Source organism: Copidosoma floridanum, unplaced genomic scaffold, assembly GCF_036245765.1.
Source record: "Copidosoma floridanum isolate Cflo_tuat_1 unplaced genomic scaffold, Cflo_Japanese_pri ptg000027l, whole genome shotgun sequence".
Lineage (NCBI taxonomy): Eukaryota > Metazoa > Arthropoda > Insecta > Hymenoptera > Encyrtidae > Copidosoma > Copidosoma floridanum.
This window is the reverse complement of record NW_028321904.1, coordinates 16,739,110-16,811,198: the sequence shown is the minus strand read 5'-3', so window position 1 is coordinate 16,811,198 and position 72,089 is coordinate 16,739,110. Positions and strand designations below refer to the sequence as shown.

The 72,089-nt window shown below is 32.3% G+C and overlaps 2 protein-coding genes and 1 long non-coding RNA gene across 3 annotated transcripts; 2 read left to right on the top strand and 1 right to left on the bottom strand.

Moving 5' to 3' along the window:
- The first annotated feature begins 34,026 nt into the window (after positions 1 to 34,026).
- LOC149373801 (uncharacterized) lies at positions 34,027 to 39,253 on the top strand. Its single transcript, XM_089595727.1, has 2 exons — positions 34,027 to 37,731; positions 37,934 to 39,253. Exons 1-2 carry the CDS (start codon positions 34,027 to 34,029, stop codon positions 39,251 to 39,253), a joined length of 5,025 nt encoding a protein of 1,674 aa, XP_089451853.1.
- Positions 39,254 to 45,140: 5,887 nt separating this feature from the next.
- LOC149373800 (uncharacterized) lies at positions 45,141 to 45,875 on the bottom strand. The gene is made up of 3 exons (XR_016293309.1): positions 45,776 to 45,875; positions 45,554 to 45,669; positions 45,141 to 45,201 (listed from the first exon to the last, which is right to left on the bottom strand). It is a non-coding gene; the product is annotated as an uncharacterized LOC149373800 (long non-coding RNA).
- A 2,609-nt stretch (positions 45,876 to 48,484) lies between these two features.
- LOC149373799 (uncharacterized) lies at positions 48,485 to 59,807 on the top strand. The gene is made up of 4 exons (XM_089595726.1): positions 48,485 to 48,512; positions 53,578 to 55,687; positions 59,312 to 59,553; positions 59,616 to 59,807. The coding sequence occupies exons 2-4, from the start codon at positions 53,584 to 53,586 to the stop codon at positions 59,805 to 59,807; spliced, it is 2,538 nt and encodes an 845-aa protein (XP_089451852.1). The 5' UTR covers positions 48,485 to 48,512; positions 53,578 to 53,583.
- The last annotated feature ends 12,282 nt before the right edge of the window (positions 59,808 to 72,089 follow it).

The window sequence follows — 72,089 nt, the reverse complement described above, 5'->3', positions numbered from 1 at the left end:
CTCTTTCTTAGGCTCATTATTTATTTATTAATAAATTACCCTAATTAAACAGTACAGATAGTAGAGCCTATTGGGTTTCTGGGGATAAAGCTCTTGGGATTTTATTTATTTGTTTAGTTTAAAAATAATTGGCTTACCACAGGCTCACTATCTATTAATTAATTTATAAATTACCGAATAAACAGTACAGACAGTAGAGCCTATTGGGTTTCTGGGGATTAAGCTCTTAGGATTTTATTTATTTATTTATAAAATAATTTTTTTTTCTCAGGCTCACTATTTATTTATTAATAAATGACCCTAATTAAACAGTATAGATAGTAGAGCCAATTAGGATTCTAGAGATTACGCTTTTGGAATTTTTTTTATTTATTTATAAAATAATCTGTCTCTTACAGGCTCACTATTTATTTATTAATAAATCATCTATATCGAACAGTACAATCAGTAGTGCCTATTGGGTGTCTGGGAATTAAGCGCTTGAAATTTTATTTATTTAAGAAATAATCTGTTCTTTACAGGCTCACTATGTATTTATTAATCAATTACCTTTATTAAATTGTACAGACAGTAGAGCCTATTGGGTTTGTGGGAATTAAGCGCTTGAGAGGTTTTTTTTTATCGATTGACGTAGAGTATGAATTATTTTTATTATTATAAACCAGTGCAGGCAGTAGAGCGCATTTGGTTGTTGGGGATTAGCTGCTTCGTGTTTTAATTATTTATTAAGCAATCGTCCATAGTATAAGGTATTTAGTTACTGCAGATTGATTCATGCACGCACTGGGTTATTAGGTTAAAGTTCTTGGGTTCTTGTGGAATTGGGCGTATAGCCTATTTGAATTTCGCGCTTACGTTCGGTACTACTTTTGGGTACACTGCCAGGCACGTGAAATATGCAACTCATCCCAAAACATGGGTTGTCACGTGAGTATGGCCTCTGTATTTGTTCTGTCATTGGTTTAGACAGGTCACGTGGTTACTTATACAGTTCGTGTTTTAATGAAGTAAATTGCATTCAATTTTAGTAATAATGAAAATAAAATTGTCTTACAATCAAAAAATTAGCTATAGAGGTACAGTATGATTTGTTTGTCTTCTTATTTCGAACAATTAAAGTAACGATCTGTTGTTAATTGATATTAATATGAAAGAAAATAAAATATAACGCGTAATATTCATTAAAAATATTAGAATATTCTACGACACATACACTTGTATTACAACAAATTCATTATTGTTTGTCAATTTAATTATTGATGAACTTTAATTACAAATTTTGTAATGATTTGCAAAGACCATAAAGTCTATAAAGATTTTGGGAGCAGAATACTATCAACAAAATTTGTATCTCTTTTCTTTCAGCAAGTGTGCAAGTTGAATCATAAAACTAAGTCATATACCTAATAAGAATTACATTGCGCGGATCGTGTTTATCATTACTAATTAAGTGTAAAATGTAAATTTCAGAACATTTATACGTAAAAATGTAATTACCGTTCGTTTACCGGAATCAGTAAAAAATCTCTTTCAAATAGATATATTTCTATTGATTTCTTACAGGAAAGAGGATAAACATCTCTGCGACTATCCATATGCCTCTGTAGGTTTGCGTATAGAAATGTATCATAAATGTGACTGCGATTCCGGTCGTATGGATTCAATATTTCCAAATACAAATATTTGCAGTAAAAATTTATAATAGCGTCGTTTAAATAGCTGCTGTCATCCAGACATTTTATATTTTCTTTATATAGACATAAGCCTCCTTTATTGGGCAGTGCAGGATAAATCAACAATCTGAAAAAAAATTGCAAAAATTAAATATTATTTTTATGTGCATGAGTCATCAGGGTTGCAAAATATTTTGTTTTTCGGTATCGATAACAATAACGTTAAATTGTTAACTGCAACAAAATCCCAACGTAGCATGTTCATTAACAGTAACAATTATTCTCCTACCTGGGCCATTTTTGAGAGGCCCGTGTACCTTCGGTAGGAAAAACAGGGGAACCTCGGGACGCAAAATAGCCCCGGAGACGATGGCACTAATCTGACGGAAACTGCCATTATTACGTAACACGCTTATGTAAACGACAATATTTTTTACTTTTAATTTTTGGAAACATAAAAATAAATGTATTTGTTTGCAGAGTTGAAAAGCATTCAATATTTTATTTTGTCAAGTTTAAGTTCAGATTCAAAATGACAATGATTCTTGAAAATCAAACGATAATTTTTGTATTTTCTTGTAGTAAATCTATATTCCAAATGTGATTTATTTACCAAACTGAATAATACTTTGGTTAGACAAGGAGGTCAACTGTTCCGTAGCAGTAAACATAAAAGTAACTATTTTTTATTGATTCACATTACAATTGAAGTGTTTGAATAACTAACAATCATTTTTTATTGTTCAATAACTTTTTTCCAATACAAATTGTATATTACTGCTAACGCAAATGCACATTCATCAAACAAATAATTAGAATTCCTAATTGAGCTTTCATCGAATATAGATTTTATATTTTCATTTAGAAAATTATTTTTATTGGCACTTGAATTGCGAAAAATTTGTTTTGCACTAGGGCTGACGGCATTCTTCGCGGGAATTAAAAATCTCAGAAGTCCGTAATGTTCATTCCCGCCAAATGGAGCAAAGAAAATATACACGTGAGGTATGCCCTATGGTACAAAGTACTTCGTGTGAGTAGCGAGATTAGTTATTTTCGTCACAAATGGGCCCACGTTATTTGCGAAAGAACACCTTAGGAACCGTCATGATTTATAACCGTTGATAGGCACGCACTGCGCATCAGTGGCAAGCCCTATTTTCCTACTAAATGTGCAGTAAACTTTTAAAAACGGTTGAGGTAGTCAACAAAAATTATAATTAAACAATTAACTATGATAATTCCAACAATACCTACATGTTTGTATTATACTCTTTGGTACAATCATCTTCGTCGATTGTGATTATCGTCTCAGTTTGGCCCTCAACATTATTCTCTTTTGGGATAATTTCTGATTGATGGATTTTCTGTAAGTAATAAAATATATTTGTATATCAGACAATTTCAACTACCGATTTATTGATTGAAACGTCTCTATAATCGCCTCAAATGGGTCATTCTTATTCACCGAACACGTTTTTGACCCAATCCTTCAAAAATTACATCTTTTTATAATGGTTAAATTGCTATATTACTAAAATAATACATACATCTTAAGTTTAATTATAAATTTTGACATAAAGAGATAGTATGAGCATACGAGCCGGAAAAACAACTGCTGGAAAAACAGACTACCATTATGTTATACTGTATCACTGTGAAGTTACGGGTATTTGAAAATTAACAATTGATATTGAATAGTTGGCGAAACATTTTGAAACGTGCATGTTACATTTATTGCAACAGGTTAAACGGATAGAAAGTAATAGGCAATTAACATCGGCTATGTGGGCATTTTTTTAACTGTGCTATTTTTATTTCAAAAAGAAATTTGTAACGTAAAAATATCAAGATACTTTTACGCACATAATGTGCAGAAGTTCGTTATCCTTTTTTTTTTTTTTTTTTTTTTTCAGATAATCTATGTATTTTTTAAATAATTTGTTAAAGCTCATTAAGTAACGCATCAATTTACCGCAAGAAAAGTTTAATTGTAAGTAATGGAACTATTATTTATTGCGCCCAGTGTAGAAAGTAATACATTACAAGTAAATATGAATCTGGATGTGCCATATAGTGCTCGATACATCACATTATTAACAGTTACAAAAATGCGTTAATTAATAAGAAAAATGTTATTTGTGCTACATCGGATGGATAATACGGTGTATAATATTTGTCTTTTAAATAATAATAAGAAAGAATTGTAATTATTTTTCGGTTTTACAATAACCGAAAATTGGTATATTTTACAACAACTCATAAAATCACAAGTGCTGAAAGTCTTGAAGTTTGGATTTACTTTATTTTTCACGAAAATAAATTTTTTTTTACAATGGGCCCAAAGTGCAACTGCCGCTTTGCACCCTCGGGTCACACTTTGCGACCTAGTAATCACTTTGGGCCTACGGGCAGCAAAGTTTTTTGAGCCCTCCAGGCCCACAGTACTTTCGTGCCCTACGGCGCAAAAATTGCACTTTGTGCCCTCGGTAAAAAAAATTATACGCGACTCAGGCACCAACATACAACAATCGCGCCCTTCAGGCGCTTATTTTTGTACTTTGTGCCCTAGTGACGTATTGTATCATAAATAAGTAATATTTGTTTATGTATGCAATATGCCGGAAAAATAATAACATTATGGTCAGATTTTGTTACAATTTCTCGGGTTTGTATACAATAATGACCAACATACGTAAATTAAAATTCATAGAGCATTTTCTACATGTTTTACTTTTTATCATCGAAATACTTACAACAGGAATATTATTCGTCCAAATAGATAAAGTTGAAACTCTTTCTACGTTTTCCGGTAGTTTTTTATGGCACCTGAGACAGTAACTAAAGTCTGCCGAAGTCAAAGCACAAAAAGGGCACACAGCTAAAAAATCTTTTATATATTTTGATTCCTAAAAAGATAAAGAAACGAAATAATTGTTTATTTATTTACTTTTTTTCATAGTTAATTAAAAAACCATTACTTTTTTACAACTTCTTGAACGAGCAGGGGAAGCATTTGATTTATTTTTATGTTGTTTTTGACAATTGCTGCAGGATGAGAAGGCGGAAGTTGCTGATGATACAAAATTCTTGATGTTGGTGAAACTAAAATAATTGATGGATGTAGTTTTACAGAAAATGAGGGACAAAATCGTAATATTTTTTAAAAGTTAGATCCAAAGATACAGCGAAATTTTTATTGGCCAATAATACTAGACAATTTTCTTTCACCTCTGTCCCATATTTCTAGCTCATAAAACAACCCGAGAAACTTTTCCATACTGTTTTACCCTAGATTTACTTACAAAAATTCGTCCACATTATCGAAAGACGATGCAAAGTTGGATTCTTCTTCTGGAAAAATATAAAACGTTAAGCTTAAGAATTAAAACTTGTTAAGCCTGAGTACAGTATAATCACTTAATAGTTTATAGATGGTAAAAATGGAAAATTATTTCTACAATTTTCGTAAGTATTGAAACGGTTCATGTTTTTGTTGTTTGTATGAAGCGTTTATTCATCAAACACTTTACTATCCAATTCATATGTTTTTATCAACATTAACGATGTCACGCATTTTCAAAAAATTTAGATTAAAAGAACAAGTTTTGACAACCTACATTATATTACTGCTCCTATCAAGTGATACATTTTTATGATCAAGATATACATTGTATATCTTGAAAATGGACAAATATTTTATTTACCTATGTTACACATGTAATGCTATGAATTGTTATTTAACTGTACTAATTTTCTGTATCATAGTAACAAAATCATTCCAATACTTAAGTGTTTCTTCATAAGCCACTGCAACGTCACTTTTCATCTCCTGACTTTGTAATAAATTAATTTTCGGAGTTGACTCTAATCTCTCATACTTTAATTTCAAAAAATCAGGAACATCTTTCAGCCCATGCTCGTCTTTTATATTATAACACGTATATGAACTATTTAAATACTTTGCCTTGCTACAAAATTGTTTGATGTCCTCGATTTTCTCTTTAGTTGTCAATGTTGGAAGCTGTTAAGTAAAATTATAATTTCATTTTATATGCTACTTTATAACTTCTATACGTCGTAAATTTACAATTACAAACAAAATAACGGCATAAAATTATAAACGCTATGTTTAAAACAAAGCTGCTACACTATACTCGTAGAACGATCGACACATTTAAAATTTAGACATGCCATTTAAGGGGGCTCCAGCGAGCACTGGTACCAACCCGAAAACTATTCGGTTAGTTGGTATCACTTCTGTAAGTATATATCTATATATACGTGTATATATAAGCGAGCACCATCATCTATATATATGATGTGTCCGTACCTATGGTAAACAAACAGCAGCTTCTGTCACATACAGAGCGTTTTATTTAGAATTAGTTTTTTTGTGTTATAAAAAATGAAAGAAATCACACATCACTGTAAGAGTCATCAAGACTTGCAGGATGCTGAAATGATTTTGCAACAGCAAAAAAGAAATAAAAAAGTAATTGATGATAACAAACAAAAATTATTATTATTAAAAGGTATTATAAATGATGAGATAATTTATAAAATGGCCAAAGAATCGATATCAATAGAAGTATTAGTAGATGCACATAAAAAACATCCTACAAATGGCATCACCTCATTATTATCTATGAGTGTAAATAATAAAGTAAGAGTTACTTCAAATAAAAAAATTATTGACGCAATTTTTGATAAAATAAAAAGTAATTGCAGTTAAAATTTTTCAATGTTCTATTTTATTTAAAAAAAACAAGTGTAAGTAATCCATAGGAGAACACGATTAAAAAAGAGTTACAAATGACATGAAACTTATGTAAGTACATGCAGTGTAATTCTGAAATATTCAAAAGCGCGCGCCTTACAAACAACAAGATGGCATCCCGTCATGACCCTGCTAATTCAATGACTTGATCAATACTTTACAAAATATCTCAAATATTTCCAGGCTTACCTATATTTTTGAAGGTACCATCTAAAAGCTGAGATGTTTGTCTATAAAACAGTTACAGTCCTGACATGTAACTCCTCAATTATTGTTAGAAAATACCGATATTTTCACGTTGCTCTATGAGAGGCTATGTATAATGTACGAACTTTGAGAGCAAATATCTCAAAATTTTCCAGGGTTAGAGGGGTAAATAAGGACACCGTTGGAATCAGCGTGTTTTTATCTATCAATTAGGCTACCTGTGACCTCCTAACTCCTCCCGCTGGAGCCCCCTTAAATTAACAGTTAGAAGCTGTAACATTGACCTCTAAGGACTCGTAGCATTACTTTTTCTTCTTTTTAAAGTATATATTGTTAGGTTAAGTGCCAGGTAGGGTCCCACTTCTTTTTTAATGAAGAAGGACACGCAAAATTTTTTTAATGTATTTTTGGCTGCTGAACACGATCGTAGATGGTCTGTCGCGATCTGGATGGACTATTTTTTTGTTATTAACGAACTTTATATTCAATTTAAAAAATTTTACAATTACGGTACACAAAGCATGAATCAGATTATTGAGCACGTTTTTAATAAAAAGTCAATTGTGATGTTTACGTAAATCTTGCAGATTTCTTATTCTACAGTTCCTCAAATTTGAAAAACTCCTTTTTTGCAAATTTTGGACAATGTGTTATTCAGCTATGGGTGTGTTAATTTTAACTTGATTGGGCTCAAATTTTTTCTCAAAACATGTACGTGTAGATACAAAAAGAATTAGACCAACATATATATACATATACATTCAGATTGTATATCGGTTCACAGTAGGCTATGATAACGACCATTTGTAGATTAACCATAATCGTGTTGAACAGGCAAAAAGAAAATAAAATTGATGGATCCTTTCTCATCAAAAAGGCTACGAGACTTTACCTGGTGCCTAAAAACTACGTTTTCTTGGCATGAGATAACGCACTTTGTGTACTTAAATCACTAATAGCGCCCACGGACGAGGAATGATAGTTTTCGTAACTGATTCGTATTTCTCTAGAGAGATTACTGGGTTCAAGGGCACTTGCGAAGCAATGTCCGAGGGGGACTGTTGTGATCGTCCTCATTACATGCCCAACAATGGCCAACATAATTTTTATGACCAAAAGTTCAGAGAATTCTCTATAACACCCGAACTAGACAAAAGTGCATCATGTAATAATGGCAAGAAAAAAAAAAAACATTTCAACGAGGGTGACTATTACACAACTTATTACAAAATCGCTAAAATGTATCTCTGACATTGTGCGTTACTTTTCAAAAGTAAAAAATTTGAAGTAGTTACATTACCTTAGCAGCAATGTCGAAAACGAATCTTTTAAATCATCTTTATTGTCTTTATTATCGCTTACAAATAATTTAGAATATGCTGAGTTGTTGCTGTCAATATTACTTTCGGAAACTTTGTTAATGTCGATGTCAGTATCTATTGTTGCGAGGTAGTTTTCAGTATCTAATATTCTGTGTTCATTTAGCGACAGTTTTTTATCTTTTTTTACCTTATTGTTCTTATCAGTATTTTCAGTTGTTTCAAGAGTAACCTTAAAAATTTATTCATATCCATGATTATAATACATAAATCTCAGTATTGCATAATCAAGGTATAATAATGTGTATGGTATGTAAAAGTATACTAATACTGGTAGTCCAGTCATTTATAAATTTAAGGCGGCTTGGGCGATTTTTTTGGAATGATAATAATCTCTGATATTATGAACTTATGTAAATGAAGTGTGCCAAATTAATTTACGACAGAGCATACTAGAGTATTTCACTTTATCGCTACTAAATCGCTACTGCAAACTTATCAATGTAACACGCCGTCTTATTGGATTTGTTACTAAAACGACTAATTATGGATTTGTTACTAAAAGTACATGACAAAACTCTACAAATAAAAATTGTATTTGTAATTTTTTTTTTACAAAAAATCTTTGAAAAGTATAAAAATTTTACTCAAACTCCTTGGATTTTAAGAAAATTAAGAGAATGGTGATTTATCGTTTTCTGCGTATACACAGACGAAAATGATGAGTTATTCTTTTTATCGACATTTTATAAGTGTTTTGCCAGTTAAACTCTTGAAATAAAATTTGTGATTTAGCTACTGAAAAATTACGACAATGAACAAAAAATATTTCTCATAATCCATTCGAATCTGAAAGCTACCTTCGCTTGGTGCGACATCCAACACCTAAGCCACCTTAATTATGCTACAGCAAATTGACATGCAATAACAAAATTTTTCTGCATCAACCACACATAACTTTACCAGCCATTTCATTGGAAAAGTATATTCTTTTGTGTTTTTTTTTTTACGTACTTCAAATAATGCAAGTAATATAAACGTATAATGAAACAGCAGTGAAACTGGTAAAGTCGAAAACAATTTACTTATGTAGTTCTTATATTTAAATGACTGGACAGGGTGACAAGTTTTTTACAATTTGTTGTTACCTCCTCATTCACTGATGCATTTTCATTCATTATAGTATTCGTAGTTTCTGCAAATTGATGATATAAAAGTATGTATGCAATGCCACTACTTTGACTTTCAACTGTTTCATCAATACTTTGTATTCCAAATGTAGATATAATATCATTTGCAGTTGCCTATAAATAAAATTACTGCTGAATATTGTAGTTACAAATGTTACGTACGGCAATCATTACTGAGTTGATATAGCATTTGTAAAGAGTTATTTATTGTCATGAAATATTAAGTAATTGAAAAATATTTTCAATAAACTGTAACGTTACATAATAATAGTGTAAGGTTTTGTATGGGGGATGGCGACCCAGCAAACTAATCTCAGATGGCGCGACCGGTACTTAGACTCTAGTCAATGAGATGTGAGTACGGTTCATGCACGAAAGTATACATATGATAACGTCGGTAGACTACAATAACTAATGATTTTTTTTTTCTTTTGCTCGCCCATCTAACTAGAAACGGAAAATTTTACTTAGGGAAAAACAATAAAAGTAAAAGTCTAACTTCACTAGTATTATAATTATTCTTTATTCTATTATTATTGAATTATCGTTCTGCTTTTTCAGACGGGAATGCTGGTTTCTTGAAATATCGCAGTTTTAGTGAAATGGTGATAAATAAGTAAATATACTGATTTACCTTCTTTATTATGTTGTCGTTACAACATAACCATTCATCTATTTCGATATCTCTTACGTATGTAAAATAGTGCCCTTGTGCAGGTGTTCCAACGTGTACAATTACTGAATACAATTTATAAATATAAGATTGCCTCTGTGCTCGTTCCTCTAAAAAAAATGTTACAAATTGTTACTCCCGTGTGTAAGGAGAAACGCTATGCAATGATACAAACGTGGTCATAATGCTACTGTTTAAAGTTCTCTATTTCGCACGCAATGCATTGTCTATACTCTATAGACAAAGCAGTACGTACGAGATATTGGATACAAAATATGTTAACCATTATTGTTGAGATTAGCGTTATCACATACATCCAAAATAGATCCAACATCAAGTTTTTCTGGGAATGAGATTCTACAATTATTAAAAAGATTATTATGTAATTGAACAAAATCCATGTGATATAAAAGTTGTAATTGTCTCTGCATCAATAATTATGGGTTATTTCAGCATATAGACATTAAAGTACTGTAGCAGTGAATAACTATTGGTTACGATAGGTAAACGGTACGAGGATTTATTTATCTATGAGGTAAGTATTATTCATTTTGTTACAGAAACTGTAATTCATAATGTGTTGTGCAATTACGTACAATTACGTGTACAACCCATAATAATAAACAAAATCTATAAAAATATAAAATTAAGAGACGTATACATGCATGCAAAGATTCTTGTAATTGGTCTTTGAATTGTATTCGGGTACAGGCAAATATATTTTTTTCTTTCATTTATGTTGATTAACATGTAAAACTAACATATTGTTTATCTTCTCCGGTCTCTGTGATTTTCTGTCAAATTCGAATCTTTTTAAATGTAGAGTTAAAATATAGGGCAAACGCACAAATTTAACTTCTTGTATTGCATACTTCTGGTCTTAGCATGTTTCACAAAATTTTTTTGGTAGTAATATCTCTGGTCTCCCGTATTCAGTCAAAGCTTCTTCCTTAAACATGAATATTGCCATGTAAAAAATTATGTGGTAGCATACCAATGAAGTGCCGGATGCAATTAGTGTTATCAGTAACCCCTCCAAACGGAATGTAAGTTCTCGACCACATTAAAAAATTGTTTTAAATCGATGTAAAAAGTTATATTTTTTAGACAAAAACACTTTATATCTTTTCTATATAATTTTTCAAGATCATATAAGAAAACCGTCATTTTATCGCACTAATTTGTAGTACATTAAGAGGAGTAGCCATATAACAATCGGTCATTTGGACACTTACTTTTCTACAGTCTTAAAATAATTAAAAGATTAAGTTTTTTAAATGATTTTATAGATATCGCAAATAAAATAATTGCATAGTAATGAATATAAAAAAAAAATATTGGGAAAAGTACATATCGAAGTTTCTCATATGTTTAGCAAGTTAAAATTATGCACTGTGTGGGTTACTTATTTAATGTATTTATAGTTAACACGTCCAAATTTTTACATCATTATTTTCCAGCTGATGAAAATCTACTTTTCTACCTCGACTGTTTTTAAGGGTCGGGTATGCCGTTAGTAGGAAAGATAGTATTCACCACATAATCACTTATCTGACGAAAAATACAATTTATGAACATTTATAAATTTACATGATTTAAGAAATTATTACGACGTATGTTTCAGAAAGTGATTGAAAGTAGAGTATGACATAATAGCGGTTTTCACTAACTAAAATTAATTAAATAAGAAATGGTTAAGTGAAATAATATAAAATTATGTGTTGAGTAGTTAAATGATAAGTATGCATTTAAAATTTTAAGAGTATCCATCAGAAGATCCGATGTGTGATGAACGTCCTTAAATAGAAAAGTGTTATAAAAAAATCCGATTTTCCGCTCCATGAGCCAAACCTTTTCGTAATCAATCACACAACCTTAGAAATTTGTTACCATTGCTAAAAACTTTATTACTTTCCAAGCCCTAAGATTTGCATTGTAAATCCAGATTATTTTATATGTTGTGCGTAAAAGCGATGCGTACCAAACTGCCAAACGTAACTCCTGAGAATTTCGATATAATTGGCAGTGAAATGTCGTAAAACGTTTGTCTGTCACTATTTTCTGAAAAACAAGAAGAGCATTTAATGTTATTCATAACAATTCCTGGAAGTCAACGATATTTGTAAGACATAAGTATAAATAAACTTTATAATTTTAATGGATAACAATAAAAAGACAAATTGTTGAATTTTGTGCAATTAATATTATTAATGCTAAAAGGGATTGCAGTTTTCAAATGACATGCAAACAAATTACTCCCCACCACAATGTTTCACAATTATCTGAAGTATATTATGTAGAATTACCAATGTAGTTTCCAAGAAAACGTAAAGCAATCATATATAAAAATTTGGTACCCAAAGATGTTTCGCTCATGTTGTAAAAAAGGTTTTGTATTTGTAATAGCAGTATGTCATACAATCGTGGTCAAAAATCGTTCTATAAATTTTTTTTCTAAATAAGCAGTATGAGAAAATTATGTGCATAAAAATTCATATGTAACTTTACCATGACATTGAAATACATGTGACAATTAAATTCTATTTTTATGATGTTTGGAAAACTTGGTAACAATTAAAAATATAGTTGCATTATTGCGAATCAATATTGAGTTCACATCACAATTATATATGTGAATATTAAACAAAATACACCCGCATTAAACATGGTGGTAACGTCTACTAGTGGAAAAGTTATTGAGCAAAGATTTTATGAATAGATTCTAATTAAACAACTTGTTCTTATATACGTAACACACTTTCACCCCAACGTATAATTTATATAAATAAGAAAACGATACAGTGCTAATTTGAAGTTTCCTTTTTTCATTAAAAGACCGTTCATGAAATACAAAGTCTAATTTAATGTGACAAAGCACTGACAGTAGAAATTATTTATAAAGAAACTGCACTCCACATTTGAATTCTAGTAATGTCATAATCATATAATTTAACTGTTGTATTTACCTTGATACAATCTACTGATTATATTGCTGTTGTAACAGTCGAAAAAATGTTCTCTAAGTTTTTCCAAAAGCATGATATAGTACTCCTGAATATCTTGATGACCTACACGATCCCAACCACAACTATTGGTAAAAAAATGTGTATCTGTGGGTAATCTTGAAGTCTGTGAATATTGTTGCAGGTACAAAGTATTATAAATGTAGTGTGATAGAATTATGTAACAATTATATCGACATCCCTAAAATTCAGACTACCTGAAAAAAAGGGTAGTAGGGTAGTTTCAAAGCATGGTAATAAATGAAAACCGAATTTAACGAACAATCGCACATACACAAGTGCCGTGTAAAACATATTTACAAATTTAATACAAAAAAAAGCCTCGTTGGGTTAAAGTCAGTTCAGTAGTTATTTTGCTAATCGCAAAATACTGCTGCTTTTAGATATTTTTTCGAAACTAATAACTCGCCTTATATACAGTATTAAAAATTGAAATTTGGTCGCAAGGAAGATATAGTCATAAATATACACACAAAAATTTGGTTCAGCTTCATCGTTTTTGAACTTTTCGCGAACCGCAGCAAAAATCGAAAAAAGGTCCTCTTCAAAAATGTCCATGAAAAAGTTATTATCAAACATAGGTACATTTTTCAAACGTAATTCTCTCGTCCATATTTACTCTACCAAAACCCAAGTGCCGTTTATTTTTACCAATCAAAAGTATCTTACACGTCTATTGCAAAAAATGGTTTTTTTTCTACGGTCAGTGTAATCGGTAGCTGGACGAGACACCATGTAAGGCCACGCCCACTTCTCGCACGCATGTTTTGAGTGACCACATCCGAAATGAAAATGTGCTTTGTGTGTACATTAAGGATTAAAATTTCTACCTTGTGACTTAATTGTAGCACTTAATATTGTATGGAACGTGAATTCTTAAGTTTTTGAAAAAATGACTAAAAATGGCAGTGTTTTACGATTTGCGAAAAATTGCTAAGCCGATATAAACGCAACGAGGCTCATTGTTTTCATATTGAAATTGCGCATCTTTTTTACTGGACACTTTTTTATGTGCGATTCTTCGATTTTATTCTAGACGTACAGTTGTTTTGCCCATTTTTCCATTTTTGGGCTTTTTCTGACTATCTACTAGTTAAATTTTGCGTCAATTTGTTAACATAAATTGAATGCAATATGACTGCATGCACCATAAATTAAATTCTACAGTGAATACAGCGTGACGGCGGCGGCGCTTACGTGGCGAATACTGTTTTTCCTACCGAGGGCCCATGGTAGAAAATAGTAGTTTTTGTCCCTCGGGTGCAGTGCTTTGTGACCTAGGGCACACTTTTCACCCGCTAATTACTTTCCACCAATGGGCAAAAGAAACATTATGACCCTGCCAGGCCGAAAGTTTATTCTAACCCTAGGGCAGAAAGTAATTGGCGGGTGAAAAGTGTATTCTCGCGCGCAAAGTTACATTTTCGATACTTTCGGCCTGGCAGGGCCATAATGTTTCTTTTGCCAATTGGTGGAAAGTAATTGGCAGGTGAAAAGTGTACCCTCACGCGCAAAGTTACATTTTCGATACAAAAAGTGACGTTCTCATCTCGGGCAGAAACATACAACAACCGCACCCTTCAGGCGCACAAGTTGTACTATGTGCCATAAGTCAGAATTTTCAGAAATATACTATTCAGTCACATAATCGTTATTGCCAAGCTGACAAGTTTATTTTGTGGTCCGCGGGACCGTAAGATAACCTCGGATCGATAGCGCTTTTGTGACGAATCCTATGTTTCCTACGAAGGGTGCAGTAAACGTCCAAATGTCCAAAAAACTGCCCGAGGTAAAAAAAGCATTTTTTAACACTTTTTAATAAAAAAAAAATATTTATGATAAAACCTATTCCATATAACAAAACAATAGACTGCACAAAGAAATATGCTGGTTTTCGTGAAATAATTAACATTAGTTTTGGCAATAAGTTTTGAAAAAATTAATAAGCATAACCAATGTTTGTTATCAGCACAATATCTTAAATAGTACTTTGATTTACTTTTAATATTTTTAAAATATTTTTAGCATAATTTATTTGAAATCCTACCTGCATTAGTGCAAACAGGTTTTGTGACTGCACAGCAATATTAAATGTATTATTTTCCGGGTCACCGATGCATTGCAAACTAAGTATCGCATAACGTAATTCCGGTAGCATAAACAAAGTTTGTATGAAACTGTTAATGTAACATCTACTGTTAGGATTGTTCAGGCCTGCATGATCTACAATATTTGACACACATTATTCTTCTAATCGTGTTAATTATAGTGCTCCTAATTTCATTTATGTACATGTGAGAAGGATTTGTTTACGTCATTAATGATAAAACAATGAAATTGATATCTATGAAACAGGTAAAAAAATTCGTAGTTATTTTGAATAACAACACTTTTTCTGTAAGCTGAAGTATACAAAGTACACATTCAGGGATGTGGTATATGGGAAAACATTTGTAAATTTATAAGAAGTTCATAAAAAATGAGAATGTGACAAAAAAATTTTTTGTACATGCGCTTATGTGATAATTACTTACGGTACCACTCCATGTTTTCTTTTTTGATCACTGTGTTTAGTGCAACATCTGTAAGTAATAGTCATACTAAAATACAAGTTCTAGAATATTGTAGCGGTATCAGTGTATGTTATTTATTAATATCTCATTCCATTTATTGTTAAATATTCATCTTATCTACATCAACATTTAAATGAAGAACGTCTACAGAAATATAATAGAACTGTATAGGAGGACACTTATTCCAGAAACCAACCAGAAAAAAAGAAGATTACCGTACAATGAATATAATTCAGCTTGGCATAACCTGGTCAATCATACGATTATCCAGTATATCTCGATTAAACTATTATATATCTGGTTTTAGTGAACAAGACATGTTGTTATGTGCAATACTAGCCCCCATTTAGAGCCGAATAATCAAGTTACAATCAAATACGTACTAAGAACATTGTTATAGTACTTTTTGAACACAAATCATTTAAAAACATTGGGGGTTCCTAAAAAAATATAGGATTATTTTTAATTCAACATAATTAAGACATGTGACACTATGAATTGTGTCAATAATGTAAGGCAATTTTTTTTTACAAGAAAAAAAAAAAAATAGTTTTTGAATAAAAATCATGAGCCATAAATAATAGTAAAGATTTAACGTTATTCACCTTGTATTATCCAATTACAGATAATATAATAAATTCAAGAAAAAAAGGTGTAAAAAGACCGACGCACTGCAATCGGGTATGGTCACATAAGAGGAAAGTAGGCGTGTGCGATACCAGCTGCGATTTGAGATGAGCTTCATCTAAATAAAGCTAGATGAGACTTAAATGCTCGTCCCATTGTATCTTGAAGTATCGAAAAAAATGCAATACCCTATAGACTCTTCAATATCTCGACAAAACGTATTTAATACCTAGTAGCAAAAGTATTTAAAACCCAGTAGTAAAATTATTCTCTGTCGTCAGTCACCATATTACTTGAACCTGAAGAAATCAATGTTTGAACAAAAAAAAAAAACTAGTTTTCGTCCAGTAAGTGAATTGAATTTTTTTGAGTCGAAACTGTTTTTAAACGGTGTAAACTAACTCTCTATGACTACACTTTCGAGATGAAGTTGGAAAAATTTTCTGCGTAGCCCGTAAGCTTGACAAAGAAGCCAAATTGTGATCACCGTAACGCAAAGCATTTAATAAAAACTTCATTTTTCGCGACTTCTAATGCTTCGGCGTTGATTATGTACTTTTTGTCGGATGAAAGATAAGAAAGTTTGAAGTTGTCAGCACTGTTTCTGATACCTTAGAAAACAAAATGGTGCCAAGTAGATATTTTATAGATTCTTAGAATTGATCGTTTTTGTTTGGGGGGGGGGGTACAAGTAAATAATCAATTTTTTTTCAGACCCAAAATTTAATGTGGTTTTTTGTAGTATTGTCCGGAAAAACAATCGTTCATTACCGTAACGCTCCTTATCTAGGAGGGATTAAAAATTATCGACGAGATGAATGTAGTGTACGAGGGGGGCTTGGAAGCAGATGTGACAAACGAAATTTATTTGAAACATTCCGACTTCGGGCTTTACAATCGGAAAAAGGAGTCGTTACGGTAATGATAAGTGTTGTAAGACGTTGTTAATAATTATTACCAAAATTCCCTTTGAAATTTGTTTTAAAAATTTGCATTGACATTAACATAGGCTTTCAAACAATGAACGTAAATTTAGGCCTAACAGTTTCAATCTAGTTTGGACCTCAAGAACCTTGAAGAAAATAATGAAAAAAATCTACACATTAAATTAAAAAAAATACCTCAGAGCATAAAAAAAGTCAGGTTTTGTCAAATGACCCATGTACGATGTGAACATTTGTAATATATAAAGTATTGTTTAAGATGATAATAAATTTTATATTACTCAGTTGCTACTAATCGAAGAAGATGGAGCCCTGAAAAAAAAATTTAACAAGCACGGATGACGGATTTTCTAATACACATATTAAAATAAGCTTTGAGAAGTACAACCATTTTTTGATATTTCGTTCCTAAATTTTCAAAATCTTTGGTGTTTTTTTAGTAAGACTTTAAATGTTTCCGGACATTTTAAATTTTTTTCTGAGATTTTGAGACGAGACTAGAAAAATATAAAAGAGAAATTTGTAAGAACTTTTAAGGTAAGACCCTGATACATCGAGAACACAAGAAAAGTACCACCGATGAATTTCATGATATCACTCGTGTCTGGAATAAAGTCTTACTATATTTTTTTATAGCCAATTCGACGTTCCATATGTTTGTTTGCGTAAATAAATAAAACACACTGATTTTTACACTGATAACAGTTTAATCGACTTCTCTTTTTGCATATAATTCCGAAACACATAATTACCTGCACTGTACTTACTCATAATAACAGGAACTTTAATAGTAGGCCGACTAAGGAAGGTAAAAGACTTCTTGTGTAAAGGAATATGATGAACCGAAATGCTCAATCCGATAAGTCAATTGTAACACTAAAATATACAATTTATTGTAAGTTCTGTAAAAAAAGGTAAATAGTACGAGTGGAGATCATTTTTGTACAATTGATGAATTACCTCCGATTTTTCTATGCACTGATGAATAAGTATAAAGTACTTCAAAAGCGATTGATTGCTTGAAACGTAAATTGATAATATTCACACCGTCTATCACGCACTCGCGTTTTTACTACTTTTGAAAACGAAGGGCATTACGATGAATAAAATAAAGCGTTCGGCTATTTTTTGAAAGCCCAATGATTTATATTTTGGGTGCATTTGGTAAGGTAAGCTCAGTTCTATAACGGCAACACCATCTCGGATATCCGCCAAAATATGCGAGGAAGTCATGGAACCGTCAATTGAAGTATAGAATAGTCTCTAAATGAAACCGTTTCTGCGTTCCGAAACCCCAATCAAAACATGAAAACAGTAAAAACATCTGATCAAGTAAAGTTAGGTCTGTTGTTGTTTTGCGGAATGATTTTGGGTTATGGAACGAAGCAACAGTCACAGCCAGAGACCGTTTTGTACGTCACTTATTGGTTTCATTTTGCGTCATTAAGTTTGACTGATACAAGACATAGCGTTGTTATCAATGTAAAACTGGATGGACATAACAGAAAACAGAACGCACCCTTTGTGACAGAGTAGGGTTTCGCATTTATCGAGAATTTGTCTGTTAGCTCCTCAGTGCAAAAGCATCTTTATTTTACAGTGCCATATGGAGTTGCTGTTTACTATTCGAAATACCAAGAATTAGCATTTGTAAAACAGCCAAATTTAGACGTATTTTCTGATATTTTTGCACATCAGCTGTTATGTCAGTAAAGATACATGACACAGACAAAATTTTTAAAAGGTCTAAATTTACTCAATAATGACCGTTTTCTCTAAATTATTTTCCGGAGGCAGTCTTGACTGTCATAACGTGAGTATTACTATGTATGTTGTAAATGCGATAAAAAGTAATAGAAACAGTTGATGAGAATTTAATCATTTGAATTACTTTAATTTTCATCACATTCTGTTTAATATAAGTAAAAATCACATTTTCTGTCCGAATTCCAAATTATAATGACAAGGTCTATAAAAATTAAGAACAAAAACTCGTTTACATACGAGCTTCTGAAGATGCCTAAAGAAAAATTGGTAATCTTACATAATTTGTGAAAAAAATACGTAACTCTATATTCATCTATTGCCAGAAACTTGTGAAAAAATCTAGAGCTATTAAACTTGCATTCCAAACGATCATTTTTACAATGATGTGTCTACAATATCTATTAAAACAAGACAAATAGTGCTATTAAAATGCATGTTAGTCATATTATAGTTTAAAAAATAAATAACAATTAAAAATACATAAGTACACAAGTAGTATTGATGTTGATAAGAATAAGACCAAAGTAGTATAAGATAAATACCGTATTTTGGTGTTTTCACGATAAAAAAACCTGTAAGAACTCAAGGAAAAATAAGTTTTTGTCCGATAATTTCCATCATCTCCGGGGCTATTTTGCGGTCCGAGGGACATAACGTAGCCACTGTGCAATTTCGCTTATGTGGCGAATCCTATTTCTGCTATCGGGAGCACATCAGCCTCTCAAAAACGCCCGAGGTAAGAAAAATAGGCCGGTGTTCCCTCGGTAGAAAAAATAGGATTCGCCACATAAGTGCCATCGCACCGTCGCTACCGTACGTCCCTCGGGCCGCAAAATAGCCCGGGAGATGATGGCACTTATCCGACGAAAACTACTATAATGTCATGAAATGCTAGAAAGGGCATATTTTTGTGCCTGCAAAAATCCGTCTGTGCTCTAGAGCGAAAATGAACTTAGGGTACGTCGGAGCGGTGTACTCATGCCTGCTTGTGGGCACAAAATGATTGCAAGGGCTCAAAGTACGGCTCGAGGCCCAAGAATGCACATGCTCAGCCGCACTTTGTGCCCATGGTATGAAAAATGATTAAAAATATTAACTTTGCGTGGCAATAGTACTATCACGTGATAAAAAATGCTTTAATAGAGTTGAACAGACGTTACATTATTTGTAACGAATCGTAAATCTTTTACAGGACTCGCGGACTGGATGTAAAGGCAAAAGACAATCAACTCAACTAAGTTGAACTGAATGGCTTGAAATACCCGCCTTTAAATATTGGCTGAAACTGCGAGGGAGAAGCCAAACAAATGTTTATTATACAAAATGTAAAGTTAGAATTGGAGCGAAATTTTCAACGCTGAAACGCCATGCTCGCAGCGCCAATCATTTGAAGAATTGTGGTTTGAAGGTTTCACCACCCGAGTTAGCATTCCTATATCCAAAGGACGGTAGCAAAGAAAAAAGAAAAGCAGCAAAAGCCGAGTTACAGATCGTTGGAATGCTGATTCTAATAAACACAGCATTCAGAAATGCCTCCACTGTCGTGAACACCTTTAAATGTATATATCCCGATGGAATTTCTAACAAACTACGCCTTGCAGCGACTAAAGCGAATGAACTATGTGTAGAAGTGATTGCAAAATTTGCTAAAGATAGGCTAATAAGCATTCTTAAAGTTGTTTATTTTTGTATTCTTGTGGATGAGTCCACGGATGTTAATAAGGACAAATTTTTAACAATTGTGGTACGTTTTACCGATCCTAATGATGGAACCACTCAAAGTTTATTGAGGGGTATGGCAGCAATTTACAGTAAAGGCCGTGATGCAATGGCTGGATCAGAGCGTCTGTACGAAGTTATAAATGAATCTAGTAACAAGCATGACATCCCTCTGAATAATATATACTGTGTATGCTTTGATGGCTGCAACACGATGACAGGTCATAAAAGTGGCTTAAAAGCTCGCTTAGAAGAATGCAGCCCACATAAATTAAGCTTTACCTGCCCAGCACATGCCACGCACCTCTGCGCACAGCATGCCATGAAAGTTATACCTGAGGAAATTATAAAGTTAATTGTAAATCTGTACTCTATGCTCAAAAGTTCTAAGAAAGTTCACGATTTAACAAACATCCAAAATGAGCTAAATTTACCAGAACATAAGATCTTGAGGTGGGTGTCAGTGCGTTGGTTACAGCTTGAAATGTGCATTAATAGAATTTTGGAGCAATGGGATGCCCTGCTCATCATGGTAGTACAGCTTGCTGCAAACAAAGATGAGTTAGCTTGTAAAAATTTACGCATCATGCAAAAAAAAAAAAACTAAATTATTCCTGCTACTGCTACAGCATGTATTGAGTAAACTAAACAAATTAAATTTGTTTTTTCAACGAGAAGATGTAGTAATACATAAAGCAAAGAGTGGAGTAGAAAAAACGTATAGAAATGTAGTGTCATGTACAATGGATCGTACATACGTCAAATTTGCTCCCTTACATGAGATAGACATTTTTGATTTCAAGCACTATTTACCTTATGTTGATGCTGATTTGGGAGAAGAAATCAGATTTGCTCTGATAGCTAGTGAAGCAGAGTTACATTTCTTTTATAAAAATGCATACAATTTTGTCATAGCTATCGCTCTACAAATAAAAGAAAGGTACGTATACAGTGCTGTTAAATCTAATTTGTATTTTATAATGAAAACCACTCAAAAAATACACCCAAGTAGTTTGTATTTTGCTTAAGCTTCATGTCTAAAAGTATTGTTAATTTGAAAAAAATTATAAAATTACATTTTTAACTATGATTTCAGATTCAACAAATTTGAAAGTGATATATACAACGCAACTTGTTGTCTAAGCCCACAAAACGCTGTTTCTGTCAATTTTAGGGAAAACGAGTACTTTGAAACTTTCATTGAAGTATTTAAAAAATTGATTGTTGGTGAGGAAGATGCTCATTTGTTGAGAGAGCAATGAAATAAGCTACCGTACTTTGATTTTCCGGCTAACTTTAACTTTTTTTTGATGACTGTCGATGATTTTTGGCTGCATGTCAATGGTATAGAAATAAATGGGACAAAACCATTTTTTGAATTAAGTTCAGTCGCACTCGTAGCCAAAAGTATTCCTCATGCGAATGCGAAACCCGAAAGGACGTTCAGTGATTTAGTCGAGACAAGGTCAAAAAAAAGGAATTGCTTAAAACCTAAGACTGTCGATGGATTACTGAGAGCTCGCAAATTTATACGCTCATGTAGCACAAACGGAAAGTTTGTACCGCCAGAAGAAATGATAAATCTGTATATAAAGCGCAACTATTACAAGAGAAATAGAACTAACAGAACAAGTAAGACAATTCGAAAGGGTTACATAAAGAGAATCTCTTCAAAAATTCAACAATGTCCAAGAAGCATGTACGATGATCGATATTTTTCTATGTTAATCACAAATAAAAATACGCTATATTGAGAATATATTTATCATTACTTTCAAGTTATTTCATAACAAAGTCAAAAGTAAAAACTTAATTATTGTAGTTATCAAAATCAACAACTATACAATCAATAACATAAAAAAAAATATGCTCAAAAACAATGCAAGGCATTGTAAAGAAATCCAACAGATGTGTTGTATACGAAAGAAAAAAAAGCCAAGCCCAATTAAAGCGACAAGAGACACATTTTTTTTATTAGTTTTGGTGATGACTTGCTGACGGGAGGTGGAAATAAGTTAACGAAAGTTCGATAAAACTGATGCCTGCAGTCCGTAGTCTCAGAATTTTAAAACTAAAAGTATCCATCGGTGAAGTACTTTAAGTATAATACAGTTTCTCACTTGACAGCCAACAAAAGATCCAAGCTCTGAAAATAAGTACAGTTGGGAGTAGTTAAATAGATGGACTGAGTTTATACAAAATGTTATAAGTAACATGTTATTGGAAACTAACCTGATATAATCTTTTCTATAATACCTAGAAATGAGTGAGGGTAAAAATTAAAAAACCAATGGTCTAATTGTCAAGATAAATACTAGAAGTATATAATTAGTACTGACCTACTTGTCACTCAACTTCATAATTCAACTTGTCAAAACATTATGTAAAAATACCATATACATCTTTTTCTTTCACTTCTGGTGGTCGTTGGAACTGGAGTTCATCTTCAAATTACTTCTTCAGAAGTATGTGCCACCTTAACTGAAATGGCTCCTACGCACTCAAGAGTGCATCATTTGAAATGAGACTGATTTCCCAATGAAACGATGCTTTCAGTAAGCCACATCAAATTCACTGATTGTGAATCGACATAGAACCTAAAAAATAATATTCTAACAAAGTATACAAGTTGAAAAGTCCTTAGTGCAATGCAAATTTCATATGATAATTCTGTTGATAAAAATTTATGAAACTCCTTGGAGTTTCATATTTATACAAACTGATCATAAACATACAAAAACAAATTGATTATTCACAGTGATATTTAGAATTTAATGATATATTTATTAACACTTGGGGCCCTGAGTTGAAGCATACAGTGAAATTTGTTCACTTATCTGAATTGAAAGGTTAGTCGACGTTCAGCTTGAAATAATGTGACATCCGCATTGCAAAGGAAGCTATGTTGGCAGAAATACATGGGGTGCTAATCAATTAATTATACAAGATAAATAAATTAATCGGCCAAAACCAGTAAAATTGCACCGAACAACACGCCGCAGAATCGTAAACATAAAGCTGTTTCTCCTCATCTCCACTAGTCCGCTTAGAATCGGCTGCTATAGATGCCGCCAACTTTGGCAATGGAAAAAAGCAAGGCGCTGATATATATATGCATACGTCGTTTCAAACTTATAGCCTTATCATTAAATTCAGATAATTAATACTTTGTAACTCATGCTATTCATCACATTAAATTGTTTTTTTCTATCTTAAATTAACCTTTAAAATAGGAAAGTTTACTATATAACCATACAGTGTAAGTATTAATAATGTCCAAACCGATTTATAAAAAGCACTGCAAGAACTGATTAATGATTTTTTCTACATCGCAGATCTATTTCTTTCAATTAATTAAGACTCTTAAGTACTCAAATGGTACTACATTGCTATGATTATTTTTTTTCATTTTTCAAATTTTTGAATTTCCCGCTGGGTGGGGTGCCGCAGTCGAGAGCACTGTTCCCCGTATGATAAATTTTTAAGCAGTACTTAACTACATAGACATTTCATTTAATTTTTTTAACTAAACCCCTCTATAACTTGTGTTAAAAATGTTATTCAAAGAAACTAAAATGCATGGGCAGAACGTCTTAAAAAGAATTCGGTCTACGCAGAAATAAGGTATCTAGAAAATAAGAAAAAGGTAAAAAATATATTAAACGGCTTACAAATTCCTTTAAACTTATATTGTTCGTAAGTAAGCTATTAAGTTATATCAGCAATAAATTTCTATGCCATAGTGGTTATTAGTCCAAAAAATAGCCTAACGGATCTAGCACAACGTTAAAATAACAATATATCTACTTTACAATGTATAAGATGACTTCAGCTTGTAAAACAAACTAGATTGCTTAATATTACTAAACGTATATCAGTTAACAAGTTCATATAGTTAAGGCAACATGTCCATTTATTTTAGAAGAATAGGTATTTTTTACTATGTTTTACATGTAAATACTAAGATAATTAGGCTTTCTGTATAATTCAAATTAATTGCACTGCTTAAGCCACGTGAAACAAATTTTCTAAAAGTCCCTACCTACGTGGAAATTTAATTTTTATTTTTCTGAAAAAGCCCTTCATAGAATGTTTTAATAATAATATTTAAAAAAACTAAAATGCTTGATTAGATTGTTTGAAAGAGAATTTAGCTTACGCAGAAATAAGTCAACTAAAGAATAATAGATGGTGAAAAAAATACCAAACAACTTTCAATTCTTTTTAACATAACCATCATTTATAAAAAAGCGTTTTAGTAAAGCAGCAATAAATTTCTATGCCAAAGCGGTTGTAGTTTCTACGAAAGACTAACGAATTCCGCATAACCTATAAATGAGAATATATCTACTTAACAGTATATGAAATGACTTTAGCTTGTTGAAAGAACTACTTTGCGCGTTTTTTTTACCATTTTTTACCATTTTTTTCATGTAAATACTAAGAAAATTAGGTTTTCGAGTAACTTGAATTAATTGCACTGCTAATGCCCCGTTAGATGAATTTCTAAACAGTCCCTACCTACAAGGACAATTCATAATTATTTTTGTAAATAAGCCCTATATAAATTGTGTTAATAATTTTACTTATAAAAACTAAGATGTATAGATAGAACGTCTAAAAGGAAAATCTGTCTACGCAAAAATAAGCCATTTAAAGAATAAAAAATGGTAAAAAAACTACTAAACCGCTCATAAATTTTTTTAACTCATATTAGTTATAAACAAACAATTTAGTTGTATAAACAATAAATTCCTATGTCATAAAGGTCGTAAGTCCTTATATTCTAACGGATGCAGCACAAGCATAACGTAAAAATTAAAATATATCTACTTTACAATATATATTATGAATTCAGCTAGTTTAGAAGACTAAATCGCTTTATATTACTAAACATATATCGAATAATAAGAATGAGTGGTTTAGGCACCATGATCCTTTATTTTAGGAGAGTAATTTTTTGTAAACAATTTTTTTCATAAGAATACTGAGGAAATTAGGCTTTTCGTATCACTTAAATTAATTGCACTGCTGAAGCCCAGTGGGATAAATTTCTTAAGAATACCTACCTACATAGACATTTTATTTTAATTTTTTTAAACAAGCACTCCGTAGGTTGTGTTAATAATGTTATTTAAAAAAACTAACATGCATAAATAGGCCGTTCGGAAGAGAATTAGGCTTACGCAGAAATGAGTTAACTAGAGAATAAAAAATAGTGAAAAGAATAGTAAACCAATTAAAAATTTTTTTCAACGTATATTGTTTATAATTAAACGATTTAGTTGTATCAGCAATAAAATTCCTGTGCCATACCGGTTGTTTATCTGTTAAGAAACTCACGGATCCAGCATAACGTATACTTAAAAATATATCCACCCTACATTATATAAGATGACTTTAGATTGTTGACAAAACTAAATCGCTTGTTATTCCTAAACTTATATCACTTAATAAGTAATAAGGGCTTAGGCACCATGTTCATATATTTTAGAAGAATAATTTTTTTTGAACCATTTTTTTAATGTAATTACTGAGGAAATTAGGCATCACGTATAACTTACATTCATTACACTGCTGATTTCTGGCGAGATAAATTTCTTAGCAGTACAAACCTACATGAAAAGTGCATTTTTTTTTTTCAATAGGCCTTTCATGAGTCGTTTTAACGATGTTATTAGATAAATCTAAAATGCATGGGTAGATTCTGAAACAAAATTTGGTCTACGCAGAAATAAGTCATTTAGAAAATAAAAAAATGATAAAAAGGATTCGAAACCGCTTGTAAATGCTTTTATCCGTACATAGTTAAAAAGAAAGCGATGTAGTTTGATTAGTACTTGATTTCTATGCTATAGCGATGGTTATTTCTACGAAAAACTAACAGATCCAGCCTAACGTATAAATAAAAATATATCTACTGTACATTAAATACGATGTCTTTGGCTTGTTGACAAATCCAAATTACTTGTTATTACTTAACATGTTAAAGTTCATTAGTATTTGTGGTTTAGGCACCATGTCTATTTATTTTTGCGAAATAATTTTTTGTTTACCATTTTTTTAATGTGAATACTAAGGAAATTAGACTTCTTGTATTACTTAACTAATTGCACTGCTGATGCCCGGTGAGATACATTTCTTTAGAGTACCTACCTACAAGGATTTTTCAATTTAATTTTTTCAAAAAAACACTTTGTAGGTTGTGTTAATAATGATATTTAAAAAAAACTAAAATTCATAATTAGGTCGTTTGGAAAAGAATTTGGATTACGCAGAAATAAGTCAACTAGAAAATTAAAAATAGTAAAAAGAATACTAAACCGCTTATAAATTTTTTCAAACATATATTGTCTATAACTAAACGATTTAGTTGTATTAGCAATCAAATTTCTGTGCCATAGCGGTTGTTCGTCTAGGGAGAAACTCACGGATCCAGCATAAGGTATAATTAAAAATATATCTACTCTACATTATATAAGATGACTTTAGATTGTTGACAAAACTAAATCGCTTGTTATTCCTAAACTTATATCACTTAATAAGTAATAAGGGCTTAGGCACCATGTTCATATATTTTAGAAGAATAATTTTTTTTGAACCATTTTTTTAATGTAATTACTGAGGAAATTAGGCATCACGTATAACTTACATTCATTACACTGCTGATTTCTGGCGAGATAAATTTCTTAGCAGTACAAACCTACATGAAGAGTGCATTTTTTTTTTTTCAATAGGCCTTTCATGAGTCGTTTTAACGATGTTATTAGATAAATCTAAAATGCATGGGTAGATTCTGAAACAAAATTTGGTCTACGCAGAAATAAGTCATTTAGAAAATAAAAAAATGATAAAAAGGATTCGAAACCGCTTGTAAATGCTTTTATCCGTACATAGTTAAAAAGAAAGCGATGTAGTTTGATTAGTACTTGATTTCTATGCTATAGCGATGGTTATTTCTACGAAAAACTAACAGATCCAGCCTAACGTATAAATAAAAATATATCTACTGTACATTAAATACGATGTCTTTGGCTTGTTGACAAATCCAAATTACTTGTTATTACTTAACATGTTAAAGTTCATTAGTATTTGTGGTTTAGGCACCATGTCTATTTATTTTTGCGAAATAATTTTTTGTTTACCATTTTTTTAATGTGAATACTGAGGAAATTAGACTTCTTGTATTACTTAACTAATTGCACTGCTGATGCCCGGTGAGATACATTTCTTTAGAGTACCTACCTACAAGGATTTTTCAATTTAATTTTTTCAAAAAAACACTTTGTAGGTTGTGTTAATAATGATATTTAAAAAAAACTAAAATTCATAATTAGGTCGTTTGGAAAAGAATTTGGATTACGCAGAAATAAGTCAACTAGAAAATTAAAAATAGTAAAAAGAATACTAAACCGCTTATAAATTTTTTCAAACATATATTGTCTATAACTAAACGATTTAGTTGTATTAGCAATCAAATTTCTGTGCCATAGCGGTTGTTCGTCTAGGGAGAAACTCACGGATCCAGCATAAGGTATAATTAAAAATATATCTACTCTACATTATATAAGATGACTTTAGATTGTTGACAAAACTAAATCGCTTGTTATTCCTAAACTTATATCACTTAATAAGTAATAAGGGCTTAGGCACCATGTTCATATATTTTAGAAGAATAATTTTTTTTGAACCATTTTTTTAATGTAATTACTGAGGAAATTAGGCATCACGTATAACTTACATTCATTACACTGCTGATTTCTGGCGAGATAAATTTCTTAGCAGTACAAACCTACATGAAGAGTGCATTTTTTTTTTTTCAATAGGCCTTTCATGAGTCGTTTTAACGATGTTATTAGATAAATCTAAAATGCATGGGTAGATTCTGAAACAAAATTTGGTCTACGCAGAAATAAGTCATTTAGAAAATAAAAAAATGATAAAAAGGATTCGAAACCGCTTGTAAATGCTTTTATCCGTACATAGTTAAAAAGAAAGCGATGTAGTTTGATTAGTACTTGATTTCTATGCTATAGCGATGGTTATTTCTACGAAAAACTAACAGATCCAGCCTAACGTATAAATAAAAATATATCTACTGTACATTAAATACGATGTCTTTGGCTTGTTGACAAATCCAAATTACTTGTTATTACTTAACATGTTAAAGTTCATTAGTATTTGTGGTTTAGGCACCATGTCTATTTATTTTTGCGAAATAATTTTTTGTTTACCATTTTTTTAATGTGAATACTAAGGAAATTAGACTTCTTGTATTACTTAACTAATTGCACTGCTGATGCCCGGTGAGATACATTTCTTTAGAGTACCTACCTACAAGGATTTTTCAATTTAATTTTTTCAAAAAAACACTTTGTAGGTTGTGTTAATAATGATATTTAAAAAAAACTAAAATTCATAATTAGGTCGTTTGGAAAAGAATTTGGATTACGCAGAAATAAGTCAACTAGAAAATTAAAAATAGTAAAAAGAATACTAAACCGCTTATAAATTTTTTCAAACATATATTGTCTATAACTAAACGATTTAGTTGTATTAGCAATCAAATTTCTGTGCCATAGCGGTTGTTCGTCTAGGGAGAAACTCACGGATCCAGCATAAGGTATAATTAAAAATATATCTACTCTACATTATATAAGATGACTTTAGCTTGTTGACAAAACTAAATCGCTCGTTATTTCTTAACTTATATCTTAAATAAGTAAAAGCTGTTTAGGCAACATGTCCATATATTTTACAATAATAATTTTTTTTAACCATTTTTTTAATGTTAAAACTAAAGAAATTAGGCTTTACGTATAACTTATCTTCATTGCACTGCTGATAAGCTGCTGATAAGCTGCTTCTCAGAGAATAATAGATGGTTAAAAAGATACCAATTCACTTTTCATTCTTCCAAACATATATATTGCTTATAAGTGAGCGTTTTGACTTATTGGGTTATTAGCGCTTGTGTTATTAAATCTTACAATTTTTCATTTAATATATTTTCCAGTAAGCGCCTCGAGTTATCGGGTGATTTCCGCTTTTGTTTTTAAATAATATAATTTATTATTTAATAGATTTTTCAGTAAGTGTCTTGGGTCATCGGGTAATTGGTGCTTGTGTTATTTAATAATAAAATTTTTTATTCAGTAGAGTAGCCTGGAAGCGCCTCGGGTTATCGGATGATTGGTGCTTGTGTTATTAAATTTTATAATTCATTATGTAACGGATTTACCAGTAAGGGCCCTCCAGGTCATTGTGTCATAAGCGCTTGCGTTATAAGCTTCCCAAATGAAAATATTTTGCATGTTCTTACGCTTGTGCTTACGTAAGACTAAACGTAAGTTCTTACGTATGAACTTACGTAAGAACTTACGTTTGATAATCAACCATATTCTTACGCAAGAACTTACGTAAGAACTTACGTGAGAACTTGTAAGAAATTAAAAATTTAATGGAAGTATGATTTTCTATTCTATTTTATTCGTGTTACATGGCATTAACTTTTTTTTTATTTTTTATTTTTTTTTAATAATGACTCAAAGAATATGTTATTTAAACAAACTAATAAATCATTAAAGTTTTGTTTAAAAACTTGACATTTATAACTGCATAACTCACAAAATTAAAAAAACAGACCGCTATTTTCTGTATCCATTATAGTTAAATTAAACTAGGTGAAATTCTGTCATCTCAATCCAATGGCTGCAAAAGAAATAAATAATAATTTTACCTTTATAACTATGCTTTTAAAATTATTGGTATGTATATAAAAAAAAACTTTTTTCATAAATAAGTGTGTGTAATAGGCATAACCAATTTATTTTTTTATATTTACATTATTTTTTCTAGCTTTTTTACAAGCATTCGATTTTATAGTTATGTGACATGCAATAATTCCACTTTGATAATCTGTATAAAAAAATTTTTATTTTCACTTATGATTAAGAAATAAGTCTTTTTCTTATAACTGTTATAAAAAAAAGTTACATTTATTCAATAATACTCATTAATTTGTAATTGGTAGGAAATATTTAAAAATAACATTTTCTTGATTGCCAACTAAGCTCTATCAACAAGTTATTCATAAAATTTCTTAGTACATTTATACATCTAGAATTATACTCTAACTATAATAGAGTGATAAAATTAAGTTTTTGGTGTTTCAATGTAAAGTTTGATGAGAAATTTCTTTAAAGCAGATAATTACAATAAAAAATAAAAAAAATAAAATTGAACACTTTACAGTTCCTGGTAATGGTAAAAATATTTTTTTAATATTTATACTATCGCACTCTAAAAACAAACATAATTAATTAGTTTTTTCTTAACACAAATCTATCTTAATTTTGATCAGTTTCTGTGTACTTCTTAATTATCCTTTTATCTAGTAGCCACTCAGGATCAGCATCTTTTAAGTTCTCCCGTTGTTTGATAAAGTGACTTCTAAGGTCTTGAATTTTTTGTCGCAAAACATCATTGATAGTGTTTAGGAATACCCTCCTTTTTTCAGGGTGGTCGACTCCAGATTTATCGAACCCAATTCTTTTGTTGATTAAATATTCATCATACAATTCTGAAAGTAAGCAATTGATTTTTTATAATAGTTATTAAGATAAGAGGTCAATTCTAATAAGAACTCATGTCGTTTGAAGTTCGTAAAAAATTTCTAATCGAGTCTTTGGGCAATAAAATAAATGCTCGGAAAAGTAAATATTAAACCAAATTTATGAAAGGAAATTCTACTAATATAATTTTTATATGCTGTTGCCTTATAGTTAGCATAGCCGGCTGATTAAAATTAGTTTCTGACTAGAAATATTGTGAACAAAGCACTAATTTCTATCAATATGAGAGAAAAAAAGTTAACTAAAAAGAAGCAGATTTCCTGTGGAAGAGTAGCTATATTGAAACAATTTCTTTTCCATAAATTTTGTCACAGCAATAATGTACTTTTAATTTTTCTACCATGAGCGGTTAATACAGAATCCCTTTTGCGCTCTTTACTTGAACTTTGCACTCATAAATCATTTCGCACCCACGAATAAAAAGTAAATTCTGGCCCTCTGAGCCGAAAGTACTTTTCCCCTTAGAGCGTAAGGAGATTTGCATGCACAAAATGGACCCATGACCCTTATATAGCACTTTGCGCCCGCAGAAGGAAAAGTTTGCTCGCAACTTGGCATAAGCCATTCAGGCGCGTTCGTACTACTTTACGTCCATGGTACGAAATTTACTATTTTCTACGATGGGCATACAGTACCACTGTCGCTTTTTTACCTCGGAAGTGCCACGTTCCGTCCGTGGGCACACTGCGGATAACGATCTACGCGACTCTGGCACAATTATACAACAACCGCACACATCAGGTGCTCATATTTATGCTTTGTGCCCTAGTGGCGTAATGTACCATTATTTACGAAAAAAAGTTTAATCCAAGGGAATAAACTTTTTTCATGATGAAAGTGCATCTTCAAAAAAGTGCAAGTATCGCGTTATTATAAAATACAATATAAGTATGCATGTTCATTTACAACTTAATTGTTTCACAAATGAAATAGGAATACCATTACTTCAAAATTTAGGGGAGTTTTACCGCTTGTAGAAGCAACGATGAGAATCAGACGATAACTTTTTTAACGCGTTAATAAAACTTTTTTAAAAATACTGTCAAAATTCGAAGTCATAAAGATTTCTGAGAGCCAATCAATTATTAGTATATTCGGAATGAGTGAGGTGTCAGTGGCACGCTAACTTTAATCGAACGTAGAAATTAGATGATAAAAGATTCCAATATTTTGGTTGCCGGTCACTTTCACGAATCGAGTTTCACGACAAAAAAATGTCATAAAAAGATAATTTGTTGAATACCATTCGACGAAAGCCTATTTTACGGATTTAATACGTGGTGTAAATAACGAATGCAAATTTCAGAGTACATGCAACGAATCGACGTTCCACGAAAAATAATGAACGTTCAATTATATTTATTACTTTTTACAAATTTTTACGGAGTTATGTGACATACAAAAGAATGAAAATATTTGGAGATTTTGTCCGTTTCATTAAAAGTTTCATAAGTTTTAAACATATTTTTGATATTAGTTTTCGTTAAGAGCCATTTTTTATTGGGAGCTGCTTTTACTCTCCGTCCAAGATTTAGTTCGGAAATCATAATATACGTATCGGACTGTTCTTATTATTTCGATTAGTGCCAAATAAATGTCCGGGTGATGCTTCCCGACAACAATACGGAACCGATTATGCCAGCCCTCGCTTTTATTGTAAGCACTGAGCACTTTTTGTCGACAACAATAGTGTGTATACGAAAGGCAGCGCAACGCCTGGGTCTTCAAAGCCACGTTCTGTTTTTACCAAACCTAAGATCGCAAATTGTTTGGATTCGTGTTTGCCTTTTTTGAAATTTAAATTGCGCGACATCCGGGCTGCTATTGTACGATTGAGGGAATAAGTAAATATAGTTTTGTTATTAGTATTGTCATTGGAACGAAATTCTCCCCCCTTAGCGGCGGCTAGATCGCGGCTTCGACGGCACTTACGAGGCGTTGCTGGCTCTCTCGCTTTTGAGACTTCGACCTGTTAACATCGCTTGAGTAAATTGAGATCGTTGTATAAGTCAACTAATTGCTCGTTTTTTCGATGTCGTTTTTCTAAATTCTAATCGTCTTGGTTGGCTTCTATATGGTCACAGGTATTTTGTATCAACTCTTATTTTTGTTCGTTCTCGCTCGCTTTACATAAGACAGAACTTATTCGTTTTTACTTTTCACGTTTATCTATTGTTCATTAAATCTAAATTATATTCAAATTGCTCTGTAAATATTGTAAATATCCGTTGATTCAATAAATATTATTAACACCAAAACAATTCGCTTCCACTGCTGATTTCATTTGGTTAGTCAATTTTTTAGTTTAGTGCTACGTCTCAATGACCTTTTTTTTGTCAATAAAAAATTGGTCGAGATGCCACTAACATTTTTGGTAGCAGAGCGTGGTTGATTGCACACATTGCATATTATGAATTTTTGTTACATGTTATTTCTCTTAAATTCACGTTTCTGCCTTGTTTTCGTACGATTTGCTTTTAGTATCAAGTGTTGCTCGAGGAAGGGAGAGGTAGCTGAAACCATCGAGAAGTTGGTGTTTACATCGAGAGCCACTGTCGCGCAGCCTTGACAGAGCGGCTCCCACTCTCGACGCTCGGAAGACGGTTTCGGGCTTTTCTTCTGCCGCTTTCCTGCCGGGCGGAGAGGGGTGTGGGGTCATGTGTTGATAGCCTTTTCTTCGTCTTCTCACTGTAACGCACAGCTTGCGTTCATCAAAAGCTAAAAGGCTGAGCGGGAGGTGAGAGGGGGGCTTATGACGGCGACTACAAACCAGGTATACACAGTCTAGAGGTATCAGCTAATCTTTCTCGTTGAATCGTCGAACTTTGCAAGGTGATATTGGTATTTGTCTGGTTTGTCTTGATTTTTCTGTGACTGTTGAAATAATTTTGAAGAGAATGTCCGAAAAGTGGTACACTGATCAGGTCACGCTTGGAAAAAAGATAAAAAATGCCTTCGCGAATTTCAAAAAGAAAGGGAGAGCCAATATGACGTTGGGGCAAACTCGTGCACGCGTCACACAGTTAGATATGGATCTTGCCGATTTCAAAAAGAAACACGCAATTATACAAGCAGATGAGAAAATCTTGCTTTCTCATGAGTATTATGAAAAGCAAATAGCTGAACAAGTGTTTGAAGCATATACTGACGCGTTGGGTGAGTTCAATGATCACATAATTGATTTAGAAAGTTCACCTCGTGTTGATCATAGACCGAGTAATACCGAAAAAGTAAATTTTCCTCCTCTGTCGCTACCAACGTTTTCTGGTAAACACGAGGAGTGGGAATCGTTTAAGCAGCTGTTTACATCGCTCGTAATAAAACGCGAAATGCCCAAGGCTGTCAAATTGCAACACTTGTTATCGGTAGTACAGGGCTCAGCGCAGCAAAGATTAAAAGGCATTGATATAACGGATTCAAATTTTGACATTGCATGGGAAAAATTAGTACGTAGATTCGACAATACTCAAATACGTTTATTTAATCATCTTGAAAATTTAATAAATTTACCTGTTGTTAAACCCGAAAATTTGCCTGATTTGATTCAAATTTTGGATAAAACTGAAGAATCAGTTCGTGCATTAAAAGATCTCGAATGTCCAGTTAATCATTACGATAATTGGATTATACATTGCGTGATTCGGAAGTTGGATCCATTGAGTCGAGAAGGTTGGGAGATATCGCGTGAGAGCAGTGCTGCGAGCCCTACCTACACGGAGCTCGTTGCCTTTATCGAGAGGCGCACTCAGTCTTTAGAACAGGCTCACGTATCGATTGATTGTGCTCCGGCTCGCAGGGGCGAAAAAAGTATACAACCTTCAAAAGGACAAAATAAACAAATATCGGCGAATGTATCTACTGAAAAGGTCGGGAAGTCTCAAAGCGAATCGAAAACAAAAAAACGATCGGTAGTATCGTGTGTTCTTTGTAAAGAGAGTCATTTGTTGCATAAGTGTCCTCAATTTGAGAGACTGTCTCAGCCGGAAAGATTTAACGTATGCAAAAGGTCAAGATTATGTTTGAACTGTCTTTATGACTCACATTTTTTAAAAAACTGCCCTTCTGAGAAAAGATGCTTGTCTTGTGGAGCGAAGCATAATACACTGCTACATTCAGAGCCTACAAAATCAGATGATATCGGGTCTTTTGGTGCACATAAGCCGGGTGGTGGTGGTCGTGATTTCGGATCAAGCGGGATGTCGAACTCGATTTCGGTTAACGTCGCTCCTGTAAGTGCTTCTATATTGTTGGCAACGGCTCGAGTCGTTCTTGTCGCGGAGCACGGAAGCACAATTGAAGTTCGAGCTCTAATCGATCCCGGGGCTCAGAGAAGCTTTGTTATAGAGTCGGTTATCGCGGATCTTGGTCTTAGAGGACTGCCGTCGTCGTGCTCAGTCGTTGGTTTTGGGGAAAGTGAAACGAAACCAATAGGTGAATCGACGGTAGCGATTCGTCCAGTCACAAGTAGAGCCTCTTTCGATGTTCGCATGCTAGTTATGAGGTCGCTTACTCGATACAGTCCTGGTAGATGTACTGTGCGAGCTGAGTGGCCGCATATAAAAGGGCTCGTGTTGGCGGATCCGTATTTTTATAAACAACAAAGGATAGATTGTATAATTGGGGCAGACATATATGCGTCAATAATGTTGAATGGATTGATAAAGGGACCTCGAGGTACACCACTAGCACAAAACACTATATTCGGTTGGATTTTGACCGGTGAATCATCGGGGCCGCTCTCTGTTAGCAAAGAAACTGTGCGCGTGCTAAACGTTTCGGTAGAGCACAGCCTGTCGAGTTTGTTATCCAAGTTTTGGGAGATCGAAGAGATTGACGCGCCTAAGCCGTTGTCTCCTGAAAATCTTTACTGTGAGGAATTGTTTGTGTCTACTCACACTCGAAACATAGAGGGTCGATATATTGTTCGATTGCCTTTTTCGAAAAAACCACTTTCGTTGAACTCTCGCGATATTGCAATTGCGTGCTTGGCGCGATCCGAGGTCAGACGTGACAAAAATCCTTGTCTCGCGAAAGCATATCGAGAATTCATTGGCGAATACATTAGTTTAGGGCATATGGAGCCAGTTCCAAAGCATGATAGTAATAAATCGTCGTACTACATGCCACACCATGCCGTTTTTCGCCAAGGGAACCCGGATAAAATTCGTGTAGTTTTTAACGCCTCACAGCGGGCATCGTCGGGTCAGTCTTTAAATGACTTTCTCTTGCCAGGGCCGAAGCTCCAATCGGATATAACAGTCGTCATTAGTAACTGGAGATTTTTTAAATGTGTTTTTGTGACTGATATAACAAAAATGTATCGTCAAATTTTAGTGCATCACGATGATATCGATTGGCAGCGAATAGTTTGGAGGCCGGATCGCTCTCAACCTATTCAAGACTACAGGGCAACAACCGTGACGTATGGCACCGCTTCGGCGCCGTATTTGGCTCTCAGAGTTCTCCAGCAGCTGGCTCATGACGAGGGTGGTGCATATCCGGAAGCGGCAATGATCCTGCGTCATCAGATGTATGTCGACGATGCATTCGGCGGAGCTGACGACATGGGGTCTGCTCTACGCTGCAGGGATCAGCTCATCACGGTTTTGAAATCGGCTGGCATGTTGTTGAGTAAGTGGGCGGCCAACGATGCTGCGCTGTTGGGAGGCTTGGACTCGCTGGCTGACTCTGAAATTGCGTTCAAAGTCGAGGAGAGTGTATCTGCGCTGGGACTTTTGTGGCAGCCAAGGGACGACGTCTTTGGTTTTAGAATTGAATGGGCATCAGCTAGATCGGAGCTGACCAAAAGAGGAATTCTTTCAGATATTTCACGATTATTTGATCCTATGGGTTGGCTGGCCCCTGTATTGATTACAGCGAAAATTGTGTTACAGGATGTTTGGCTTTCAGGGGTCGATTGGGACGATCGCGTGCCTGGAGAGCTGTGTAAGAAATGGTCTGGTTTTCGATCGTTGCTCGGAGATCTTACTAAGATCAAAATACAGAGGTGGATTGGAGGGGCCGAAACAGATGGATGGACTTTGCATGGCTTTGCAGACGCTTCCAAGCGCGCATATGCGGCAGCAATCTATGCTGTACTACCCGGATGCTCGTCGACTTTATTAATAGCAAAGACAAAGATTGCACCAGTCAAGGTGCAATCACTTCCTAGGCTTGAACTATGTGGTGCTCATCTGCTGGCTCGCTTAATTGGAGGTACCCTGGCCCGGTTGAGAAGACCGCCGGACGAAATTCACTTATGGACAGATTCAAGGGTGGTTTTGGATTGGCTGGCCTCGCACCCGTCTCGCTGGCAGACATTTGTTGCCAACCGTGTTAGTGAGATAGTATCATCGCTTCCCCAGGCACAATGGCATCACGTCCGTTCTGCTCAGAATCCTGCAGACTGCGCTACTCGAGGAGTCACGCCGGCTCAGCTCTCAACGCATGATCTCTGGTGGAGGGGACCTGCTTGGTTGGTTCTATCAAGTTCAGAATGGCCAATGCTCGACGTCGGTGTTCGTGCGGAATCGTTATTGGTGGAGCAGAGAGAGGCTGAAGTTGCTGTATGTGTGGCGCACTCCGACGAGGGGTTGAATGTGGTAACCAAGCTTGAGAAACATTCAAGTTTCTCACGAATACTTAGAATTTTGGGGTATTGTGGACGTTGGTTACATACCGGGGGGAAAAGAGGCCTTGGTAAGCTGACAGCTGGAGAGTATACTTGGGCTCGTCTTGCTTGTTATCGCGCAATTCAATCGTACTGGTTTGCTAATGAAAAAAAAAATTTTGTTGCGGAATCAGGTGCTTCCGAGATCGTCACCCTTGGCACGTCTGACACCTTTCGTATGTCATCAGGGCCTTATTAGAGTCGGGGGCAGGCTCCAGGAATCGTCACTATCATTTCAAGAGAAGCATCCAGTGATCTTGCCAGGTAGAAGTTTGTTAGTGAGACGACTCATCGAAGAGGTCCACGCTCTTACACTTCATGGAGGCACTCAACTGATGTTGTCTCATATTGGCCGTTCGCTGTGGATAATTCAGGGTCGACGGGTGGTGTCCGGCGTTTTTCATCGCTGTGTGAGGTGTCTGCGGTTTTCTCAGCAACGCACTCAGCAGCAGATGGCCCCTTTGCCAGCAATACGACTGGAGCCGCAGCGTCCTTTTGCATCTGCAGGCGTAGATTACGCGGGCCCTGTACCGGTGTTATTTTCGAGAGGTCGAGGAGCAAAAGCTACAAAGGGCTATATCGCAATTTTTGTTTGTCTTGTGACTAGAGCGGTCCACATCGAGATTGTGTCGGATCTATCAACGGGGGCATTTTTGGCAGCCTATTCAAGGTTCGTGGCTCGTAGAGGATGCTGTTCTGTGATCTACTCCGACAACGCAACGAATTTCCGAGGGGCGGCGGTGGAGCTCAATAGAATGTTTTCAGTTTCTTCAAAGTTTATCGGAGAAGTCGCAAGTCATCTAGCACTGAAAGGCACGTCATGGAAATTCATCCCTCCCCGCGCCCCGCATTTCGGGGGCTTGTGGGAAGCAGCAGTGCGCAGCTTCAAATTTCATCTTCGACGTGCAATGGGAAGCGCCACTTTGACCTTCGAGGAGCTATCAACGCTTGCAGCTCGTATAGAGGCGTGTTTAAATTCACGTCCTCTCTGTACTCTTAGTGGAGACGCTTTGGATCATCTGGCGTTGACTCCTGGACATTTTTTGGTCGGATCTGCCTTGCTGTCGTATCCTGAGCCGTACGATGAGTCACATTGTTCCACTAGTTTGAATCATCGCTGGAAGCAGATTGTTAATATCCGAAACTCATTTTGGTCTCGTTGGCGAAAAGAGGTGTTGAATCAGCTTCAACAGCGCAATAAGTGGCTTAAGCAGGCTCCAAACATCGAACAGGGGGACGTCGTATTGGTTAAGGACGAGCTTGCTCCACCAGCTCAGTGGCCATTGGCACGAGTACTGCAGGTTCATCCAGGAAAAGATGGTTTGGTACGAGTGGTTACCTTAAAGACATCAAAATCGGTTTTCGTACGCCCGGTGGTCAAGCTTATTCGATTACCTACCGAGTCGCAGGCTGAAGAATATTTAAGTAAAATTAAATCAGGACAAGAAAAGTGATGGTGAAGTGAATTGATGGAATAGGCATTATGGACTGTAAAATCAAAAATTGTAGTGATTCATGGACTGTGAGTGTTGGATTTATTGTTATGTTGTATATGGACCTATTTAGCATAGAATTATATGATTAGATTTTGATTTAAAATTTTAGTTAAGTCAAAAATGAAAATGCATTGTTTTTATATTGTTCGTTTCGATTGTAATTGCGGCTCAGAGCTACTACCTGTTTGCTTTTTGTTGTTTGATAAATTTGCTTTTTTTTTTTTTAAACACTCCAAATTAATGAAATTTGTAAGCAAAAAAAAAAAAAAAAACAAGCAAAGGGGGATTTCAATCTAATTCAATGTGAATTTTAATAAAAATTCTAATGTTAAGGCTCTTAATGTGAAGCGAGTTTGAGTTAAAATTTTTGTTATAAAGCATTGTAATTTGCTGACTGAGAGACAGCAAGGCGGGCAGTATGTTTGGATTCGTGTTTGCCTTTTTTGAAATTTAAATTGCGCGACATCCGGGCTGCTATTGTACGATTGAGGGAATAAGTAAATATAGTTTTGTTATTAGTATTGTCATTGGAACGAAATTCTCCCCCCTTAGCGGCGGCTAGATCGCGGCTTCGACGGCACTTACGAGGCGTTGCTGGCTCTCTCGCTTTTGAGACTTCGACCTGTTAACATCGCTTGAGTAAATTGAGATCGTTGTATAAGTCAACTAATTGCTCGTTTTTTCGATGTCGTTTTTCTAAATTCTAATCGTCTTGGTTGGCTTCTATATGGTCACAGGTATTTTGTATCAACTCTTATTTTTGTTCGTTCTCGCTCGCTTTACATAAGACAGAACTTATTCGTTTTTACTTTTCACGTTTATCTATTGTTCATTAAATCTAAATTATATTCAAATTGCTCTGTAAATATTGTAAATATCCGTTGATTCAATAAATATTATTAACACCAAAACAATTCGCTTCCACTGCTGATTTCATTTGGTTAGTCAATTTTTTAGTTTAGTGCTACGTCTCAATGACCTTTTTTTTGTCAATAAAAAATTGGTCGAGATGCCACTAACACAAATAGTTTAGTAAATATAGTTAAAAACAGAAGGGATATGATATAGTCATAAAAAAGCGAAATATTCGTCCGTGGCATTGCATAACAGGCCTTAAATGTGCCATCGAGAAACCACGATTGCAACATGTAGCTAATACGAGAACTCTGTCATTTGACTTGGTGGTGTGAACGTTTCAATCGTAAATGAGAAACTGTTCAGAAGAGATGTCAAGCATTCTTTGATATTTATCAGGAAGAACAACATTAAGTTCAGCTTGAGATCTTGGGTGCGGAGGAAGATGTTTACGATGCTGCCTGCGGAAAGATTTTTTCAGCTGCTCTTGCTCTGGCAGTTGACTTATTCCCATATCAGATAAATCAACCAATTCCGTACGAAGAATCTGTGACGGAGCTTGTTCAAGATGTTCCTGAGCTTTGCATTTTACCCTACCCAGCGTACAAAATTTTAAAGTTAGGCTACGTATACATAATCCTACGTACACGCAACATTTTTTTAACTAAACGTGGGATTTCGAATAATAGTAACCTTGCTTCAATCACTTCAGCCTCGTACTGCTCCAAATTAGGAGGATGCTCATGCGCTTCAGCAGGAGGGCATTTCTATACTACAAGGTCTTCTCCTGGCAATGTGTCTGTGATAACCAATCTAACGGTGCACTCTTTGCGATGTAACCTTTCGCAATCTCAATAGGTTCTGTCAGCGCAGCTTCTCGATGCATGATACGAAAAACCATTTAAAATCAATTTACTTCTAAGATTTACAATACGGTTTTACATTATACTATAGCAAAAAAAGGAAAACGACAATATTGTAAGTAACAGAGATAATTATAAGACTATGCCAACTTTGAAGGTAAACAACGGAAAGCTAGAACTACATAAAAAGATATTGTACATCGTAGAATTAGCTTATCGTGAAGTTGGTTTTTCGTAAAAATTGATTCGTGAAAATAGTCGTCATCAAATAGAATTCATTGAAATTAAATTTTGTGAAATTCGCAAGTCGTGAAATGTGCTTTTGTGAAAGTATTTACGTGAAAATGGGTGGACACACAATATTTTAGAATAAGAAATAAATAGATACATTAATCTAGAATCGCAATCCACAACCAAAAAATTTTGTTTTTAACATTTTGAGCTAGTGAACTAAAAAGAATGTCCTTCAAAATTGGATAGCCTGGAAAATTATATCCTTTTTACGCTAACATTTAGTTTTATCGGTTTTCTGATTATAATTTCTAACAATCAGTTTATTTATAATACCCAAGCGAAAGTTATATAAATGAAACACTGATAAAAAAAGATAATAACTAATAATAAAAAATAATAAAGTCCAGATTTAAGACTAAGATTAAAATTTAATACTTGTTGTAATTATTTATTATTAGTTATTATTTTTTTTTCGCTGTAAACAAAATCTTGGCGAACGAAAAGCAATAATAACTATTAATAGCTAATAATAAATTTTATAAATTTTATCAAACCGTCATTAACACTCATAATTATTTATTAATCTATAACTAGTTATAAAAATAATTGAAAAATGTTATTCTTATAAGTGGCAGTCAATTGTATATAAAGAATTACTAATGCTTTTTCAAGAGAAAACAAAACCATATTTTATAAAAAAACCAGAGAAATAAAAAAAAATAACTGTTTTACATTTTTTTTAAATTGTATATAATGAATAATAATAAATGGTAAATGTTATTATAGTCTCAAATCTGGACTATATTATATTTTATTATCAGTTATTATTTGTTTTTTTCTATCATCAATAATTATTAGTAAATAAATGAGATTATTTCCGTTTGGGTAGGAACTAAGTAACACTAACTAAAACTACGTTTTAACTACTACTTATTGCACTCCTAGACACTAAAGGTACATAGCTACTGTTTACATACGGAATAGGTTAGGTAAGATTAATTTATAATATGTGCAGAGAACACCGCAGCTGCTGGCCGTGCTTCACCTGCCCCATTTAGATACTATTTCATACTATTTATTATATTATTTAGATGAACAAAAAAACAAAATTGCGTTTTGAAGCTGAAGACTTCAGCTATTAAATGAATCTATTTTCGTTGCCAAAATCTACTATTATCAAGTTGTTTTAAGCTTATTAAAAATAAAGCCAACCGTTTTTTAGAACTTAAAATTTTTCAATTATATAATAAAGAAATAATGTCATTTCTTGACATCGAAAAAGTAGACGATTACAATATAAGTATTTTTTATTGCACTCATACTACAATTTCATTTTTTGAGTTTTAACTTATTAATATAGTTAGGGGGCCACACTGTGCCGCGGTACTCCACCTTCCCCATCCTCTTCTATCATGGATTTAAAGACGTGATGTTATGATAAGTCATACTTTTTGACACACTTGCACTTCATGAATCACACTATTAAACGATTTACCGTACTTTCAATGAAAATGTTACCGATGATTAACAACATGTAATGATTTTAATGAATTGTATTAAACATCTGCCGGGCGGTACTTGCAGAAGAAGACATTAATTTATAATGAACATGGTAAAAACCTTTAGGTTACGTTTTCACATAAGAGTGGTGCTTTTTTAACGGCAATTGTCTCAAGTTACCGTTTTTTAGTTCCAAAATAAATAATATAACTTATTAGAGCAAAATTTTTAGTTAATGAATTTTTAAATATCGTGAGCATACCTCTTAACAACTGTTTCTTATCACCCTCGAGTGCTTTTCTTGGAGAATTAGGGTTAATATTAGTAACGGTACATCCTTTTTCTCTTATGCATCTATTGACTAGTTTTATTGGAGTCCACAACAAGTCGGCCAGATCTCTTAAATATATGTCTGGTTTTTTTTGCAATTGCAGTGTCGTCCAAACTTCATCATCGACCAATACATCGAGACCGAGGTAGTGCTAAAAGTATTTATATACAAGTTTAATTATATACAACATATACCATAAAGGATAATCGTTGAACAAAACACTACGATCATCCGTAATATTCAGTGCTAACTACTTTATTTAACACACACGTTAGTCTATTCTATTTGTTTTATTTGGTTTTAAGCAATTGCTATTTTTATGCACAGCAGGATGTAGAGTAGGTTAGGAATAATCACAGGAAGTATGTGTGAACATATATATATGAGCGATGCAGCAGACAATACAAGTTTCCAATCTGCATCGTGCACATGACGTCAGTCACCACTTTAGATCCATGCATATAGCTCTTAAATTTTATTTTAGTAACATTATTAACAAGAGTTACAGTTTTGCTTACCAGACCATCAATAATGTCATGCCTTTTTCCTAGCGTGTCAAGTTTGTATGTTGGCTCTGTTTTGAATCATATAACACAAATATTAAAAGAAAAAAAAATAATACGGCAAGAAAACAGTGAAATTACAACAGAACCAACCTGTTTATTAAATAATGCAATAAAATATCATTTGAAAATAAAAAGAATCGACGACCTTAACAATTACAACAATTAACTGCTATCTTGTATTGGGAAAACGCTACGTAATAAAAGGGTATTGTACGTCGAAAGGGTACAAATTTTAAATAAATTTATCCATTTCAATTTATATAATTTTAATTTTTCTATTCAACACTCGTCACGACTTTATACATTAATATTTAAATTTGATTGCCGTGTGAAGGTAATGTGTGCATAGTACGCTAAGCGAACGCTAGAGCACGTTTACCAAAAAAATGGAAAACTTACACGAAATTTTTTATATTCGTAGAAAAGTAGTGACTATCAATTAAAATTTGTTTAATAACATTGATTAGTTCAATTATATAACCCACTGGAATATAATTATAAGAAACTGATAAAAAAACAATCCCTTATATGGTGCTCGGTTCCGGCATTAAAAATTAAAAAAATTTTAATGCAGGAAGTTAAGTAATTTTTAAAAATTATTTATAAAAGAAATTACATGATATTAAAAATCTAAATAAAGAGATGAGCCGTTGAGAAATCGTTCTACGATAATTTCTCGAATAAGAGGGAAGTTGTTGCAAGTGATTTTATTTGAAGAACGCGATACTTCCAAAAAAAAGTTTTTCTGCTACAATAATTACCAAATATTTGTCAACATTTAACTCATGTTTTACTTGAAGCATGGGCGGACAGGAAATTTTAAATACATTTTCCACTACACTCGAGGTTCACCTAACATAGTATGACTCAAAATGCTAGTACCAAGGAAACCATAATATTGGTCCATTATTATTTCCCTAAAGGAGATCCGCATACAAATTTCGACAAAAGCCTTGCATATGTAACATTTCATAGAAATGTAAGGATGAATAATTATTTTGATAATTAAAAAGCAGTAAGTTGCACATTGAAAACAAGTAGATTAAGTTGAATGTTTCACTGCAATCTACAATATATTAATTAATTTTCAATACCAGCTTTTTTTCTGTATCTATTTTTAATCGATCGGACCGGTTTTTTTCTTGTCAAATCATGCCTATGCTCAATGGTGTCTTCGGCTTGATTACTAGCAGCCTCAGTACTACTTGGAAGTGGTCTTCCAGTATCATTATCAAAATTATCATCAAGCTCATGTCGTGAGCTTGGCCCGTGAAATGACATATCACTTGGCATATTGATACGGTCCTCGACTTGAAGCTGTAACCTTGCTCTGGTATCCGTTATACTATTCGGATCATTTGAAGTAACGTCATCAAAATTGTTGACTGCACGATTGTTGATAGAAAAAACAGGCAGGCTCGATATATTGTTGTGGATTTGTTCTTCTTCAGATACATCTGAGTCTTCAATTCTAGGCCTCTTATTCAAACAATTTTTTCGCTTGTACTGTTTTAAGATTTCCTGTGCTACTTTATTGGTAGTTGTCTGCATTTCATTCTAAATTTAAATTAATTTTTATAACTTCAAACATATAGAAATTATTTTTTTATAATAAAAGTATATATCAGACTAAATGGTCAAGACTTTTATGATCCATATTGGAAATCCAAGTAGATATATTCAAGTACCCATAAATATAACATATACTAATGTTTAACCCTGCACTCATCCTATAGTATTGCTTAGTAAGCCTTTTCATTACACTTTTTATATTTTGTTGGCATTGAGAGGCATCTTTGAATTTTCAATAATTCATAGTTATCTCTGACAACCAAGGTTTGGTATACAGGCACATGGATGGACATAAGAACAGAAAACTAAGTTAAAATATAAAAGCAAAAGTACTTACAGAATCAGAATTAGAATCATCATCGGATGATACTGGACTTGTCGACGTTTCTTGGCTCCTTTTTTGAAATTTTGAACGTTTCATTCCATCTTTTAGTTTGATCTCATCTTTAGTTGCTACAAAAATATATTTCAAGTAATATTTAATTTAATTCACATATGTATATCCATGAAGCATAGTATAAATTCGTAAAAAAGTTTTCTGATTAATATTAATACTTACCCCCCAAATGCAAAATATGAGCCTTGTAATTGTGGGTATGTTTTTTAGCATTTTTTGTACATTCATCATCGCTACAAGGCCATCTAGCATAGTACCATTTATTTGCATCAAAATCGTTTACATCTTTAGGTTTGAACACAATAAATTTGAACACGCCTGGTCGATTGGAATCCTCACATTTTTTATATATATGTGAGATTTCGTATATTCTTTTACAGTTTTCGTCTTTGAAACGAATTAAAGCGAAGAAAACTTCCATTGTTACAAATAATACTGATCCTTTTTAATAACACCACTCTAATTGAAAGATTTTCTTTGGCTTCTCTGGCAAAGTAACAAAACGGGCTTAACCACAAAATACATGAAAATATTAGGGTGCAGTTACATTCAAATGAAAGTGATCATCGACCGATAGTGGCGCTGGCCATGGCGCTGACACAAGCTACCACAATGGGTACATTTTTTTTCGTTTATTCGGTCGCCCAACGCCTGGTCAGTTGCTCCAGATCCCAGGGGCCGTACCATGCAAGTATTTTTCTGTACATCGGGCTGTGTTATAACATAGATTCGCGAAGAGAAAAAAAGTTATATGGTACGGCCCCAGACTGCGAATTGCATCAAAGAAAGATCCTCCACTATATACCATCACCACTATATTCGTATTTCGCAAGAGCATCGAGTGCATCATTCACACGTACACGACTAAAGATAATGCGTAAACGAAGCAGCCAATAAGAAAAACGGAATTTAGTAACAAAAAATAAAAATTTTTTGTATAGTTAATATTTTTTTAATGAAAACGATGAGGTTGTTTGAAACGTACTATTTAGAGTAACAAATAACTAAAGCAATAATATAAAAACACGCTTGGCTCTCAAAAAATATGACTTGCCGGTGTTTTTGTTAGCTGAGTGCGTAATAGAATCTTTACTCTCAGCACTTATGCGCAGTACGTTTTATTTCTTGACGCAGTCCAAAAAGCCTATTCTGTACTGAGAAAGGTTACGGGAATTTATTTAATAGAGTGGCCAGTAAGCTCCCTGGGTTATCGGGTGATTGGCGCTTGTGTTATTACTGATTAGGTTATTTGGTCAAATAGCTAGGGGTTAAGTTATCTGGTTCTTTGCGTTTTGCACCATATAACCAATTTGAATTTTGCGCGATTTTGGATGCCACTTTCGGGAGCACTGTAGAAAACCTATAAAAGTGGATAATCTTACACTCACTCACATTAGGCTAAATTTAGGTACGTGCATTTACTTGAAATTAAGATTATGTTATACGTCGAAAACTTCATGTCAAATACTATGTAGACAAGCCTGAAAGTTCTCTACAGTATCTTACGTGTATTCTACGTGTAGAAAACTTACTTTTTCTACAACCGCTTTTCTACCTTGCCATACCTGGCTTCTACTAATCTACTGTCGCTTCAAACATCAATGCCGTAAAGAGACCTTGAGATTCCTATGTTGTTGCCATAGAGGTATAAGAATAGTGGGGAAAAGCGCTATACTAGCCCATTAGCGGCAGTGACAGCATAATTAAGTGTAACGAGGCATATGTTCTTGTTGCTAAAGCCAAGTTATTGACTACTTCTTCGTCCATCATATGACTCGACCAATAACATAACTGCCAGACAAAGACAGATGTCCCGTTACGTAGCGAATTCTGCTGTCGCATATCACGGCCCCTTTTCTCCTCTATTCTTATACCTCTATGGTTGTTGCTCGTCACCTTGTCAGTCTCGTAACCCTTATAGCTCAACACGTACTCATCTTTATTAATTGTTAGTTGTGATTCAAAACATGCAGGCTTACAGATACATGTACAGTTAGCAAAATACGCATATTTTTCATCTTAACTTTATAATATCGACGTACCCCTATTAAACTGAAGGACCAAGGAGCGCACCCATTACATCCACACCCAAGAATTTAAGGATTATTAGAGGTATAAATTGTTGACACTAAAAACAATTGTTTATGCTTCGGGAGGTTAAACATTATTATTAGTACAAAGGCATTTGAACTTAATGTAAGTGTGACCTCTTAAAGTTTTATAAAATTTTTGATTCATTCCAATATTTTCAATATATTATTCTTCGTGAATAACTTATTTATTCGTTCACAAAATTCCATCGAAAAGTAATGTTTGCATAAAATTTATTTTTTTTAAAACTTTGTAGATCTTAATTGTTCTTTACTACAAGTTATACAATTATATTTTGATTGAGTTTCCCTCCTGTAATAATGGACCAGAATATTACAAGGGGTGCAAAAAAGTTGTACAGTAAAAGTAGGAATAAAAAAGATATTACCGAGTATGTTGTTAAAAAAGCAAGAAAGGAAGCCCGGATGAAATTAGATGAGAGAAAAATAATCTCAGAGGTAAGAAATACTTGAATACATAATGATCTTACAGAGCAGATGTAATTTATTGCGACAGTAACTGTATTACAACATATATATAAATAAATGTGTTATCTTAGCAAGTCCATGAGTCACAATACTCCTTATTCGCCGAAGCAAGCAACCACAACGTACATGATACTGAGAGAGTTAATCGACAAAAACACATTAACTCTTCAGTAGACAGTAAAATAACCGATTTCTCCACTGAGTTTTCCCTGCATGATAATATTTTTTGCGACAACAGTGGTAATTATTGCAACGATTCAGATTCGTTTGAAAATGAATATAATTTGGAAATAGAAGATGAAACAAAATTCGCACCAAAAGTAAGTCACTGTTATAGGTATGCTTTATAAACATTATCTTTATTTGAACTTGTAGTCACAGTTATGCTTCCTATATATAATGTAGAAGATTTGTTTTCACTGATACTTGTAGGACATTCAGAATATGTATAACTTAGCCTATTTTTCTTTACAAAATATTTAGGTACTTAAAAAAAATTATAGTGACATTATTACTTCGGATAAGAAATTTTATTGACAACCGTGTTTAGCAATCAATTAAAGTTATAAGCGTATGTATATACTACAGTCAGTAAAAATTGTGTATAAATATTCTCCTTCAATTTTATCAAGCATGATCAAACATTAATCTTATTTTGAATATTATTAATACATTGGATTCTGGTTTAGTATCCTGTGGCACTAAAATTTTTTTTTTATTTTTAAAAATTTTAAGTAATTGTTTGAAATTTCATTGACTCAAGAAAATTCTTATTAATAAAAATAATATTTGATTAAGTCCTGATCAACAACATATTTCCTGGTATGACAACTCTCGTCACTTGTATGACTATTTTATTATTCGTTCAGTTAATAAACCTCTAAATAAAAAACCAAGTAAGAAGTTATGGTTCTATAAAATTATATGGCAGATAATATAATTATAAATATAAATATACCTCCTATGAAACGATATTGTGTACAAAGGTTATGCAATTATCGTTGCAATTATCGTATAACTACGTTAGTTGGGTGTGGTTTCAATAAATATTTTAATATTTAATAACTGAACAATATATTACGACACAATACAATATAAATAATATAGAGGCTGGCAAGTAAAAACTGCACTTTCCTCGAATCTTCTGATGGTTTCAAAACATTCATTAAAATTGCATTTATAAGATCTTTATAAACTTCCCTTTTTTGTTTGTATGAAAGATTACTATTAAATGAATCTGTTACATTTTCAAATAGATTTATAATTTTTTTTTGCTTTTTTTTTATTATACAAAAAGAAGGGGTCAAGTATGCTTAAAAGTGTGTACGTAAGCTCATCCATATAAAAAAAAAAAAATTTCCAGCTTTGCCGCATATATTTGCGCTCCTCTTACCTCTCTGAATTTTGTTAAAGAAAAAAACGAAATAATAATCAATTGTTGTATGTATGCAGTACGAAATTTTTTTTTTTAATTATGAAAATTATAAAAAAAAGTGAAAAAACGTATAAACATTTATTTGTTTATTTAAAAAATTATAAATTATGATGAGTAAATAAATGTTTATTAATACGTATATAAGCTGTTATACAAATATATTCAGGAACCCTTTTTTTTTTTTTTTTTTTTTTAAATTGGTTGAAAAAAATTAAATTCAAAATGTGGGCTGCGGTGTGGTGTTATGAGATTGTTTGGTGTAGGGGGACCAAAAGTACGTCAAGGGGAGAGGAGTGCAGGAGGAGAATCAAGCAAAGTCTACTTCCGTTACACTTTTTTTCAAGGTCACCAATCTAAAACCGTTAATTTACTCGGTAGGGCAGAACGTGCTTATAAAAGTATAACTTCTAAAACCATACACAGTGGTGCTTTTTTGCTATCTGGTAAATTAGTTGAAAAGAAGTCGATAGGAATTAAAATTAGCATTCTAAACAAGAGGTATCACAACAAATAAGTCGTGTAAAAGTTTATTTCGGCGCTCTCCTTCGAGCTATGACGTTATTTATGACGTAATTGGCAATATGCTTTTTGCGACGTCTCAATGTGCCTACATGTTGTTCTTTTTTTATGTATGACTGTCGACGAGTTGCTGGTGAAATAAGCTATTTGTTAATTTCATTTTATATCGACTTTTATGCGTTAATTTACTAGATGGCAAAAAACATCACTGGTTATGAACTCCCTCATTGAAAGGTTTATTAACTGGACTATTCTTGCAAGAGGCAGATAGGGGTAGGATGAAAAGGACAGATTGATCCTCCAATTTTCAAATCAATGATTTAATTGGAACTATTTCCTACTAATAGTAAAGATGTTTTTTATGACGTTATTGGTGATGTCACAAGAGACGTCATAAAGTACGTCTCAGAGACGATGTCTCAGATCACGTCACCAAAGACGTAGCTAATGACGTGCACTGAGAGAAGGACTTGTTAGTAACAAACTTTATATGTTAACTATTAACTTACGTATAATATGTATCCCGCGTGGCGCCATCTGACGTGGCGCAGGTTCAACGAAAATATGGCATGTCAACTATAAACATGCCGTCTGTCAGTTGAAATTTAAAAAGTTATAAAAAACAAGTAAACTTCTTTTCTGTTAACATACTTGTACGTTGATAGGAAAAAAATCCTTCTCTTAGTGTAGCTGTCGAAGCCTCTCGGAGGTTGTTGTCTTATAATTATTCAAAACTATTTGTTAATAATGAAAAAAGGTTTATAAATAGTTGTAAATCATCTTCTGTAAGATAATAATCTATCAGATACGTCGATAGCTACATCTTTGGAAACGTTATCCGAGACATATTTAAAGACGTCTATGAGTCTTTACTTTTAGTAGGGTTTCATTCTGTAGTGTAGTATTGTCTCTATATATGCAATGCACAGTACCGACAAAACTAACCATTCTGCTTCTTAAGTATAAATAAACTGATTTTTTTGGTCCTATTATCAAGTGCACACAAATTTGCACCTTGATGTTTAATAAAAGCTATCATTAAACGTTCCGGTTTATTAATCATTTCACAAGTCGTGTATTTTTATAATTACGTGGAGCATAGTAAAAATCATTGTGCGCATAGTTACGGGACCAACATAATGGATTGTGCAACAATTACCAACTAGCACAGTAAATTAACCAGTATTGCAACAGTAAATTTCGAGAAATTTTTTATTCAAAGTAATTGTGATCGCCATTTGTACTATTGGTACTTAAGGTATTGACTTATCTTTTGACAATGCTAGTAAGCATATATACTTGGCATATATTATTTGGCATATATTATATGTGTGGCTTCTCGAACATACTGATTAACTCCCTTATTTTTAAATTAAGTGAGGACTTTAAAGCACGGAGCTGAAACTAGCCCCACGCCGAAAGACAAAACGGGCTTGAGGAACCCCAGGGCTAAAAACTTTAACTTAACCAAATAAAAAACATTTCTATTAGTCTCACATACAATATCTATAAGTTTTCGAAAGGCTGCCAGGCTTGGAAAACACTGAGTTTTTCATCGGTGCGTACATACGCGTAAAAATAAAAAGTCGAAAAAAAATTTCTACTTTTTTAATGCCTGGCGGTCTTTTTAAACGAGTAATACCCTCGAATATTATGAGATCACATATAATAAATGTACTATTATATGAATTTTTATCCTGGCACAAGAGCCCCAAAGAAAGTTATAAATTTCTTTTTTTATTTTTTATGTTTCCGTGTATGTACGTATCGATAAAAAAAAATATAAGTTTTTCAAGCCTGGCGGCCTTTCACGGCTTTGAAAACTTACAGATATTATGTTTGGGACTTATAAAAATGTATTCTATTTAATTTCAAAGTGGCACAAGAGCTTCAAAAAAAATTATAAATTTTTTTCTAATGTTTTTGTTTGCACGTGTATACGTATCGATGGAAAACTCAGTGTTTTCCAAGCATAGTGGCCTTTAACGACTTGAAAGACCCATAGAAGTCGTTCGTGGAAGGATGGCAATAATATGTATTGTTTTTTTGGCATATATAAGCCAATAAAATAAAAATTTTAAGCCTCAGGGCCCCTGAAGCCCGATTCGTCCCTGATGAGGCTACTTCAGCGTGTGGCTAGTTTCAGCTCCATCTTTAAGCATATCCTTTTTTAGTGTACTTTCTTCTTAATAAACTTTTAAAATAATTCGAGTTACCAATTTCCCGTAGTCAGCACAAAATCTAATCCATTAACTGCTATTTTTCCGGTCCAACAGATTAAGTGACTCTTGTTCTGGCCTAATCGAATAAGTGATATAAAAAAATCGTTGCTGCAGCAAAAATTAATAGTTTTGAGGTGCAAAAATCATGGTAAACAGTATATTCAGTAGTTGTCACCCTTTGAGAAGAAATTTTAATATATGGCTTTTGCAAATACTGAATCAAAGTCCTCGTATAGTATGTATACGCATACATACTTATATACTATTCGCTTCACACTTGGGTTGTTCACAAAGAAAGAAACTAGAAGCAGGGCATCATGTTTTCACTGCAATATATTATAAGGATAAATCTAATGTATTATTGGACTCCAGTAGCGAAATAACCACGTATTTATAAAATTTTATCATAAGGATATAAAGTACAGGCCCTAATGTCGGAATTATTCTGTAGAAAATCCTACTCCTTTTGCAGATGTCCAAATTCATAACCAAACGTGAACTTACTGTGATGATTATTGCTTCGAAGAAGCTAAAATTTCTGCAATTGCTGTCCAAGCTTCATTGCTGATGAAAAGTAACACGATTTAGAATTCTTAACGGCATTGCAAGCGGGAACAAGTACGAATCATGTTACTTTTCGTCAGAAAAATTGTTTTATAGCTAGAACTGTACGAAGTACTACAATGTTATGTTTGAGTAATAAAAATATGCTACTCAATAACAACTAATTAGTAAGCAGGCATGACATATATCCTCATGGTTAAATGGGTTTCTTGTTGAATATTCATAAATTTGTATAATAGAATTAGTTTAATGTTCCTGTGCTGTTAAAAAGTGGCTGTTTAATTTTGAAGCCATTTTTCTCAAAAATCACAAAAACTTAGCTAATTGGTTTGACCGGAAAGCCACAAATTTAATGCTCACATATGATTGTGATTTGTTATGTCAATCTTTGTACATCATTGCTCACATACAACCGTTCCACAAAATTTTTTTCCAAACATTAATCATTGTTTTTTAAGTAACAATTTATGGTCAAAAGAATAATTGCTAAATCTAAGTGTATTACGTAGTACTGTTGTTCTTACTTCAATTTGAGTCTTATTATATATTAAAAATTATTATTATATTAGAGAAACGCATAAACAATTTTTGTTAGACAATGCATGATTTATCACCAAGTATGAACAGTTTTTAATACTTCCACAGATAACTATGGATAAATTCGATAATTCGTCAGATCCTGAATCGAATATTTCAACTAATGCTTTGTGGGACAGTGATGATGATAATGACGGAGTATTTTCTCGGAAAAACAAGAAGCCAGCATCTCTTCAGGATTTAATTAACAGTGATGGTTTTTCAGATGTTATTACGACGCCCGTTACTGTCAGCCAACTTCAACTACTGTTTATGGTTTTAAAGTTTAGTGTCAGTAATAAGCTACCTCAAACAACCTTATCCAATTTATTAACTCTTATCAACTCGATTTTCTTAAAACCAATTTTACCCCAATCGCGGTACATGCTGGATAAATTGTTGAATGTAAATGAAAACATTTTCTTCCATGTAACTTGCCCTAGTTGTAATTGTTATGTGGGTATTTTAGATGACCTAAATACAGAAAGTGTATGTCGTTTGTGTAAAACTAATATTGACGCGGTAACTCAGTGTAGCGATAACTTTTGCGTAATGATCGATCCATCATCAGCCATTGCAGATTTATTGCAGTTAAATGAAAACTATTACGATTTCGTTGTCAAAGAAAGAACTCATGAGAAGAATCACTTGCGTGATATTTATGATGGCACCATGTACCGTAAATTTGTATCTTCTTTAGCACCTGAAGATCGATTTCACTACGTAACTGCTACGTTTAATAGTGATGGTGCAGCACCTTTCAAGTCTTCTCCTCTGTCAGTTTGGCCGATTTATCTTATGATTAATGAGATCCCTGTACAAGAAAGGTTCAATAATCTAATTCCCTGTGCTCTATGGTTCAACAAAAAAAAACCGAATATGCAAATTTTTTTGAAAGTTTTTGTTGACAAAATCAATGAATTATGTTCAAATGGAATTAAATGTATTATAAAAAATGAGACACGAAACATAAAATTATTCACGTTGGTTTGCTGTGTAGATTCAGTGGCAAGAGCACCAATGCAAGGGCTAACACAATTTAATGGTAAATTTGGATGTAATTGGTGTTTGCATCCTACAAAGTGGGTAGGGAGTACCAAATACCCAATAACCCATAACATACCAGCCATTAGAACAGAAGAAGAAACAATAAAGGCTATGACACAATTGCATGGCAATAACTCAGTTCGTGGAGTAAAGAGTGTGTCGCCGCTGATTAATTTGCAATCATTTAACATCATAGATGGTTTCGTACCAGATTATATGCATTGTATATTAGCCGGAGTTAGTAGACAAATAACTGACTATCTCATCAAGCCCTCTGAAATTAAATACTATCAGACTTTACTCGATAACATAAAGTTTCCATATCAGACTTGCCGATTGACTCGTTCATTGTCAGATAGCAAGTACTGGAAATGCAAAGAATGGGAAAATTGGATTTTATTTTCAAGCTTACCCATTTTTTCTAAGACTTTGAGTCAAGAAAAACTGATATACTGGAGTCTGCTTGTTGAAAGCTTACATGTCATATTGCAGGAAGATATTACATTTGGAGATTTAGATAAGGCAGATGAAATGCTTCATTTGTTCATGACTGAGACAGAAAAATTTTTTAATAAAAAGTCCATGACATTTAATATTCATCAGCTTAGACACATATGTGCCAGTATAAAACACTGGGGTCCAACTTGGGCTCATTCTGCATTTCCATTCGAAAATGGTAATCATGAATTACTACAAGCTATTCACTGTGGCAGAGGAGTTATTTCTCAAATACTAAGGTACATTAATATTATCCATAGTGTTTCCGTGCTGGAAAAAATTGTCTTCAAAGACTCACCTGAAATAGTGAGAAAATTTTGTAGTAGTACATGCAGTACAGAAGTCAAAAAATGCCTTAAAATAACAGACATAACATACTTTGGAAAGGGTACAACGATCAAGAGTACTTTGCTTAAAAAATTCAATTTACAAGAATCTTGCACGTCATACTTGCGTGCAGTAAAAAATGGTTGTTTGTATATTTCATGCACAAAAGAGAACAAACGATCTGATAATTCAAAAGCACAATTATCTGATGGACGTTTTATAAACATTAAATATTTTTATGTAGACGTTGAAAATAACATTGAATTAACCTTATGTCAAGTTATAAGTACGTTGGAAGAAAACATAGGTTTGTGTACACGATTGAAACAGTTATCAACTGTTCAAGACAATTCTGAAATTGTCATACCTACGAAGATAATAAAATCAGTTTGTGTATATATAGAATTAGAAAATGTAAGATACATATGCCCTGTACCTAATTTGCATCATTATTAGGTTTAAATTGGTATATTTTAAGATACACTATTTTTATTATAATGTTTTACCATAAAACTTTTTGTACCATTTAAATAAAAAATAATTAAGCTATTCTTAAATACTTTTCTCTTTTTTAATCTGAGAACTTAATCTCACGTATCAAGTATTGCTGTCAATTATTATATGTACGGCCTTTTTACATAAAATTTGAAACTCACTTTACATTGTACAAATAGTATAACTAATTAACTTTCTAGTGTAAAACTAAATTATAGCTATTAATTTAAGTTCTGAGCTAGCGAAGTCGTTTTATAACACTTGTTATCACGTTATAACGAAGCGCCATTCTTGTTTACATTTCCAATCAATATTTTCTCATAACTGACTTTTGCGTATTATATAATTAAAACAAGCTTAGAGGTCCTTACATACGTAATTATATTCAGTAATTAGATCTATATTTTTGTATAATCAGCTTAGAAAAAAATTAAATTTATGTTGTGAACAAGACACTAATAAACTAGTAATGTGAGTGTGTCGTAAGTATGTCTGCCCTTTATCACAATTTCGTATTTCGAACATTAAAACGATTGTACGATCAATCTTGTTCATTTACTCCTACCGTGTAGTTGAAAAACTGTGGATAAAAAATAAATTGTTTAATGCTGTTCAAATAAAAGTATATTATTGTGTTGATATTTATGTTTGTAAAACTTTTCCTACCCATAACATCAAAAACATTGTTATAAAGGTAAAATTATTCTTTTATTACTTTCGCGTCCATTGGATTGAGATGACAGAATTTCACCTAGTTTTATTTAACTATAATGGATGAGCGCGCGGTAGCTCAGTCGGCTAGATTGTGGATCGACACTCGGGAGACCAAGGTTCGATTCCCGGCCAGTGCGACTCTTACGGGCAAGTACCTCTGTGATTTTCACATCTGCTTTTACACCACGCAATGCTCCTCAAGGAGGAAATTAGGCAACCTTTTCGTAGCAAAATTGCCTAAATTTCCCCCTACCCCCCACCCAGTAATGGGTGGCCTCCCATCCCTCTTCCCTTCCTTATCCGAAGTGCTGAGTGCCCATAGTAGTGCTCTAAACAGGAGCCAGACGTATAGCACTTAAATATGAAAGCGGTCTTTTTTTTTAATTTTGTGAGTTATGCAGTTATAAATGTCAAGTTTTTAAACAAAACTTTAATGATTTATTAGTTTGTGTAAATAACATATTCTTTGAGTCATTATTAAAAAAAAATAAAAAATAAAAAAAAAGTTAATGCCATGTAACACGAATAAAATAGAATAGAAAATCATACTTCTATTAAATTTTAAATTCCTTACAAGTTCTTACGTAAGTTCTTACGTAAGTTCTTACGTAAGAATATGGTTGATTATCAAACGTAAGTTCTTACGTAAGTTCATACGTAAGAACTTACGTTTAGTCTTACGTAAGCACAAGCGTAAGAACATGCAAAATATTTTCATTTGGGTTACAAGTTTTGAATTTTTTCGCTTGGTTGGGTACCGGTTCTGGGAGCACTGTATTTCATATAAGAAAGAGGATTTTAAGAAAAGTACTTTAATCGTTGCCAGTGTTGGGTTAGGTGGATATGTTTTTGCATTCTTATCACTAGACCTGTAGCTACATATACCTGTATAGGTAATACGTACAGGTATACGTAGCTGCCGGCCTAGTGATAAAAATGCAAAATTATATCTGCCTATCGCAACACTGATCGTTGCTGGCTGAAGATCGTAGAAAAAGAGTGAATGAATATATGTTGCACCTCATAAGTTGCAATTAATATTAGTATAGGAGGGCAGAACTAGCGCCATGAGCAGAATTTACTAGAAACATTACTCACAAATTTAATACTGTTTGGCCATAGACTACGACCGTAGAGCTTTGCTCAGACAAACGCTGTTGTGCATCTTACTTGTTTGGGTGGATATACATACGGCATACCTACGGTCTAAGGGCTTTGGTTTTTAACGTATGTTTGTGAAATAACCTTAACTTTTTTTTTGAAGTATCCAAGAATTTACTAAATTTTACTTTAATAATATGAATCTTCTATTAATTTTTTAGTTAAAAACAGATTTTACTCCGATGGTCATTTCTATCTTGGTGAAAAGTATGTCAAACCAGATGTCAGGGTTGGCATGGAGTAACCATGAATACCGGATCTTAGTCGAGGCAATAGCGTTAAAAAAGTATAAAAGTGAACATGAGTTAATAATATTCTGTAATAACAGTAATCAGTTATTTGAACTAGCAAAAATAATTTACCCGCGCTATGGATCTAGTCACATTCTGTTCAGAATCAGGATCGCAAAATTTATTAAACAATATACAAAACGGATACTTAATGATATTGGTAAGTTGTGACTTATACTCTTAGAAATCTTGAGAAAAGGAAACAATGTTAACTACATTTTTTTATATTTATAAGATAAATAATCAGAATTAATTGACATAATTGTTACTCTCATTAGTAACCTGTAACAATAATTTATGTATACATTATTAAGTTACTCTTGAACTTTACAGAATAAGACATAATATCAGAAGTCTGTGCTCCAGCATTACAGGACTATCTTGAATTTATAGATAAAATTGTAAATGCAATGAATAATATACAGAGTATAAGAGATAAAGTAACACAATTTCTTAACTCTGGTATCAGTTTGTCCAACTCATGCAGAAAAAAGAAGCTGCTTATGTTTATCAAGTACATAAACTAAAACTTGATTTAAAAATGAAAAGAAAAATCAATAATCTTATACATTTTCACCCACTGGAAATTCGTCAAAATTTAGCAGCGCTGACTGCGATGGATGACTTCAAGGGTTTCACAAACGCAGGTTTAGAACAATTGCATATTCATCAAAATATATATAGGAAACTACTATGAGATATTGAAAGTAATTTGATGCATTACAATGCACTGGAAATTCGTCAAAATTTATCAGAATTGTCGGAGATTGATGATTTCAAGAGTTTTACAGACGTAGATATAGAACAATCACATAGTCATAAGAATACTTACAGAAAACTACTAGATGTAAGAAGTATTTGCAATCAATGTAAGTATACTCTTATTCTTTATTAAAAAAATAATATCTCAGTCAATCGTAGTGACTTGTTTACATTATCATACATAACTTATAACGATCGGAACCTGTTAAAAGACAAAACAACTTTTTAAATTTTATACATTTTAGTATTAAACAAAATGTAAAGTTACGATTAAATTATTTCGAAATGTAGTTATAAATTTTTCCATTTACTCTATTTTAAAAGGCCTTCAATGTGTACTTCTATCATGTATTATTTTTTAGCTCCTTTTATCATCACTGAAACTCAAGAAAATGTGGTAAATAAAGAAAATGAAAGCCAATCTTCAATGACTAGTGAAGTAATTTGCAATGAACCAGATTTCATATATATACAGTGTGACTTAGAAAATAATTTTAACATTATTCAAGACATACTTGATGACTGGGAATTATCTGATGAAGAAAACAATCAAATTAAAGAATTTGATCTTCTTGGTCTTGAGTCACAATATCAACCTATTCACGAGGTTTTGCCTGACTGTCAAGCAACTAATAGAAGAAATAATCTGATCAAAGAATTGGACTCTCTGAACCATAAATTACACAGTAAACTTCATCACAATGTTGTGTACGAATGGCAAGCAACTATTAAAGGAAACAATCAGATAAAAGTATGTAATCCACTTTATTTAGGTACTTTTGATATATGACACTTAATATCAATGTCTTATAGGACTGCAAAGCTACTAATGAAAATCAAAATCAGATTGAAAAATTCGATTCTCTTGATGTAAGATCACATAGTCAACCTCCTCGAGATTACTTGTATGAGTCTGAAGCTAATCATAAAGAAAATAATAATATTAATATACGTGATCTACTTGATTATAATAATCCACTGAATAGAGGATCTCATACCAGTTGAGTAACCTAATTTTAAATTTAACATGCAAAAGTATATTTACGTACAAGCTTATGGATGTAAAATTAATTTTCAGAGACCTTAAAGGATCAACAAACAATGTTATAAAATTTACTGATTCTCAGCATTACTGCTAATCACAACGTTGAGTTACAAGAATTTATGGAAATAGGACGTATGATGGAGAAAAGTGTTAAACACTCTCTTGTGTCAAAATTTTTTGACAAGCCTACAGATAATCATATTTCATTGTTGGATAATTTAACCCCTTATCGATCTATCATACACAATATAACTTAAGAAATTCAAGCATTGTTTAAAGAGAATTATTCAAGCTTCTTAAAATCGTTCTGAAACCTTGCTTTATGGGAAGATGTCGAACACACTTTTTATGAGGGTAAATCATTTTTTATACTAACATGTTTATTCAAATTACTCCTTACTTACATAAATTAAAATAAATATTTTATCTTATTTTAAAACTAATAAAACCAAAACATTTCAAAACTACTGTATTTTTTATGGTTTATTCTAACACAAAGACTAAACTATTTATGTTTTGATAATTCATGTGAGTAAGATATTTAGAAAACAATGAATAATATTCAACTAATTTTTTGTAAATTTTTGGTTATCAATGAGGTGAAAGAGAAAAACCTAAAATCTGCAAGGTCAGAAGTATCAGCTTCTCAATTTTTCATGGGTGCCACATTAAACAAATGTTCGGAAAAACTATATGATTTAAAGTAATAATTTTATTTTTTTTTTTTATAAGAATGTACAGTTAAATAGTATACTTGCAATATTTCTAAATAATTAATGTTAACTATCATCGTTATCTAAAGTTACTATACGTCTAATGTTGTTAACAAAAGTTTTGCTTTACAATTAATATCTAACTAGAGCAATCAGTTTTATTGTAAGCAGTGTTATTAAAACAAGGTTTTATGTACTTTAATTAAAATCTAAGAACTAATATGCTAATATAAAAAAGACAGATTCTTTATATGTTTTTTATTAAATGAAAAATATATTTGCAATTTTTGCATTATTTTTGTAGAACTCAACCAAAAAGCTCTAAACCTAAATACCACCGATGATATAGCGACGTTTTTTGTTGTGGATTTATTTCTATTAGATGCAATGAGTCATAAAATAAATAAGTTATTTATTAATAATCTAAAAAATGAGAGTAATATTTTGAACAAAGTGAACATTATTGTCAATAATTTATTAACTCATAAAAGTAACTTATACGAAACTGCTCAAAAAATAACTGATTTATCACAGAAATATGCACCATATTTAGATGTGCCATCATCTATACTTTTTAGACAACTCGAATCCTACTTAGAGCTATCGAAGCCAAATTCTGAATTCAAACTGATGCTCTGTAATCGGTATGTAATCTGAATTGGTTAATACATTTTGTTATCTGACAAATCGCTAACAAAGCATTTTTTCTAGCCAATAATTATTTTATATCCTAATTTAATTTGAAAATCTAAACAATTTAAGTTAAAGTAAAAATTTTTTGTAGGTTTCCAAGAGACAATTATGATGGAGTAACAGTATTTGCAACGAAATTTTTTTCGAAGGGATCAAAGCTTAATTGTTTAAGAGGGTTTACTGCCACAATAAGTAAACATGAGGAACAATATCTATTACAACGAAATCTAAACTATTCAGTGTTACACATGAATGGCAAATTACAGTTGTGGTTGGGACCTGGCTCTTATGTAAATCACGATTGTGACTCAAATACAGAATTACGCTGGGCCAAAATGAACAAAGAAGTTTATCTGCTGGCATCAAAAGATATTTACAACGGTAATGAAATCACGACAAATAATGGAAAAAACTATTTTGACGATGGGGAGTGCGAATGCTGTACTTGCAAAAATAGACAAAACGTATGAGTTCGTAGACGAGAATTCATTTAATATTTTAGTTATTAAAAGTTTTCTACTTGTTAAAGACAATATAAAGGTATTGGTCATTGAAATGTTGCATCTAACAATATCGTATAATAATGAATTAGAGAAAATTATTGTCTATATTAAAAAATCGCGTGATTTTTTACGTGATAAACTGTATGTTAAATTGTGTGATTTAGTATGTGATATTGTCAAACAAATCACGTGATTATTATCATGATTAAATACGCACTTAATTGAGTGATTTTTGTTATTATTATTTTTTAATTTATTGCTTATTTTTGTTAAATAATTGTTCATTAACACGTAAATTCATAAAAAATGACTACAGTAACAGTAAAATAATAAAAAAAAAATTCGCTGGACATAAGGTGCGAACTCAGACCACCAAAAAAATTCTTGGCACTAAAACACTACTCGGAACACTTGTACAAATACAATATAATTTCTTGGAGCTGCTTCTTAAAATCTGCTGAAGTTTAGAAAATATTTGAAAGAATCGATGTATGTCATTGACTCAACTTAAATTTGCACTAGAATTTCGGCAACTTTCTAAAAATTTATTTCATACAATGATTATTTAATTATTATGAAGTAAAATGGTTTTGTAAGCTAAATAGTTCTCGATAATCGCTGTAGTTCTTCATGTTATGAAGCTTCCTAGTTAATTTATTCCCACCTGAAAATATTCCACTTTAAATCTAAGTAGATTCCACCTGGATTTATCATGGATTCCTTACTGATTTGAAGCTGAACGTCAGTCTGAAATCTGTCTCAATTCGCCACACGGAATCTTGATAGATTTTACATGTTTAAATGGATTTTAAGAAGATTCTATATGGATGTTTTCATTAAAATATTCTCATAATTTAATAATTATTAATAACTAAATAGGCAAAATTATCAACCGCTAAAGGAGTTACCATCCATATGGTAACAATAAAATGTACGGATCCAAGCATTTTTTATTAGAGTATATTGTCAGTATATTGATTTTTACAGTGTTAAATAACTTCACAAGCGGCAATCACAACACAATTTATTCTGCTTACTGGTTGCTTTATTGATTATAAAAATAAATTAAATGATTTCCGCCAATCATCTACTTAGCATTTTGGAGCGTTTGCTGGTCACTTTATTAATCAATAAAGGAATAAACAATAACACAAAATCTAATTATTAGACCACCCAGGGCTCTTTCTGGTCACTTCTTCCATTAATAATGCATTGAATCATATTACAAGCGCCAATTACCAGACATTTCTTAAGACTTACTGATCATTTTACTGATTAATTATATATATATATATATATATAGCCAACGTATAGAAAAAAGTGAACAGAACCTTGTTCTTACCAGGGGTACTTAAATCCCTCAAGACTGGTTTAGTATTATTTTTAATTTCATCCTTCATTAATAAACGTAATTCACTACAATCATAAACTCTGGTTACATTATTAGATATAATAATGTCATTTAATTTTACATCGTTTGCATAGTATAGATTCAAATTTTTATGTTTAAAAATTGGTTTCCAACTCCAACGTTTATGTTTAAATACTTACCTTCAATTTATGCCTTACAAAATTGAGTATAATTAACCAAAAATAATTAGTGAAAAAGCTTATTACGTCAAATATTTATAGTTAATGATTGTATGATGATTATTTCCTTCATTTAGAATAATAGGCAAGCAAGTTTACAAGTTTACCTTGTAAATTTTTTGTGACATAAAATTGAGTGTTTAAAAAAAAATAATAAACTAGAAAGCACTTTGTGTTAATTATTGATGCTTTTAAATAAGAGTTAATATTTCTGACGTAAATAAAGGAGATTTTGTAACCAGGTAAAACTTGCTTGTCATATAAAATATCGTATTTTTAATGAAAAATACTATGCACGAACCACATTGTGCTAACTATTAATGCCTATATAATGGTAAATGTTTTTAATAAGTATAATAGGCAAGCAAGATATGCAGGTTTTCTAGAAAGCAAGGCTTGCTTGCTATAGAGAAATGTTCATGTTTTCATTTAAAATAATAAAAAAAAAGTGAATCAGATATATTTACAATAATTATTATTTAAAACAATACTTTTATTTTCAATTGATACATTGTATGTCTTCTAAATACATTTTCTTACAAAGATTTCAAACAAAATATTTTTTTTTTAACACCTTGAATCTTTTTAATACGAAGCCTTATTTTAAAACGTAAACATTGAATTTTATAAAAATATTAAATTTCTACTTAAACAGAATTTTTGTTTTATGCGATACAGTGCATCTCGTAAAAAAGTTCTACTCAAGTATTCTTTACCTCATTCTTAATTTGGTACAACAACTTTATTGTAAAAACTTTGTTTCAATTGTGATACATTGATTTTAGAATTCTTTACGTAGAACTGATCTTTTTTGCTATATCATATGTAGTTTCTCTACATATTAGTTTTGGATCAATTTAAACGCTTACAATCTTAGAAAGTATGTTTATTGTATGATAGAAAAAAAACAAATTCAAATAATTACATAAAAGCTTATTTGCAGTAGTAGCAAGTATCTATATATTTTTCACATTGTAATTTTTTATATATATGTTGTAATAAATATATTAATATGATATATAATAACGTTTTACTTTTTGTCGTTTTTGTAATTAAAACAAATTTTTCTATTCTTGTATCAACTTTTTTGGATAACCTTATTCAGTCGCAAACTACTGAGACATTAGAGATTGATTTTTTGGATGATCATAGTTTGCATACACTTTACTTTTTAATATCTTGAATCTCTATAATACAAAGACTTAACTTAAAATGTAAACATTGAGTTTTATGAAATTAAGAATAAAAAATTGAACAAAATTGGTTTTTTTTTAAGATATAGTGCATCTCTTAAAATCATTGTATTCGAGCATTCTTTACTGCATTCTAAACTAGTACAACAACTTTACTATAAAAACTTTGTCTCAGTTGCGATACATTGATTTTACAACATTTTAAGTACAACTGATCTTTTTTATTATATTATATACCGTTTTTATACATATCAGATTTGGATTAGTTTTAACATTTAAAGTTTAGAAAGTATTTTTATAGTGTAATAGAAAAAAAACAAATTAAAATAATTATTTGAAAGCTCATTAGCAGTAGTAGCAAGTATCTAAATTTTTTTTACAACGTAATTTGTTATATATTATATTGTGATATATTTATTAACATTTTAAATAATACCATTATACTTTGGTAAAAGCAGTCTTATTTTTATCCGATAAAAAACTGCATTAATAACTCTTACTTTATACATATCGAAACGATTGGAATATCATTTTATTGTGTATTGATGTTAATAAACAATATTATTTTTTCTTTAAATCTTTCCTACTATTATACCAAAAAATCTTTTTAATCGCGAGCAAGAAGTTACTTTTTTTGTTTTTTAAAAATGTTGCAGAACCTGGCTCTAATTACTTTATCACTTTTTTTGGAAAGACTGGAGTAATTTGTTAATACTTCACTTATTTCTAAAGTTGTCGGGTATTTGTTTTCTTCCAGTTGCTTACGAAATCCTTTGTTGAAATCTCGTTTCTCTTCGTAACTCCAAGGTGACCTATAACTGAAGTCTGAAAAAATGTTTATAAATGAAAGCTTATATTTAATGAATACATTATTTTGCTTTTATCTTTCGGTCTACTAAAACTTATTATGTCATTTGTTAAAAGCGTAGGAATAAAGTTTATTGACCAAAATAAGGTCTTGTTAAATAAGGAAAGGAAAATTTTTAATCAACTTTCATGTTAACTTTTACTTAATGAGTGTCTAGAAAGCGTTTTTTAAAATTCGTTTATAGTGACAGCTCCAGATCTGTAAACAATTTTACAGTATAATAAAAGTAACGTAGTAGTACTATACCTTTTATTTTCTTTTTTGGGGTCGTAGAATGATCAGTTTTTTGCATCGTAATAGGTTTTTTCACAAAATTGTCTATGACTGATTTATCATTATTAGGCTTATCTTGACTATTTTTGTTTTTGTTTTCACATGTTAGTAAATTATCTTGTACATAATCTAAGAATCTTGTCACTTCAGTATCATCTTTGTCGATAGGCTGTTTGTACCTACTATTGTGAACATTTTTTGAATGTCCCATGTGCTTTGATAGAAAGATAGGATCTTGCTTATGGTTTACGGCTGAATTTACTGTGGCAAGTTGCTCACGTAGTTTTGTACCTCTAATCGTATTATTATCGATTTCTTTAAATTTTTCTGAACATTCCTCACTTAGTTTCGAGACTAACTCGCAGATTTTGACGTGTTTGTGTTTATTATCATCAGTACGTGGAATCGAAAAAAGATACGGATTGTTATTATCAATGTTAAAAAGAGATCTGTATTTAAGTATTATGTTAAGGCATTTTTCGTTTTCTTGTGATATATATAGTGATCCACTTCCATCAGCTCTTTTTCCCTGAATGTCGATTCTGATATATTTAAGCCTTTGTTTTTGCTCTTCTGGAGATAAAAGTTAGAAAAAATTCATTACTAGGGTCGTCCCTTTTACTTTTCAAGAAATCCTTGGTAAGGATTTTTTCTACTTTTCCCGCTCTTCGTCGGTTGTACGTTAAAATACGAACTGGAGTGGTTTGCAAAATATTTAAATAGTGTACGTACTCTCGCCCTTCATTTTCAAAATGAGTAATACTGTAAAATCGTTTTAATTCCAAGAATCTCTCAAATGTTAAAACATCTTCTGAGTTCGGCAGTTTCGTTTCCTGCTGGTGCCGCCAGGACTCTTTTCTTGACATATTAGCAATGTAAGAGACTTGCGTTTCAACATCGTCTTCGAATACCGGTTCAAAGTTTTTTACACCTTCAACCTTATTCATATCTTCTTGCAGCATGTACTGGTGTTTTAAAATTTTACAACATTTACGAATCAACATTGGTAATGTCTCTGCATTGTAGATTATTATGAATCTATTTTTTTTTGAGTCATGCTGACATACACAATTTATTGCATTTAACATTGCAGGCCAAAATATAGGTCTAAATGCATCAGCAAGCCCTTTGATGAATGAGTTTTCTTGTCTTATTGCAATAAGTAATTTTTCTAAAAGCCGCATATGGCCACGAATGTAAGATTGCTGATCTACATCATTATATCTAATAGCAAACTTATTTGCATACAGCATTATCATCCAATCAAATCTCGCTGCGAAACCAATATCGTCAGTCCGTAAGCTAGGTAGTATATTTTCACGAACCAAAGTAGACGCTATACTATTGCAAAGGCCCATTACTCTTTTAGAAGCATTTAACACTTGTCTAGACTTATTATTGGATAACATTTCACCGTGCCTTAAACGAATATGGTTGCAAAGATTTGATGGAGATGAATATTGTGTACAGTATGGGCAGATCATTTTTTTTGAATAATAAATATTTCTTGATATCTGGACTGAAACACTTTTATAAGTCTCATCAGTTTCAGGGTTTTAAGATTCCTGGAGTGGACTATCTAATCGAAACTGAATTTCATTTTCGGCTAGTGTATCTGTTTTATTGGTTGATTTAACATTTTGAGTCTTAGGCTTGCATTTTTTTGTTGAACTTTTTCTGACTTGTTCTCTACGAGCACATAAAACAAGTCCGTTAGGATTTATTTTTTTGTCAGTATTAAAGCGATCAGTTCCACGAAGTCTTATTTGCTCAAATAAAATTCTACGAGCTCTTTTGCTATCAATTGATTGAGGAACTATAGCAATTATTTTTAGGACCTCTGGCTCATTGCTATGGTAAACAGTGAGATGTCTGTCTAAACGTTTTTGTAAAGACAAGCAGAAAATGCAAAAATTTTCTTTATAATAATACTTTCCTCCTTCTGATGATTTAGGAACAATCCGTTTCATTGCCATAGATCTCGGAAGTGTTTCATGTGCCTCTGTAATGTTAGTTTTTTCCTGTTGTGAAGGTGAATCAATCTTTTGAGAATCTTCAGATTCTTTGGGGATGGATACAGAGGGGTTATTATTAGATTGATAATTAGATTCTTGGCTACTATCAGATTCTTTATCATCAGTTTCACTATCTGATGGCTCGTACTCAGATTCATCAACTGATTCAACAAATTCATCACTATCATCAAGTTCGTAGTCTTTTTCTTGAAAAGTGGCTTTTCTATTATGAGAATATTCACTCTTGCAGTTTTCATTTTCTAGTACATCTTTATTGTTAACAAAGTGATTTTTTAGTTTCTTTTTTTTTTTAATGCTTGGTATTCTTAAATTTATTCTCTTCACTGTTTGTGTATTTACATTTTCTAAGACGAATGTTTACATCCTTACCATACAACGTTTTTGGAGTATCATGATCATTTGAGTCACTTTGTAATTGTTTGTCAGGGCCTAAAGTTTGTAAATAAAATATTTAGTTTTAATTTTTCATAAATTTTGTTTATCAATTATAATTAAAATTTACTTTGTAACAATGGTGACGTGGAAGATAGCGAATCATTGTTAAACATTGTTTCTATAGTCGAAAATTGCAAATCTTCAAGTCAGATTAGATCTCCTCTTAGTTTTTCAGGTGTTTTAGCTGAAAACATGATAGTTATAAAGTATTTATGTTATAATTTTAAAATATATATTATGAAATTAAAAAAAAGATAAGAGGCGTTACTTGTGAAAATTGATATTAACAACCTTTCAATCTACATAAATGCATATAAAATATAGAGAAATAAGAAAAAAATTTTTAAATAGAAATTAGAAAAAAAAGCTTATGAATCAATAAACAGAAGTATTGTTTATGAAACTAAATAAGACTGGTGATAAAGTAAGATAGTAATAAAGAATTACATTTCTTATGACATAATAAGAATTATAATAAATATACCAGAGCCAAATTAGTAACTGAAAAAACTTCTTATAATACAAATATTTTCTGATATCAAAAAGTAGAATGTTATGTGACCGAGATTTTTTATTCATTACGCCATTAATTAAAATGTTTCAAGCAGCTTGCTAACAGAGGGTTAATTTAAAAGTAAGATATTTAAGTACAATAAAATTTTTTGTAATTTGTTAGTAGAATAAAGATTAAGTCTATCCTTAAATAGTTTTAAAATTTAAAATTAATACATTCATAAAAACTAATCATAATGAGTTTTCAGGGAAACATTATATTTATGATAAACGAATTTTAGAAAGTTGTCGATTTTGTTGGAAAGACCTGTCCATTGTTTGTTTACAATAAAATTTACGATTCCCTGAAGAAAAACTAATTTTGATGAGTTGTGATGGCGTAGAATGATAAACATTAATCGAGATAAGCCGCTGCGGTGGATTCTATGCATGCCCTTAATGTTCAGGGATTGGGGCGCAAAACCTAGTAATTTTAAAATTCTATACAATTTACAGTAACATACTGTGATAACTGATGTACGTACTGCGATTTTCTTCCGGACCAAGAGTATCAGAAGTATTTGTGGTACGTACGTCTTCTCCCTTCCAAACGTCAATACTAGGATTCTCAAGAATTTCAAAATCATTTTCATCATTTGAGTTTTCACTTACATATGATGTGATGTAGGAATCATTTTCTAAAAAGCATGAAAAATCTGGAATATCATGAACTGAGAATTTTTTTTGTTCAGGCAATGTATCTTCTGCAAAAATAAAAAAATTTATTAAAATTTTGAAGAAACATAACATTGCTTGAAAAATTAATAAAATTATATAACACTGAGAAGCATCAAAACAAAAGCCTAAGCAGTGCTCTGATGGTAGCTTACGAATAACTTATAGGTGAAAGGTTTGATTTGCAGTTACTCTACAGAAGGTCTTACTTAAATTTTCCGATTAAAATTTTGATAATATTCGACAATGACCTATACACCATTAATAACTAATTTTTACAAGTACCTTGTATCTACAATCTGTATGTGGAAGGTGTTGATCATAACCCCCACTATTAACCCTTATCCTCCTAATCCAAATTTAAACTTCTACACCTATCTCCCTATTCTCTTTGTTAATATGTATCCTAGTAACTAATAACCATAGTCCCCCTCTCTGCAATTAACCCCCTTAAACCCCATTTTCTCAACCAGTCCTGCGTTTTTTCAAAGCCCGTTTATCTTCTGGGAAACAGTGTAGTGTAGGAAATCCTATTTTATGAGGAAAACCTTCACCAGAACTAGCTACAAGGCGTGTGAGCAACTTCCAGCAAAAAACAATTTTTGAAAAATTTGCTCTGATAGTAATATAATTATGTATCTCAATTGAGCAGCCGTAAGTTAGACGTGAGGCTTAGATAATCCTCACAAAACCATCCTGCAAAAAATCCTGCAGGAAATCCTGCAGGAAATTCTGCAGGAACCCTGCAGGCGAATCTGAGGTGAATTATGCAGAGTTATTGCGCCCATTTCCTGCAAGATCTCCTGCAGCTTTATCTGCAGAAACTCCTGCAGACTGGGCTGTCTCAAATTTTCAAGAAGAAAAATTGTGTCCAGATCGAACGTATTGACGGTGTATCAGCCATGTTTGTTGTTATCATCCGAATGATAACACCAAAACTGGGGAGTTAAAGTGTTTTTGAACAAATCTTCAAAAATAAAATTATTTTTATCTAATTTGCAGTTTTTTTTAAATTGTTCAAAAACACTTTAACTTCCCAGTTTTGGTGTTATCATCCGGATGATAACGTCTAACATGACTGATACCCCTTCAATAAATTTGATCTGGACACAATTTTTCTTCTTTAAAATTTAGGACTGCCCAGTTTGCAGGAGTTTCTGCAGATAAAGCTGCAGGAGATCCTGCAGGAAATGGTCACAACAACTCTGCAGGATTCATTGCAGATTCGCCTGCACGATTCCTGCAGGATTTCCTGCTGCATGGTTTTATAAGGGAACTGAGCTACGACTAGTCCTACTCAGTCAATTAATATAAAAATACAGCTACTTATGGGTATAAAAAAGGCTAAAACAAACAGAATGGAGTATTTCCCATGTATAAACATGCAGGCTCTTAAAGATACATATGATAATTCGTAAAAATTTGAAAAATAATAATGACTCATGCAAGATACTCCAAACAAATTACTGTGGAAGAATCAAAAAAACTTTTACTATTCATAGGTTTTAGCTTTTTAGTGAATAAATTTACCGAAACAACCTTATATTTAAAGGAACTATCATGATTATGAATTTTGAGTTACCTGTTGAGCGGTCTACATTGTCAATGTTTCTATCTGCTGCTGTATCAGAGACTGGCGATGTAGTAAAATCAATGCCTGGAAAAATAATAATTGATACAATATTATTAATAAGTAAAAATATATTGCTGTAGAAGAATCAAAAAAATACTTACTTTTCATAGGTTAAGCTTTTCAGTGAATGAATTTTCAGAAGTTTTATAGTTTAATGAATTATCATTGTTATAGTTTTTGAGTTACCTGTTGTGTGGTCTACATTGTCAATGCTTTTATCTCCTGCTGTGTCAGAGACTGGCACTTTATTAAAATTAATCTCTGAAAGGTGCATAGAAGTATGTATTTCTTCCATTTCTTTTGTATCTGAGCTATTTTCATTTAACAAGTGTTCAGATATGTAGACGGTACCATAGGGCATGACTGTACTCAATTCATATATGTCCAATTCCTCAAAATTATCAGAATCATTTTCATCCATGTCTAAAAGGCACTCACTTACACCTTGATGTTGTTAATGTTGTAAAGAATCAATTGATTTAGAAGTAAGATCCATAATTTTTATTTCGTTGTCCTGATCTAAAAACTAAAAGGAAATGTCATAATAAGAATGTAAAGAGTAAAAGGTCATTAACACCTAAGATATAACTAAATAGTCTTTAATTATTATCAGATAGTAAGAACGCCACAAAAAACTATGTAAATGTGCATTAGATATTGAAGATTGTATTATTAAGAAACAATTATGAATTGTTAAAAGTAAATATTTTTTTTAGCTTAGTAAATATAAAGAGCGTTTTACTAAAACTTGTACAAAAATGCGAATCTGAGTTGTAAATATAATGAGCTCAATATATGTGGTTTAGTAAAATCTTTACGCAACACGTAAGAATACAAGCCATAAACAAACTTCATACATTCATCTCCCAAGTTAATTTTCAAATGATTTTAATAAAAGAATGTACATGTGCTAGAGCCTCATTGCATAATGGATAAAGTAAATTTTTACTCATTAATTACAAAATTTTTCAACACTTTAGAAAATCTAATTTAAAAATAGTAATTTCCATACCTGGTGGCGCATTTTTCCAATGCAAGTACCAGGTCAAAGGAACCTGTGCAGCAGGACCCAACGGTC

Coding starts and splice junctions, on each gene's coding strand:
- LOC149373801 (XM_089595727.1), top strand. CDS start 34,027: ATGTCCGAAAAGTGGTACACTGATCAGGTCACGCTTGGAAAAAAGATA. Junction 37,732..37,933: donor CCGACGAGGGGTTGAATGTG/GTAACCAAGCTT, acceptor TTGCGGAATCAG/GTGCTTCCGAGATCGTCACC.
- LOC149373799 (XM_089595726.1), top strand. CDS start 53,584: ATGGATAAATTCGATAATTCGTCAGATCCTGAATCGAATATTTCAACT. Junction 55,688..59,311: donor TACGTTGGAAGAAAACATAG/GTTTGTGTACAC, acceptor ACATTATTCAAG/ACATACTTGATGACTGGGAA. Junction 59,554..59,615: donor AAGGAAACAATCAGATAAAA/GTATGTAATCCA, acceptor AATGTCTTATAG/GACTGCAAAGCTACTAATGA.